The 72,089-nt window shown below is 41.0% G+C and overlaps 3 pseudogenes; 1 reads left to right on the top strand and 2 right to left on the bottom strand.

The window, feature by feature from the left end:
- Nucleotides 1-19,877: 19,877 nt before the first annotated feature.
- Nucleotides 19,878-20,381, bottom strand: LOC132506220 (large ribosomal subunit protein eL29-like; annotated as a pseudogene).
- Nucleotides 20,382-36,635: 16,254 nt separating this feature from the next.
- LOC132506219 (small ribosomal subunit protein uS10-like) lies at nt 36,636-52,313 on the top strand (annotated as a pseudogene).
- Nucleotides 52,314-67,393: 15,080 nt separating this feature from the next.
- Nucleotides 67,394-69,065, bottom strand: LOC132505524 (zyxin-like; annotated as a pseudogene).
- Nucleotides 69,066-72,089: the final 3,024 nt, after the last annotated feature.

Genomic DNA, 72,089 nt, shown 5'->3' with positions numbered 1-72,089 from the left:
GAGGCTGGGGAGACTGACATGGGTCTCAGAACTCTCACTCCTGTGGAAGAACCTCTGCAATATAATTATTCTCCTGTTTGTGGGTCACCCACTCAGGGATATGTGATTTTATCACAGTTCTACCCCTCCTGCCTGTCTCATTGTGGTTCCTTCTTTATGTCTGTAGTTGCAGAAGATTTTTTCTAGTAGGTTCTAGTCATTTTCATCAATGATTGTTCCGCAGATAGTTGTGATTTTGGTGTCCCTGTGAGCTCAGGGTCTTTCTACTCCACCATCTTCGCTGCTTTCCCAAATTTCCTCAGTTTTTGTTTGTCTGAGGAAATATTTATTTCTCCTTCACTTTTGAAGGATGATTTCTCTGAATATAAAATTATATATTGACAATTTCTTTCAACACCTTGAATGTTTCAGTCTTAATTTCTTTTTGCTTGTATGGTTTCTGATGAGAAGTCTGCTCTAATCTTTGTTCTATAGTGAGGTGTTCCTTTCCCCTGGAGACTATGCTACTGTTAGGGATAATAAGAGTCTGGATAGGTTTGAAGATGCCTACTCTTTTCTTCTCCCATCCAGGCTAGACAAGGATCTTCCTCAGATTATCCCTGTGGGAACCTGGTGAGGTTCCTGGAGTGACAGTCCATATAATCATGGTCCACACTTCCCCTGCCCATGGCTGAGGGGGCCAGCAGAGTGTCTCACTCTCACACAAGTCTGCACTCAGATTATTCTAGTTCATCAAACTGATGATTAAAGTGCTTCTACCAGCTCACTGATTCTAATGGCTTTTACTCCCGGAAAGCAAATCTTGGGATGCATCTCTCTCTCCAGAGTTCAGTATAGTGGCTTTTCATGTGACCTCAGTTATCTGATGGTTCCAAGAAGAGTCAATTATGTTCCCTTTGTCCAGCTTTTTCCTGTATAGATGGGTTTGATGACTTCTAGGCTCTTTACAGGTTGGAGCTTGGTGTTTGTTTGTTTGTTTCTTAAAGTTGCTTGAACAGGGACTAATTGCTTACTATAAGAACTTTGTGTGTATGCTTCTCAGACTGAAACCCCAGTGGGTGTGAGTTAAAATCCAAGCCCTAACCCCAGTTGTTCAGCCACGAATTCTCTCTTCTTCCTTCTCTCATGTAAGGTGAGAGTTGGATTAAACCAGGGCTGAGGTTTTGCCGTGTGAGAGAGGGGCAGAGAGTTGATGGTGTATGCAAGGGAGCAAGTGTAATGGCAAATCATAAAATCCATGCTTGGTAAGTCAATAGGAGAGTGAGGGTTGGTGAAAAAGCAATAGAACCTGTTGTAGGTCCTGGTTTCACTTATGTAGTTATTTCTCTTCTCAGAAATTATTAATGACTTCTTTATTTAATAATTTCAATTGAAATGAACAACTATTTTGGGACCATCACTAGGCAGAGCACTGTGTTAGTTGATGTGGCACAAAAAATATATGTGTGCCATCCAGGGGAAGTAGACATGTAACTCAAGGAGAATTGATTTGGGAATGAATCTAGACTCTTCAGTTGACCATTCAAAAGTCTCCACAATGGGATGATAAGCCATTTTTCGGTTTTATCACCCCCACTTCCCTGAACAATTCTAGTGTGAGTCCATCATTATTCCTTGAACTTGCTTTCCCTTTCTTCCTCCTCTGCACCTTTGTAATAGGGACAGGGCAGGTGTGTAGCCTTTGGCAGGTGGCCATTACCACTACCATTACCAGGCAACTGTTACCTGGAGACTGTTAGAGCAAGACTGCTAGCCCAGCGGTTGGAGGTTCCATCTGGCCAAAGTTCAGGCCGGTCGTGGTTGTCTGGCAGAGAGTGAGGTATGAGGCAGATCCTGGCCTTCTCCCCAGGGCTCTCCAGGCCCTCCGGCCTTGGACTGGCTGGTGAACTGGGGGGCCCAGGGAACAGGCTGGGGGCTGTGTCCTGTAGGGCTCCAGAGCCCTTGCCAAGGCTGTCCACTGGCCGGGCCCAGGCCTTGAGGCAGCAGTGAACCTCTCCCCCATCCCTGACTCTGTGACCTAAAGGCAGCTGCAGTCTGCATGGGACGCAGTCTTCGGGACCTGGCCCCTGCTGTTTGGGCAACTGGAGGAGCCTAAGGGCCAGTTGGGTCCTGGGCACCTGGTTCCCTCAGTGATGATGGTTGGTCAGGGTCTGGGGACCTGACCCTGAGGGCATCACCAGCTGAGATCCGCTTCTTCAGCTGGGCCTGGGCACTGGCAGGAGGAACCAGACTGGGTGCCGGATGAATGCTCCTGAGCAGGGTAACTGACCCCCACAGGGACCCCCTCCTCTCAGCCAGGACCTGGACCTTGGAGGGTGAAACCTGTGCCTTGGGACCTTGCCGTGTCTTGTCAGAACAGAGAATAACATTTGTTTGGTGGGGATTAACAGGAACATCATTACCTGACTGTGACCTGACCTCAAGAACAAAGAATCTGACACCAAGAATTATGCAACAACTAACCTCGCCCCTCCCTCACCTTTCCTATAAAAGGGCTTTGCTGAAATATTTCAGGGAGTTTGGCTTTTTTTTAAATTTATTTATTTTCTTTTATTTTGCGGTACGCGGGCCTCTCACTGTTGTGGCTTCTCTCGTTGTGGAGCACAGACTCTGGATGTGCAGGCTTAGCGGCCGTGGCTCACGGGCCCAGCCGCTCCGCGGCATGTGGGATCTTCCCGGACCGGGGCACGAACCCGTGTCCGCTGCATCGGCAGAGGGACTCTCAACCACTGTGCCCCCAGGGAAGCCCGAGTTTGGCATTTTTAAGGCATGAATCACCCATCTTTTGCATGGCCCTTCAATAAACCTTTCTCTGTTTCGAATTCCGATGTTTTGGTATTGTTTGGCCTCACTGTGCGTCAAGCAGAGGACTTGCGTTCAGTAATATATTAGCATGCTGGTGATATTCTCCCTGGAATGCCTACCTGTGTGCCTTCCCCCAGTAAAACTCACATGCCATCCTGAGTTCAAATGACGACTCCAAGAAACTTTTCTGATTTCTTTAGCAGGAAGTTGTCCCCTCTCCTCTGAACTGTTCATACAGCATCTGTCACACCCATAAACTTGTCTCACCTTTTCCAGCAGACAACATGGATATTCTCCTATCTGTGAGGCAGTGTGCCTGCTCTCAGTATAAAGCAGTAAGCCTTTAAGGAAAAGAGGAAAAACAAGCTTACAACCAAATGGTTAAACTCAGCCACTGCCTTGGGTTTTCTTGTTGTCATGGACACTGTATTTTCTATTGTTGGTAACTCTGGTATCTATGGTGACCCCCACACTTAGAGCTGGAACCTAAGAAAGGCTAGAGATGGGATTGGAAGTGGCTCACTTCATATTTCAATGAAGAGAGGAAGGCAGGTAGGGAAACAGATAAATTGGGAAAAGAATAAAAATAAATGTGTGGTTTTCCAATGACTTTCCTCTTGCAACAAATACATTTTAAGTTGGGTTAAATCTTGTTTTATATCTATTCCATTTATTCCCTTGCAATATAATTCCCTTCACCTTGTGACTCCCCCCTCATCACCTTACAATCCATGGTAGCTCTTAAAATAACTGATTGACTATGAAAGGTAGGGAAAAGTAATCTCGGCAAAAAATAGATATTTCAAGGGATATGTACTATGTGTGGTATATATAGGACAACACTGAAGATGAGATTGAGGGTAAGCTCTCTGATCCCCCTTCTAATAAGTGGATGACACCCAGATGGAACCCTCTAACTCAAGTGATGAGACATGGAGGCAAGGGTGTTAGGGACAAATGAGAAGCTTTCAACACATGAGCTACCTTTTGCTCAGCACTGGCTTTAGCCAACATAAAGCAGCAGACTTAGGAAAGGTTGGGTATAGCCCCAGCTGGCATCTGGAATAGTCCACTACCTGGAGTTAGCCAAATTGTGATAGTCTCCACACAAGACCACTTTCATTTCTGACATCAACTGTAAATTCGTGTGTTCTCCCAAACCACCCTCAGGTTTGATAATTCATTAGACTCATAGAGCTCACCAAAAATTATTTTACTCATGGTTAGGGTTTATTACAGGGAAAGGATACAGATTAAAATCAGCGAAGGAAGGAAACACATAGGTCAGAGTCTGAGAGGTTCCACAGGTGAAGCTTCTGTTGTCCTCTTCCCATGGAGTCATGTTACCCTCTCCGTATTGATGTAGGACAATACACAGTATTGCTAATCACAGAAGGTCACCAGAGCCCAGAGTCCAGAGTTTTTATTGGGACTTCATTAAGAAAGCAGAATTGATGGATTAACTGCCTACTTGGTTGAACTCAGTCTCCAGGTCAACTGATACCATATTGCCCCAAAGCACTCACTCCAAATCACATGGTTGTTCTTATGGCATGGCCATCCCCTACCCTAAAACTCTTGTGTGTGCCAAGCCCCACTTTCAGATTCAATGTGGTCAGCCCCTGCCTTAAACAAAGACACTTCTATTAAATATGGCAAAGATTACCCCCCAAAAGCCAAGGCATAGGCCAGACTTCATTTTGCAGAAGGCCAAATTCTTTGCTACACAGCCACACAGCAAATTAGAAACAGTGAGTTAATTCACAGGATGATAGTTTTGCCCAACAGAGAAAAACAGAGATAAAATTCCCTTGGTGGGAGAGCATGGTTCTGCTTTACTTTTCTTTCTTGCCAGGGTTGCTGAATTGTAAAACTGGAAATGCAAGTTTATATCAATTGGCCTTCTAGCCTAAGAACTGAGTGAGTTAAAGATACTAATAGCAAAGAGGCCTATAGTGAAGGCAAAATGTTTTCCTTATCCACAATCCAAACACTAAGATTAGACTGATTATTCTTTGTTTAAAAATTAGTAAAAAGAAACAAACTAATGTGGCAGCTAAGAAAATATTTTATGACTAAGAGATGGAGAATCAAGATAAAAAGTGCAGAGTTCTTTGGGAAAATATCTAATTCAAGAAGGAAGAGCATGTTCCAGAAAACACCTGCAATGCGTTCTCAATATAATTAAGGTATGTACTCAAAGTAAGAGGTGAATGAAGTGTGATAATATAGCAGAGGTGATGAGGTAGGTGGCTGATGAGCAATCATAAATGGGGGTTAAAAGAAAAGGAAGAGTTTAGTTACAGAATTTAAATCTTCAAAAGATCAGTAGATTGGAATCAAACCTGTATAAAATCAAATCAGTGATAGGAAGAGAAAATTGAGAAGTTTCCCAGAATATAGAGGAAAAGATGTAAGATGAAAAAGATGGGAGGAAAAAATAGTAGACACTGAGGAGGGAGGAAGGAGCCCCAGCATCAGATAATTGGTGATTGTGAAGATTAGATGCAAAGCACAGACATATCAGGGGATAAAAAGAAGAAACTTTTCTTGATCTGAAGAAAAAACCTAGCAGAAGAAAAAAATGATTTTTAAGATTATATGTCTACTCTCCAAGATGGCCCCTAAAGATCTCTGCCTGCTGGTATTCACATCGAGTTAGGGTAGGTCTGTGTGACCAATGAAACACGGCAGAAGTGATAGTCTGTCGCTTCCAAGATTAGTTTTTTTTTTTTTTTTTGCGGTACGCGGGCCTCTCACTGTTGTGGCCTCTCCCGTTGCGGAGCGCAGGCTCCGGACACGCAGGCCCAGCGGCCATGGCTCACGGGCCCAGCCGCTCCACGGCATGTGGGATCTTCCCGGACCGGGGCACGAACCTGTGTCCCCTGCATCGGCAGGCGGACTCTCAACCACTGCGCCACCAGGGAAGCCCCCCAAGATTAGTTTATAAAGACACTGTAGCTCTGTCTTGGCAGTTCTTTCTGTTGGATCACTCTCTGCTGAGGAATCAAGATACCATGTCATGTGCAGCTTTATGGGGAGGCCCATAAGGGGAGGAACTGAGGCCCTCCTACCAGCAGCCATGTGATGACCCTCCTGCTCTAGCCAGTCTTCAGGTGACTACAGCCCCCAACAACATCTGGACTGCAACCTCAAGAGAGATACTGTGATAGACCCATCCAGCTAAGCTCTTCCCAGATTCTTGGAGAGAAAATGTTTTTTGTTTTAAGCTGCTAAATTTTGGGGGTAATTTGTTGTGGAGCAATAGGTAAATAATGCAACCAGCCATAAAGTAGAGGTGGGAGATTGAAGGGAGTTTAGGAGATAACTGGAAAGAGAGAGAAAATCCAAGTGATTAGAACATATCTAAATGTTAATGGGAAATTTCAGTAGACAAGGAGAAAGCGTGGGATACTGTATGGAGAAGCGGATGTGTAATAGAATAAGGTTCCTGAGATGGAGGGTGGGGTGGGATGCAGGGGGCTGGTATAGGGATTGACTTTCAATAAAAGCAGGAGCATTTTTAAGGTACTCACACTCAAATGCTCATTTGCCTGCCCACTTAGGCATTTGAGTTTGAGATCCTATGAGAGAGGCAAAACTCTAACAAGCTTAATTGAGAAAATACAAACATATAACGTTAATAACAAAAAAGGGAATATTATGGGAAATATGAACGAGATTAAAACCGTTGTAAGCAAAATGATATACCATTCTAAACTGAATTCAGGTGAGGTTTTCTCCTAAGACAGTTATTAATTATTAATTGCCAGAATTGTTTCATAGAATAGAAAAGTCAGAATAATAAACATGAGAGAAATGGAAACAGCTGCCAGAGAATCACATCAAGAAAGGTGTTGGACATGTATGATTTCACAGATTATTTCATTTAAACTCTATAGTTGTGTTGTCCAGTACAATAAGCGACAAGTCCCATGTAACTATTTAAATTTAAATTAACCATTTAAAATTAAATACAATTTAAAATTCAGTTTCTCAGTTGCACTAGTCTCTTTTCAAGTGCAAAATAGCCAAATGTGGCTAGTGACTGCCATATTGGACAGCACCGATAGAGAACATTTCCATCATCGCAAAAAGTTTTATGGGCCAGTGTTGCTCTAAAGGAATAGATAATTTTTGTCTGATAATTTTTGTTTCCAGGCACATAAAGAGGCCATGAGTCTTCTAATTTATTTTGTGAAACTATAATAACTTTGATGCCAAACACTGCCAAGATGACATCACAAAAGTTAGAAATCCATCTTGTATATGAATAGACGCAGACATTCTGAATAAACCTCTGGTACTTCAAATCTAGGTACTCATTCAGGAATAATCCAACACTGACATTCTGGAAGTATAGTACAAGGATTTTATAATAATAGGAAATTCATTAATATAATTTAACACATCAGTAGAGAAAAGGAGAAAAACATATTTGTCTTTACAAATACAAAACAAGTATTTGATAAAAATTAAATAGTCATTCCTAAATAAACTGAGACAAGAAAGAACTTTGTTCAGTATGCTAATGCATAACCTTCTCAGACATCAACATCTTCCCAAACCTCATCCCAAATAGCCCAACCTATATTTAATGATAAAATACCACAGGCATTCCAATTACAATAAAGAATAAGACAAAACCAAGTCTGCTCTCATTTCTATAATTTAATATTGCTCTAGAAGTTTCACTATATAATAATAAAAGAGTAAGAGGTATAAATAAAGGAAAGGAAGAGAGAACTTTTATCATAAATTTTTAAGACAATGTGGATATTTACCTAGGAAAGTCCAAGAGAATCAATTACAAAATAATATGAAAGTTCAGTGTGATAGTTAATTTTATGTGTCAACTTGACTCAACTCAGGGATGCCCAGGGAACTGATCAAACATTCATTCTGGGTGTGTCTGTGAGGGTGTTTCTGGAAGAGATTAGCATTTGATTCAGTAGACTGAGTAAAGAGATTTGCCCTCATCAATGTGGGGGCATTATCTAATCTGTTGGGGGCCCCAGCCAGACAAAAAGGCAAAGGAAGAGTGAATTCTTTCTCTGCTCTGGAGTTGGGAATTTCAACTTCTCTTGCTATCAGAGCTTCTGGTTCTTGGGTCTTTGGACCCTGGGACTTAACCTCAGGCTGGATCTCCAGACTCCCAACTAGGGCTGATTGCACTGTTGGCTTTCTTTGTTCTCCAGCTTACACATGGCAGACTGTGGGACTGCTTTGGCCTCCCTAACTGTGTTAGCCAATTCCTATAATTAAATTTCCTCTTATATATCTCTCTATAAATCCTATTGATTCTGTTTCTCTGGGAACCCCTGATTTATACATTCAGTAAGGCATGAGAAAGGTAAGCTGGCCCCTGACAGCCAAGTACTGACCTCACAGCCAGACCATGGTGTTTTCCCATTGAACAGAGATTATTATTTCATTCAGACAAGGCCACTCTGTGACCCTGATGGATCAAGACAAAACCTAAATCTCTCCATAATCATGTATGAACCCAGACAAAAACATGAACATTGTCTAAGACATGAAAATAACCAACAGCCTCCATCCAGGCTAAGAGACATGACTCTGCTTCTTTACCTCAGTTCATTCCTCCTGCCTTCTAGACAAGAATGATTCAGATACCTAATCACAGAATTGTCTGTTTCATGACAGTATCCAATCCAGAGCAAAGCCCTGCTTCCTGAGCCCTCCCCCAAATCACCTCACGTAAGTCCCAATCCTGTCAGTCCTTTATAACATCCTCCTACTGAGATACCCATGGTTCCCTTTGCTGTGCGTTTTCCCTTGTTTTAATGAACAACAAACCCAATTTGTTTAACTACAGGTATGTTCCTGGAGGTCTTCAGCTGATGGACATTGGCAAGTGACTATTAAAAAACACAGGTACATATAGTTACACAAGATGTTATCATTGGGATATCTCTGTATTATTTCCTACAACTGCATGTGAATTTACAATTATCTAAAAGAATAATAATAAAAAAAATGTACAACAATAACAACAGTTAACAGCATCAACAACCATAAACCTTCCTATATCCTCCAATAACCAATAAGGAAAACACAATGGAAAAAGCACACACACAGAAGTTTATGCATTTTTTAAAGTCCTGAAAGGAAATACAACTAAATATTAACTATGGTTACCTCCTAGTTTGTAGAACGTAGAGTGATTTTCTTTCTTTAATTGACCTATTCTCCATACTTTCAATGATGAACATACAGCATATTAACAGCCAGGTTGTTATTTTCTGAAAGGAGTGACTAACAGGAGATAGTTGAAATTCTAAAATGAGATCACTGTGTTTGGAAATCATAAGGGTATAGAAAATAGGCTGCAGAACTGAAAGAATCCTCCAGATTTTCAGTGTTTTCCAGCTCACAGGGAGCTCATGCCTGCTCCCAAATGGGATGGAACAGGGGAGGTGGCAGATGAGGGCACAAGTAAAGCTGATGTCCGAGACGCGACAACTCTTCCCACTTGTTCTGACAACACAGATGCTCCTTTCTGCTTCTGGGACAGCAAAAGCATCACATGGCATGTTCAGGCCTCTTAGATCCTGGCCTTAAGTGTGGCCATTGACAATGTTGAATTTTACCCAAGTCCTATATTCCTGGAAAACTGTGATGATTAAGAAATTCTCCCACCCCTTTGTGTTTGGGAAACAAGAGGTGCTTACTGCAAAGAACCACCCTTCCCCATAAAATTTAGACAGGACTCACAGATGCCTCCCTTCCACCCTGTTTACCTAAAGGCCCCTCTAATTTTCCATTCTTTGCCTCACAAACAATTGGCTAAACTGCTTGCTCCCACTAATTGGAACAAAATGCTTGTTTACCAAACTCTAGTTAAGATTCTCTCCTTTCCCCAGGTGCTTGAACTTTGGTCCACCCTCAGCCTGAGCTAAGACACAGCCCATCCTCAACAGCCCCTCCTGTGTATAGGCTGGCATGAGGGTAAAATATTCTCTAACCTACAATCTAGCCACTCCCCTTCACCCCTTGTCCCCTCATGGTTCTTTCTCGCTTGTTTACTCCTCCCTGTAAAAGAAAACAACTTTTTGCCTAAACCCTGGGACACTTGCAGACTTTATGGTCAAAGTTAATCCCTACTGCAATAGTCCCTTCCCTTCCTTTACAATAAACATGTTGCATAAGATCTCTCCTTACTAAGTACAGATTCCTTTTTTACTTAACTCCATATAAATACGAAAGAAAATAATACAAAAGTGAAACACCAAATTCCACTTAGGTGTAAGGATGGGAGTCAATATGAACATCCACTCACAGGAAGAAGTTCCAGAACCCAAACTTTAGTTGAAAATAAGGCACCTACATGGATGGAACCAATAACAGCAACAACCCAGGGCGGAGAGATGTAGGAATGTGGTATGAAAAGTGCCACATTGCAAGCCAAAGAGAAAAGGGTGTCAGCTCCAAAACCTGACTGTAAGTATTGCTGGGAAATATTATAAAGCATGCAGAATAAAAAGATGATCCATTCTATATAAGCTTAAATCTAGAGAAAAAGTGTTCTAGGAGACAAGCTTTGTTGTTGCAAAATCTGTGTAGGATTTTCTTGGTTTGCCAGTTTTCCTGAGAGAATATTTTTTGCATGTGTTTTTTTTCCAACGCCACATTTTCAAGCTCATGTTGTTCTGGTGAACAAAAACAAGACTCTGATTTGGTTTGACACTTCATGCAGAGCAGAATGTCAGCTCTCTGAAAAAAATGATGTTCCACCTGTAGGAGGATTATTAAAAGGCATAAAACTTTATATCCATTAAGCAAAAACAGGCTGATAGTTATGCCTATTAAGGATAATTATAGCATTTAACCTTGAGGGCATGAATTGGTCAAGTGGGTAATTTAATCTGGCAGACATCAAAATTATGTTTAAATAGTACAGAAAGGAGACAAAGCATGCAAAGATGGTTGTGGGATGAGCTCAAAAACTTTTTGAACACCTTTCCAAGTCTTGTAACTATTTCCTTTTATTTCTTATTTCTCTCCCTACTTTGAGTCAGTTTCATCTGTAGAGTGTGGCTTTTGGGAAAATTAGGGACTGTTCTCACTCAAGTGCAATTATAATCACTTCAGTTTATTGTCATCCACTGAATATCTGAACTCCATAGCCACTCAGATTTAGTGGGTCTTCCTATGAATTAGCAAAGTGGGGAGGAATTGAGTGACTGAAAGTTAATTCCTTGTTTCTGTTTGGGTTATAGAGCTCAGTGTTTCTGAAAAATTGATCAAATAAAGGACATGGTACTCATCTGAGTAGTCCTAATATTTTCTTCGAGAAACAAGCTATAAGACATTACAGCAGCTGGGCCTCATTTTTCTCATACGTAACACAGGAATTTGCATTAGATATTTTTTTTGAGAGAGAATCTCTAAGTAGCAATGGGGAAACTTGAGCCATAGTCAACACATACTAATGGAAATTAGACTCAGCCATGATCCACCTCTTTCCTTCTGGTTTTAGTTTAGTTAATATCTACCCATATTTCTGATCTTGGCTTGTGTCATTTTCTCAGGTTTGCAATTTTTCATACAGTCATAGGTTTATTTCATTAATATCTGGATTCTCCACTAGGCTTTGAGCCCCACAAAAGTAAGGATATTGCTGTTTTTTGTTTCCCTTACCTACCCTCTTACTAGCACAATACTTGACCTATAGCAGGTTCTCAATAAATATTTGTTAAATGCTGAGTGAATGAGAAGACAATGGATCCCTAGGGTGAAATTGTTAAAGGAGGTCCCTCTTGGTACAAACACAGGAGCAACTAGGCTGGATAACCTGTCACTAGTTTTTTTGGTTATTCCCACTCAATGTGTATAGTAAGAAGGTCTTTTCTTCAGCCCTGTCCTACACTCCTCATCCCTCACCCTTCAAGGCCATCAACCCATTTGTCTGCTCACTGACATCGGGATAACTCTGGTGAGGTCACATGATCTTAACCCAGAATCTATAAGCTTTAGGACATCTCCAACTCTGAGAACAAACAAACATTCACCAGTATTTCCAGGAATTCAGATGCTATTTTCTTTTCTCTCCTCAACTTATTATTATTAAAAACTTCAAATCTGCAGAAAAGTTGAAGGAATAGTGCTAAGAATACCTTCAGCTAGATTCACTAATTATAAAAATTTTGCTGATTTGTTTATATTCTTTTTATATATGTATGTTTCTTTTGCTGAACCAATTGAAAATAAGTTATAAACATCAGGATATTTTATCCCTAAATACTTAACATGTATCTTCTGAGAACAAAAAACATTCACCTACGTAACTATAATACTGTCACAGCTAAGACATTTAATATTGATACAAAAGTCTAACATACATGAATATTTAAATTTCTCCAGTTGTCCCAACAATGTCTTTTTTTTTTTCAAGTCCAAAACCTAATAAAGGATGATGCATTGTATTCAGTTGTCATGTTTACTCATTCTCCCTCAATCTAGAACAGGTCCTCCCTTGTTGGTTTGGTCTTTGTTAAAGACTTGAACATTTTTGGAGGGTCTAGGCTGTCCGTTTCATGAAATGTCCAAGCCTGTATTGATTATTATGTTGGAAGTTGAAAAACAGCAATTTTCCCAATTCTGCCATTCCTTCTATATTATTTAGCTGGTAAGAATTGCTTTTCTTAGCACCTTCTGCATTCACCTCCTCCTCTGTCATCTTTTTAATCTTCTTTTGATGGTTGCTATGGTTTCTTTTTTAATTCAATAAAAACATATTACTGCCCTCATTCATTTATTGTTGATGCACAAATTGTCCCAAATTTGCCTGGTAGGAGCCTCTTCAAACCAGATCCCATGTTCTTTTGATAGGACACTATTTATATCAAGTCCTGGGTTTCTGGAGCAAGATGCTCCAAGATCACCTTGATCTTACCCTCCCCCAGTCCTGCAGTTGGGCCTTTTCTCCATGCACCCATGGTTCCTTTTAGTGGAGAATGGCATTTAGAAACCAAGATCTGTATGTTAGGCGTGCTCCTTGGCCTGTATTTGTTTTGCTATAGAATGTGTATAATATATATGACAAGATCAGTCGTGTTCAGGGTGGTATGGCTGTAGACAAATGTGTATGATATATCCGAAACACAATTTGTTATGAATCATTTATAAGACTGAACATGTTACATACATTTATTTTTGTATTCCAACTTGAACTCCTATTTCATGGTTATGCATATTGTTTTAGGGAATTTAGACATCATCATTATGTGTTGGGTAGATCTGAGAACGGCCAAGTTTCCTGGTTCTAATCTGATTTTTGGGACAGGACTCAGGGGATGGGAATGCTTAATGAAGCATCCTGTTTTCATACTCAGCACGCAGAGCAGGACTCTGGCTTCTGCCCAGCTTTGCCTGCCTCAGCCAGAGCCAGGGACTTGCCATCACCCACAGAAGAGCCCTGTGCCTTTGGAGTCTCATCCATAAATGGAACTCACTATTCCTACCCTCCACCCCCACACTCTTATACCCAGAGCAATAGGGAGATGATGCCACTTAATTCTCTGAGCTCTCCAGAGAGAAGTACTCTTATCAGAGTATAACTGAAATCAACTCAAGGGACAAACACTCTGGTGGGTGCTGGCAGGGAGAGAAAGAGAGAGAGATCAATCTTGGGTTGAACTGCCATCAGAATTGGGGCTTTTTCTTCTTTTTGGATTTCTCTTTTTGACCACTTTTCCTTGTGCCCGCTTCCCTCCCTCCCCAGGTCTCATCCTGTGAAGTGATCATTATAGGAGGGTAAAGTAAAAGTAAAGAGGTGAGTAGGCAGGGACTTGTATTCAAGGACTGGAGTTCATGTGTCAACACATTGCAGTTTGGAGTACAGTGTACCCATTTTTTCTCTGAGCCCAAGAAGCAAGCTGAACTCTAATCTCTGCAGTGACATGCTAGGTTGCCTACTGTCTTAGTTCATTTTTGCCACCGTGATACTGTGTAGCAACCCTCCCCACAACTCAGTGGCTTGACACAACAGTCATTTACTTCTCACCCTTGGGTCTGAGGGTCAATTGAAGTTTGGCTGGTGAAGCTGGAATCCAGGTTCTGGGCGAAGATCGGGTCCAGGTCTGCTCCATGTTTCCTGTACTCTTTGGACTTGTTACCTAGTGTGTGTTCTTCTCAAGGCGAAGGTCAAAGGTCCCAGGTGGCCAAGCAGAAATACACAAGGCCTTCAAGGCCCAGGCTTGGAGCTGGCACTCTGTCATATCTGTCTGCACTTCATGGAGAAGCCATGTCAGATGGCCAAGTCCAAGATCAATGGGGTGACAAAGTATGTGCCTCCTATGGTGGGAAGGAGTAGGAGGACTATTTGCTAAACAATCATTCAAGCTCTCACGACCACCAAAAGTTGCTGGCATTCCCTCCATAACTATTACTTTCCATCTGTAACATGGAGGAACATCACCAGTTTAATTCTAAAGGACTCAGTGGAGCAATTGTCAGTCAGTGATACAATATGTGTAACGGAGAAGTCAGTGTGGACATCTATAATCAGGAAAATGCCATTTTAAAGCTTTTTTGTTTGCTAGTTCTGTTCAAACCTGAACTCTGAAGGATGGGGAGGAGGGAATTTTTGCATCTGAAATTGATAGCTCCTTGCCCAAAGATGAAGGGTTAGGCCTCTTTTCAGATAGAGATTGACATAGCCAATCTGCCCAGAGATGAAGGGTGGATGGGGTCTTCAGGGCTCCCAGGAAGATGCCTCTCCCATAGAGAGCATTGAAAACAAGCTATTCTCCTCCTCCTCCTTTAAAAGTACCTGGGGAGGATTCCCCAGGAACTTGGGGAGAGAAAGGGGCTTGGGGCTTCAGTTCTTATTACAGAAAGATGCTTTTTGTCTCAAGGTTGGAGGGAGAAGCAGATGCCTGTACCACTTCTAAACCAACTCAAACATCTTGAAAGAACCACAATTCTTTGGAGAGAGAGAGGAAAGGTGGGGAGGAGGGAGGGGTGGAGGGGGGAGGGAGAGAGAGAGAGAGACAGACAGAAAAAGAGAGAGAGGTGAGAGGAAAGGAAGAGGGGATGCATGGGATGATGTGCTGGAAGCAGATGTTCCGGCTTGTGGAAGTTGATTATTAAATTTGCAGAAATTTGCAAGCCAGTTGATGTCCTGAATTAAGCCATGGTGGGAATATTTATACTATGGGGACTTGCAACTGCTACAAATCAGGGCTTTCCTTCCTGAAGAGTAGATTGTTAACTATTTATGAGCACATCACTACCTGCATGGAGTATAATGTTCTACCTTAACTACTGGGGGCAGTTAGGTAGAATGAATTATTTGCCCCCCCCCACCCACCACTGCTGTGAGTTCAATACCACATGGGATCAGCTGCATTGCTTGTAAGGCTGGGTTAGAATATGTGGCAGGCCCTATACATGGCCTGAATTCCCACCTCTGAATTTCCAGGTAGAGGAGCTAGAGAATGCACACCCTACTACGCATTCCTGGTATGCTGGGGGAGTCTGGAGGCACAGGGACTAGTCTTTCTTGTTACTCATGGGCTTAGGGGCAAGGCAGAGGTATCTCATCATTGCCCTGTTTCAAAGTGTGTCTCTTCCTGAAAGTTGATACCTGAGGGTGAAGCCGAAACCGGCCTCTGTACCCTGACACCAAACTAAATCTCAGAGACAAAGTTTTGGGTGAAGTAGAAAATAGCTTTATTGCTTTGCCAGGCAAAGGGAGCCGTAGCGGGCTAATGCCTTCAAAACTGTGTCCCAACTTGGAGAGGGTAGTGAGAAGTTTTATAGTAATAATTCAAAGAGGGCGTGATCAGCTTGTGGACATTCTTCTGATTGGTTGGTGGTGAGATAAGTGGGAGTCAGCATCATTACCTAGTTCCAACTGGTCTGGGGTCTACTTGCTTGTGGGCAGCACACCGTCATTAACCATTAACTTCTCCCACCTGGTGGGGGTTTCAGTAACTGCAAAACAGCTGGAAGATATTGTTGTGTATATCCCTTGGTGGGGAACCAGGACCTTGCCCCAAGGCTGCACTATTGTTTCTCTTGATTGTTTCTCCCTTGTCTCACATCCCCTCCCTCCCCTAATTAACAACTGCTTAAATCTGCCCATTGGAACTCAGAGAAGGTCATGGAGGCTGAATGAAGCCTATTTCTTGTAATCAAAGAAATGCAGAACACAGAAAGGCTTTTGTGCCCAGGAGCTCCACTGGGCCCTGCTCAGTATCCAGGGCCCCATCTATCAGGGAGAGACACCTGATATATCTAAATGCCTCACTATGGAAACAGGTAGGAAGGATTACAGGTATTTATCTTTAATGTTCAGTTGAAGTTAATTACAGAGCATGGGCGTATATTTTATCTGATTTTTTCCAATCATAAGGAATCAAAGGATGAGGGTTAATTTTTATGCATTGTAGTGTCAATCACTAAAATTAGCCACTCATGAATTATGTTACCAAAGATCCTTAGTATAAAAAGGCAGACTTGTGTCACTTAACTGACAATCACAATGACAAAGATGACAATTAACATTTATTAAGCACTTTCTGTGAGTGGGGTACTGTACTTAGCACCTTGTATGGATGATTAATTTAATTCCTATAGCCATGAATTATCTATTAGCATGCCTGCTTTACAGATAAAAATCTGAGCCTTGGGGAGGTTACATACCTTGCCAAGACACACAGCTAATAAGTGACGGAGCTAGTTACTAACTACTTGCATGTCCACGCCCCTGAGATTTTTGCTTCGATTCCAAGTGAAGTCTGTGTTTAGAGTGTGTGTGTGTGTGTGTGTGTGTGTGTGTGTGTGTGTGTGTGTGTGTGTGTGTGTGTGTGTGTGTGTGTGTGTGTGTGTGTATGTGGTGGGTATGGTGGGGGGAGAGGTTGTTGGGGGGCAGGTGAGGCATTTTATTTTTATTTTTATTTTTATTTTTTTCAGTACGTGGGCCTCTCACTGTTGTGGCCTTTCCCGTTGCGGAGCACAGGCTCCGGACCTGCAGTCTTAGTGGCCATGGCTCACGGGCCCAGCTGATCCGTGGCATGTGGCATCCTCCTGGACCGGGGCACGAACCCGTGTCCCCTGCATCACCAGGCGGACTCTCAACCACTGCACCACCAAGGAAGCCCGAGGCATTTTAATATAATAGGGTCTCAGCTAATATTGTCTTTAAATTTCTTGCTTATTCATTTGTTCTTATGTTAATTTTTCATTTCCCCAGTAGAATGGAGCCCTAAGATACCTATAACTCAATGTTTTCTTTCTTCCCCCCCTCTGTCCTGGTTTTAAATTTTCCATCCACTTACTTTCCATTCTTATTTTGCATTAGTTTTCTCTGCCACCTCACATCATAATTATCCCTCTTTTTGTGGGAGCTCTTGGGGAGGGTGGTCATTAGATAGATGAACTCAGGGATCTAATTCCTGTTTCTGACTTTAATTGCTTAGCTACACCATTCTTCCTGGAGGAGGAAAGTGGATAAGTGGTTGAGGGGGATTTGAGGTTTAGAGAAAGAAAAAAAAGGATTGGGGGTGGACGGTCACCTTGGAGAAATTCCTGTTGTTTTTAGTAACTCAGTGCTAGCACCAAGGGTCAGAAAAGCTATCTGTTCACAGTGGGGATTTGAACTGCTAATAGCATGAATTGCAAGTAAGGTTAATTCATTAGAGTCAGTATTTGTTGAACGTCTACTACGTCAGACATTTTGCTAGTCATTTCATATACTCTCTTAAATTTAAATTCATATCAAATCCATTGAGGCCTGTAACCATACCCTTATGTGAAAGAAAGCTAAAACAAATATCAAAATATTTTAGCTACTTCCCTAAAGTCATTCACACCAAGTCAGGGAAAGTAGATCCTGCTACCTTTTACTGTATCAATTCCATATTATTTGTGAACAGTTTCTGGAGACCTTCTTGATGAAAGCTACATGCTGATGGTGTTTTCTTTCCATCCACTTTGACATATGTTGGCATTAGTGATTCTGTAAGATATGCCATCTTCCCCCAGGGAACACCTGTACTGTGTATCTGGAAAGAAAAGTGAGATGTGGGCTTAGCAACTGCCTTATCCATTTAAGTCTGGGTTTATAGCCTAATCAGAAATTCCATCCTGTTTACCCCACTGCTGTGAGCTGAAGGAAAACCCACATTTTGTTGGGTTTTGTAGAAGAGGTGTCACCCTCAAATGTGACAAATATCACATTGCACCACTGTTTATTTTTCCAACAAGTTGAGTAGATAGATGGCTTCTGAGAGCACTGGGCAGAGAAGTGTTAACTCAAAGGCAGATCTGTTTTAAGTGAATTCAGTAAGAATGTTTAGAAGCCTTCATGGTCACATGTAGGCCACAGTGCCATGGGTTCCTGTGGCCTTTAGAAGCCCTTCCTTGCCTAGCATGTTCTCATCATATGTTGTTTCTTTTGCCCCTGATTTGCGGCCCCTGATCACTCAACCTAGCTGCCTCCAGGTGCAGGTTGGTGAGAAACATCTCAGCAACACATTGTTTCCCAGCATTTATCAAGAGCCTGGCTGAAAAAACTTGCTGAGGAAGAACTAGCCAGAAAATGTTTGGGCTGCTCCTTCGTCCAATTCCTCTCTGATCAGGTCTAAGAGCTGTGCACCTGGGCTGACCCGCTGCTGCAGGCCCCCGAGAGGGCTATTACTATACTTCCCTTCCACACAACTCTGACACTTCCCCCAGTGATGTGTTAAACAATCCAAGAAATGCTTCTGTTTTTCCTATAAATTACTATCTAGGGATAGAGACATGATTAAATATAGGTTTCATATTTTTGAAAACACAATCTCATGGGAGGTGTTGTGTACTTTCTTTAGGAGGTCCATAATTCTGGTTGTCCTTTTTTTGGTGACCATTGCCTAGACTGATGTATGAATTTAAAAGCTTATTTTGACTGCTCTGTGGAGAGAGGCTTGGATAGGGTGAGAGTAGAAGCTGAGGAGGCTCTGGCAGTCGTCTGGTGAAGGTAGTGGTGGTAGAGATGGGATGTATTTGAGGCTTTCTGGAGGCAGAATTGATAGGATTTAGGTATTGGATGTGGGGGGATTAGAGAAAAGAAGGAGCCAGGGAGGATGGTCTAGCTTCTGGGCATAGTTACTGGCTGGATGGTGATGCTATTTCTTGAGACAACTGTGGAAGGACTTGGTTTGAGTATAAAATGAAGAATCTTCTGTTTGAACACCATTTTGAATGCCATTTGGTATATCTGAGTGGAAGTGTTGAGGAGGCAGTTGTATCTGTATCTAGAGCCCAGAGGAGAGAGGAGATCCACAAGATGAACATTTGGGAGACCTCAGTACATATCACATTTAAAGCCTTAGGGGTATGAGATCACATAAGGAAAGTGGTGATGTAGAAGGGAAATGGTCCCAGGATACAGTATCCTGAAGAAACCATAGCATGTGAAGGGAAGGAGCAGCCAGCAAACCAGGAGGAAAACCAGGAGAATGTGGTATTGCAGATGCCAAAGAGGATGATGTTCTAATAATGAGTGGTCAACCAGGAGGAGAGGTACTAAGAAGTCAAATGAGGCGGGGACAGAGAAAGGACCACTGGTCATTGCATTTGGCAACATGAAGACTACAGTAAACTTGTCAAGAGCAACTTCTGTGGACTAGGGAAGCAGAAGCCAGATGGAGAGTAGGTCAAAGAGAGAACCAGAGGCAAGGAGGTAGGGATAGTGTGTGTAAACAACACCTCTGAGAAGTTTCACTGTGAAGAGGAACAGAGAATACTGTCTTCCTTCTTAGCAACTGGCTTCTTTTTATCATATGAGAATGGTGTTGACTGGGTTTATTCTCATGTTTGGTTACTAGAATGCAGCATAAATTTGTGGCCCACTCATGAAAAAGAGTTTAGACTTCATGGTGTACATTTTCAACCCTGATTCAATTTTATGTCCCTACTCTTGTTTTTATTCTGTCTTGACTCTGACTTTTAACTAAGACCCTCTTCTTGATTGATTGATTTTGACAGATCCTGCCTCAGGTTTATTTGTACAAATAGCACAGGAGGACACCAGCCCCATGCAGGTAGCAGCCCAGAGGTCATACCAGTCCTTCTGTCCTTGAGTCAGCAGAGCTGACTGGAACCTTCTTGGAGGCCTGGCCACCTTTGGGAGCCTGAGCCTGAGCTGAAGCCAGGGCAAGAGCCACAGCAGCAGCCTGGGCCTGGTTTGAGCCTTGGACTTTGGCCAGCAGAACCTGAGACCCTTGGTAAAGCAGGCACAATAATGTTTCCTGAGATTGGGGTGAGTGATGTAGGCAGGTTGACCAAGCTTGGGGCTGCCGCCCTTTGGGATTTTGGGCTTGACCTCCTTGGGTTTTATGAGTGCCTTGATAGCCTTGGCACGTTCACTCATGGCCCTGGCGTTGTTGGCTTGCATCTTCTTAAGGCCCTTCTTTGTACTTCTTGGCAAAGTCCACGTTCCTCAGGAACTTGGGGTCTACTCCCTTAAGAGTTTCATATCTTTGTGACTGGGGCTTCTTGATGCCATTCCTGTGCCAGTCTCGTGAATGCTTGTTCATGGTGTGGTTTTTGGACTTGGTCATGTCTGCACTGAAAGCCCGTGGATCTCACAGTGCCTGGGATTGAAAAAGAAAGAGCCATCTTGTTGATTTATGTACTATGCCTTAAATATTTCCCAGAGAAATCTGAGCACGTAAATGAATTAATAGGCTCTAAGGCACTGTCTGTGTCAAGTAGCAGCCTCACTAAGTTCAGTGTACTTTTTTTTATATAAAAAATGGAGACTATTCTTTTTTAATTAATTTATTTATTTTTGCTGTGTTGGGTCTTCGTTTCTGTGGGAGGGCTTTCTCTAGTTGTGGCAAGTGGGGGCCACTCTTCATCGCGATGCATGGGCCTCTCACTATCGCGGCCTCTCTTGTTGCGGAGCACAGGCTCCAGACACGCTGGCTCAGTAGTTGTAGCTCACGGGCCCAGTTGCTCTGCAGCATGTGGGATCTTCCCAGACCAGGGCTCGAACCCGTATCCCCTGCATTAGCAGGAAGATTCTCAACCACTGCGCCACCAGGGAAGCCCCAGTGTACTTTTTTTTATTTTGATAGATAGTAACTAATCCAATTCTTGGCCCTAATTCCACTTTATGTCGTATCAGGGCATTAGTATCTACATTGTCATCAGAAACTGAAGCTTGTTCCTGCTATGGTGTTGAGTGAAGTTGGTAGTGAGATGTAAGCTAGAGACTGGGCCCATTGTGCCATTTGACATGCAGCAGCATCTGCACACGTGAACACATCCAATCTAGAAACTCTAAGGGCTGAAAGCTAGCACCTCTCAAGCTTTATTATGCATCTGAATTGCCTGGGAATAGGGTAAAAATGTATAGGGGATCAGATGCCACCCCAAAATATGCCACTTTGGCATAAGGATTATTCTGAGCTGAAGACAGTTGAGAAGCAGCACCTGCCAAACAAACTCTTTGTCCTCCTCTATTTGCTTAAGAGGAGGATTTATATTTCCATGTGTTAGGGTGTCTCCCTCTCTCAGGAGGAAGAGGAAGACAGCTCTAGACTCTTAGTAGCCCAGGAACAATACCAAGAGGAATCTACATAACAAACTTTACTAAAACAACCCTTATCTTCCATTAGTTTCCTCCTATATATATTTATATCTATATATCTTTCCACAGCTTGCCACCCTTAAAACCTCAAATCCTTTCTCCTTTGTCTTTTCACTTCTGTACAAATTTATTGTTCCTTATGAAGATGCTAATATAAGCCCCAAGTTCTATTCATCTTCTTGAGTCATTCATCACTGAGTTTCGCCTACATGCACAATGCATATGTTAATAAACTCTGTTTTTCTGTCTTAATTTGTCTTTTGTCAGTTTAATTTCCAGGGCTTCAGTCATAGAATGTAAGAGGGTGGGCAATAATTTGTTTTCCTCCCCTACAATACAAATTCCGATTCAGTAGATTTAAGGTGGAGCCTGAGAATACATTTTTTTCTTTTTCTTTTTTGAATTTTCTTTTATTTATTTTTTTATACACCAGGTTCTTATTAGTCATCTATTTCATACACATCAGTGTATACATGTCAATCCCAGTCTCCCAATTCATCCCATCACCATCCCCACCACTTTCCCCCATTGGTGTCCATACGTTTGGTTCTCTACATCTGTGTCTCAATTTCAACCCTGCAAACCAGTTCATCTGTACCATTCTTCTAGGTTCCACATATATGCGATAAGATGCGATATCTGTTTTTCTCTTTCTGCCTTCACTGTGTATGACAGTCTCTAGATTCATCCATGTCTGTACAAATGACCCAATTTCGTTCCTTTTCGTGGCTGAGTAATATTCCATTGCATATATGTACCACAACTACTTTATCCATTCATCTGGCAATGGGCATTTAGGTTACTTCCATGACGTGGCTATCGTAAAAAGTGCTGCAATGAACATTGGGGTGCATGTGTCTTTTTGAATTATGGTTTTCTCTGGGTATATGCCCAGTAGTGGGATTGCTGGGTCATATGGTAATTCTATTTTTAGTGTTTTAAGGAACCTCCATACTGTTCTCCATAGTGGCTGTATCAATTTACATTCCCACCAACAGTGCAAGAGGGTTCCCTTTTCTCCACACCATCTCCAGCATTTGTTGTTTGTAGATTTTCTGATGATGCCCATTCTAACTGGTGTGAGGTGATCACTGTAGTTTTGATGTGCATTTCTCTAATAATTAGTGATGTTGAGCAGCTTTTCATGTGCTTCTTGGCCATCTGTATGTCTTCTGTGGAGAAATGTCTTTTTACGTCTTCTGCCCGGTTTTGCATTGGGTTGTTTTTTTTTTTTAATATTGAGCTGCATGAGCTGTTTATATATTTTGCAGATTAATCCTTGGTCTGTTGATTGGTTTGCAAATATTTTCTCCCATTCTGAGGGTTGTCTTTTCGTCTTGCTTATAGTTTCCTTTGCTGTGTAAAAGCTTTTAAGTTTCATTAGGTCCCACTGGTTTATTTTTGTTTTTATTTCGGTTACTCTAGGAGGAGGATCAGAAAACACCTTGCTGTGATTTATGTCAAAGAGTGTTCTTCCTATGTTTTCCTCAAGGAGTTTTATAGTGTCCAGTCTTACATTTAGGTCTCTAATCCATTTTGAGTTTATTTTTGTGTATGGTGTTAGACAGTGTTCTAATTTCATTCTTTTACCTGTAGCTGTCCAGTTTTCCCAGCACCACTTATTGAAGAGACTGTCTTTTCTTCATTGTATATCCTTGCCTCCTTCGTCATAGATTAGTTGACCATTGGTGCTTGGGTTTATCTCTGGGCTTTATATCCTGTTCCATTGATCTATATTTCTGTTTTTGTGCCAGTACAATATTGTCTTACTTACTGTAGCTTTGTACTATAGTCTGAAGTCAGGGAGTCTGATTCTTCCAGCTCCATTTTTTCCCCTCAAGACCGCTTTTGCTATTCAGGGTATTTTGTGTCTCCATACACATTTTAAGATTTTTTGTTCTACTTCTGTAAAAAGTGCCATTGGTTATTTGATAGGGATTGCATTGAGTCTGTAGATTGCTTTGGGTAGTATAGTCATTTTCACAATTTTGATTCTTCCAATCCAAGAACATTGTATATCTCTTCATCAGTTTGTATCATCTTTAATTTCTTTCATCAGTGTCTTATAGTTTTCTGTATACAGCTCTTTTGTCTCCCTAGGTAGGTTTATTCCTAGGTATTTTATTCTTTTTGTTGCAACGGTAAATGGGAGTGTTTCCTTAATTTGTCTTTCAGATTTTTCATTATTAGTGTATAGGAATCCAAGGGATTTCTGTGCATTAATTTTGTATCCTGCAACTTTACCAAATTCATTGATTAGCTCTAGTAGTTTTCTGGTGGCATCCTTAGGATTCTCTATGTATAGTATCATGTCATCTGCAAACAGTGACAGTTTTACTTCTTCTTTTCCAATTTGTATTCCTTTTATTTCTTTTCCTTCTCTGATTGCCATGGCTAGGACTTCCAATACTATGTTGAATAATAGTGGTGACAGTGGATATCCTTATCTTGTTCCTGATCTTAGAGGAAATGCTTTCAGTTTTTCTCCATTGAGAATGATGTTTGCTGTGGGTTTGTCATCTATGACCTTTATTATGTTGAGGTAGGTTCCCTCTATGTCCACTTTCTGGAGAGTTTTTATCATAAATAGGTGTTGAATTTTGTCAAAAGGTTTTTCTGCATCTATTGAGATGATCATAACGTTTTTCTTCTTCAATTTGTTAATATGGTGTATCACATTGATTGATTTGCATATATTGAAGAATCCTTGCATCCCTGGGGTAAATCCCACTTGACCATGGTGATGTATGATCTTTTTAATGTGTTGTTGGATTCTGTTTGCTACTATTTTGTTGAGGATTTTTGCACCTATATTCATCAGTGATGTTGGTTTGTAATTTTCCTTTTTTGTAGTCTGTCTGCTTTTGGTATCAGGGTGATGGTGGCCTCATAGAATGAGTTTGGGAGTGTTCCTTCCTCTGCAATTTTTTTGGAAGAGTTTGAGAAGGATGGGTATTAGCTCTTCTCTAAATGTTTGATAGAATTCACCTGTGAAGCCATCTGGTCCTGGACTTTTGTTTGTTGGAAGGTTTTTAATCACAGTTTCATTACTTGTGATTGGTCTGTTCATATTTTCTATTTCTTCCTGTTTCAGTCTTGGAAGTTTATACCTTTCTAAGAATTTGTCCATTTCTTCCAGGCTGTCCATTTTATTGGCATAAAGTTGCTTGTAGTAGTCTCTTAGGATGCTTTGTATTTCTGCGGTGTCTGTTGGAACTACTCCTTTTTCATTTCTAATTTTATTGATTTGAGTCCTCTCCCTCATTCTTGATGAGTCTGGCTAATGGTTTATCAATTTTATCTTCTCAAGAACCAGCTTTTAGTTTTATTGTTCCTTGCTATTGTTTTCTTTGTTTCTATTTCGTTTATTTCTGCTCTGATCTTTATGATTTCCTTCCTTCTACTAACTTTGGGTTTTGTTTGTTCGTCTTTCTCTAGCTCCTTTAGGTGTAAGGTTGGATTGTTTATTTGAGATTTTTCTTGTTTCTTGAGGTAGGCTTGTATAGCTATAAACTTCCCTCTTAGAACTGCTTTTGCTGCCTTCCATAGGTTTTGGATCATCATGTTTTCATTATCATTTGTCCCTAGGTATTATTTGCTTTCCTCTTTGATTTCTTCAGTGATCTCTTGGTTATTTAGTAACGTATTGTTTAGCCTCCATGTGTTTGTGTTTTTTACGTTTTTTCCCCTGTAATTCATTTCTAATCTCATAATGTTGTGGTCAGAATAGAAGCTTGATATGATTTCAATTTTCTTAAATTTGCTGAGGCTTGATTTGTGACCCAAGATGTGATCTATCCTGGAGAATGTTCTGTGTGCACTTGAGAAGAAATTGTAATCTGCTGTTTTTGGATAGGATGTCCTATTAATATCAATTAAATCTATCTGGTCTAATGTGTCATTTAAAGCTTGTGTTTCCTTATTAATTTCCTGTTTGGATGATCTGTCCATTGTGGAAGTGAGGTGTTAAAGTCCCCCACTATTAGTGTGTTACTGTCGATTTCCTCTTTTATAGCTGTTAGCAGTTGCCTTATGTATTGAGGTGCTCCTATCTTGGGTGTATATATATTTAAAATTGTTATATATTCTTCTTGGATTGATCCCTTGATCATTATGTAGTGTCCTTCTTTGTCTCTTGTAACATTCTTTATTTTAAATAATATTTTCTCTGAGTAGACTTTGAGTATTGCTACTCAAAGCAATGAGTATTGTTACTTCAGCTTTCTTTTGATTTCCATTTGCATGGAATATCTTTTTTCCATCCCCTCAGTTTTAGTCTGAATGTGTCCCTAGGTCTGAAGTGGGTCTCTTGTAGACAGCATATATATGGGTCTTGTTTTTGTATCCATTCAGCAAACCTATGTCTTTTGGTTGGAGCATTTAATCCATTCACGTTTAACGTAATTATTTTGGGGTTTGTTTTTTTAGGTCCTTTTCTTCTCCTGTGTTTCCCACTTAGAGAAATTTCTTTAGCATTTGTTGTAGAGCTGATTTTATGGTGCTGAATTCTCTTAGCTTTTGCTTGTCTGTAAAGCTTTTGATTTCTCCATTGAATCTGAATGAGATCCTTGCTGGGTAGAGTAATCTTGGTTGTAGGTTCTTCCCTTTCATCACTTGAAGTATATCATGCCACTCACTTCTGGCTTGTAGAGTTTCTGCTGAGAAATCAGCTGTTAACCTTAATGGAGTTCCTTTGTATGTTATTTGTCATTTTTCCCTTGCTGCTTTCAATAATTTTTCTTTGTCTTTAATTTTTGCCAGTTTGATTACTATGTGTCTCGGCATGTTCCTCCTTGGGTTTAACCTGTATGGGACTCTCTGCACTTCCTGGATTTGGGTGGCTATTTCTTTTCCCATGTTAGGGAAGTTTTCGACTATAATCTCTTCAAATATTTTCTCCGGTCATTTCTCTCCCTCTTCGCCTTCTGGGATCCCTATAATGCAAATGTTGTTGCATTTAATGTTGTCCCAGAGGTCTCTTAGGCTCTCTTCATTTCTTTTCATTTTTCTTTATTCTGTTCCATGGAAGTGAATTCCACCATTCTGTCTTCCAGGTCACTTATCCTTTCTTCTGCCTCAGTTATTCTGCTATTGATTCCTTCTAGTGTAGTTTTAATTTCAGTTATTGAGCTGTTCATCTCTGTTTGTTTGTTCTTTAATTCTTCTAGATCTTTGTTAAACATTTCTTGCATCTTCTCGATCTTTGCCTCCATTCTTTTTCTGAGGTCTTGGATCATCTTCACTATCATTATTCTGTATTCTTTTTTCTGGAATGTTTCCTATCTCTACTTCATTTAGTTGTTTTCCTGGGGTTTTATCTTGTTCCTTCATCTGGTGCATAGCCCTCTGCCTTTTCATCTTGTCTATCTTTCTGTGAATATGGTTTTCCTTCCACAGGCTGCAGAATTGTAGTTCTTCTTGCTTCTGTTGTCTGCTCTCCGGTGGATGAGGCTATCTAAGAGGCTTTTGCAAGTTTCCTGATGGGAGGGACTGGTGGTGGGTAGAGCTGGCTGTTGCTTTGGTGGGCAGAGCTCAGTAAAAATTTAATCCACTTGTCTGCTGATGAGTGGGGCTGGGTTCCCTCCTTGTTGGTTGTTTGGCCTGAGGCAACCTAACTCTGGAGCCTACCTGGGCTCTTTGGTGGGGTAATGGTGGACTCTGGGAGGGCTCACACCAAGGAATAGTTCCCAGAACTTCTGCTGCCATTGTCCTTGTCCTCACGGTGAGACACAGCCACGTCCCACCTCTGCAGAAGACCCTCTAACACTAGCAGATAGGTCTGGTTCAGTGTCCTATGGGGTCACTGCTCCTTTCCCTTGGTCCTGATGCACACACTACTTTGTGTGTGCCCTCCAAGAGTGGAGTCTCTGTTTCCCCCAGTCCTGTCGAAGTCCTGCAATCTAATCCCGGTAACCTTCAAAGTGTGATTCTCTAGGAATTCCTCTTCCCATTGCCGGACGCCCAGATTGGAAGCCTGAAGTGGGGCTTAGAACCTTCACTCCAGTGGGTGGACTTCTGTGGTATGTGTTCTCCAGTTTCTGAGTCACCCAACCAGCAGTTATGGGATTTGATTTTATTGTGATTGCACCCCTTCTACCATCTCATTGTGTCTTCTCCTTTGTCTTTGGATGTAGGGTATGTTTTATGGTGAGTTCCAGTATCCTCCTGTTGATGATTGTTCAGCAGTTGGTTGTGATTCTGGTGTTCTTGCAAGAGGTAGTGAGAGCACATCCTTCTACTCTGCCATCTTGAACCAATCTCCCTGAGCATCCATTTCTAAAAAGTTTTCAGGTGATGCTGAAGCGCCTGGTCCATGGACCATAATTTGAACAGTAAGGATATAGGCCACCAGGGGCTGTCTGCAGGACAACACACTAGCCCTTCTGGATTTCTTCAATGTACCTTAACTTTAACTGATTGACTATAATCATCTGTGAGAAGTGACAGCCATCAAGACTTAATTTGAGAGTCCACCTGGATTTGTAAAAGTCCACTTTGTATTAGAAGGGACAGGCTTATTTGTGAGAATTACATAACTTTCCAATCTTGTCTACTTAAAACTGAGGGTCAGATTTCATCTTGGGTTCCCTGATTAGATTTTCATCAGTAGTAATTCTCCTGAGTATTTGCCTCCTCTCTTCCTTAGGAGAAGCAAATGCTTGACACTTTTTTTTTTTGGCGGTATGCGGGCCTCTCACTGTTGTGGCCTCTCCCGTTGTGGAGCACAGCCTCCAGACGCGCAGGCTCAGCGGCCATAGCTCACTGGCCCAGCTGCTTCGCGGCATGTGGGATCTTCCCAGACTGGGGCACGAACCTGTGTCCCCTGCATTAGCAGGTGGACACTCAACTACTGCGCCACCAAGGAAGCCCATGTTTGACAATTTTAATCTTTTGGGGCAGAGCACTGTTAACCACTTGCTTTGGAGGATCTTCCAGCTAAGAACAGCTTGGAAGTGGTGATGGGGTGGGGATGACTGTGAGGATTAACTCAGTAATTATGCAGAGCAATTCAGGCTGCATAATGACTGGCAAGGCATTGGATAAAAGAATGACACAAGAGCCCGAAAAGCATTGGCACAGTGGTGGTGGTGGCCCATGGCTGCGGGGCAGCTGGACGTACCCCGTGGGGCAGCCGGGTGGATGAAAGGCTCTTGGTGCTACAGCCAACAGTCAGTGCTGTGCCTCTGAGGTGGGAGAGCCAACTTCAGGACACTGGTCGAAAAGAGACCCCCCCCCAGCTCCACGTAATATCAAATGGCAAAAATCTCCCAGAGATCTCCATCTCAACACCAGCACCCAGCTTCACACAATGACCAGCAAGCTACAGTGCTGAACACCCTATGCCAAACAACTAGCAAGACAGGAACATAACCTCACCCATTAGCAGAGAGGCTGCCTAAAATCATAATAAGGCCACAGACACCCCAAAACACACCACCAGATGTGGACCTGCCCACCAGAAAGACAAGATCCAGCCTCATCCACCAGAACACAGTCAGTAGTCCCCTCCACCACAAATACAAGATCCAGCCTCATCCACCAGAACACAGGCACTAGTCCCGTCAACCAGGAAGCCTGCACAACCCACTGAACCAAATTTAGCCACTGGGGACAGACACCAAAAACAACAGGAACTATGAACCTGCAGCCTGCAAAAAGGAGACCCCAAACACAGTAAGATAAGCAAAATGAGAAGATAGAAAAACACACAGAAGATGAAGGAGCAAGATAACTACACACCAGACCTAACAAATGAAGATGAAATAGTCTACCTGAAAAAGAATTCAGAATAATGATAGTAAAGATGATCCAAAATCTTGGAAATAGAATAGAGAAAATGCAAGAAGCATTTAACAAGGACCTAGAAAAACTAAAGAGGAAACAAGCAAAGATGAACAACACAATAGGTGAAATTAAAAATACTCTTGAACAGACCAATAGCAGAATAACTGAGGCAGAAGAACGGATAAGTGACCTGGAAGATAAAATAGTGGAAATAACTACTGCAGGGCAGAATAAAGAAAAAAGAATGAAAAGAACTGAGGACTGTCTCAGAGACCACAGGGACAACATTAAACACACCAACATTTGAGTTATAGGGGTTCCAGAAGATGAAGAGAAAAAGAAAGGGACTGAGAAAATATTTGAAGAGATTATAGTTGAAAACTTCCCTAATATGGGAAAGGAAATAGTTAATCAAGTCCAGGGAGCACAGAGAGTCACATACAGGATAAATCCAAGGAGATACAGGCCAAGACACATATTAATCGAACTGTCAAAAATTAAATAAAAAGGAAACATATTAAAAGCAGCAAGGTAAAAACAACAAATAACACACAAGGGAATCCCCATAAGGTTAAGAGCTGAACTTTCAGCAGAAACTGTGCAAGGCAGAAGGAACTGGCAGGACATATTTAAAGTGATGAAGGAGAAAAAGCTACAACCAAGATCACCCAGCAAGGATCTCATTCAGATTTGATGGAGAAATTAAAACCTTTACAGACAAGCAAAAGCTGAGAGAGTTCAGCACCACCAAACCAGCTTTACAACAAATGCTAAAGGACCTTCTCTAGGCAAAAAACACAAGAGAAGGAAAAGACCTACAATAACAAACCCAAAACAATTAAGAAAATGGGAATAGGAACGTACATATCGATAGTTACCTTAAATGTAAATGTATTAAATGCTCCCACCAAAAGACACAAACTGGCTGAATGGACACAAAAACAAGACCCATATATATGCTGTCTATAAGCGACCCACTTCAGACCTAGAGACACATACAGACTGAAAGTGAGGGCATGGAAAAAGATATTCCAGGCAAATGGAAATCAAAAGAAAACTGGAGTAGCAATTCTCATATCAGACAAAATAGACTTTAAAATAAAGACTATTATAAGAGACAAAGAAGTACACTGCATAATGATCAAAGGATCGATCCTAGGAGAAGATATAACAAATGTAAATATTTATGCACCTAACATAGAAGCACCTCAATACATAAGGCAAATACTAACAGCCATAAAAGGGGAATTGATACTAACACATTCATAGTAGGGGACTTAAACACCCCACTTTTACCAACGGACAGATCATCCAAAATTAAAATAAATAAAAACACACAAGCATTAAATGAAACATTAAAGAAGATGGACTTAATTGATGTTTATAGGACATTCCATCCAAAAACAACAGAACACACATTTTTCTCAAGTGCTCATGGAACATTCTCCAGGATCGATCATACCTTGGGTCACAAATCAACCATTGGTAAACTTAAGAAAATTGAAATTGTATCTGAAGAAATCAAAGAGGACATCAAAAAATACCTAGAAACAAATGACAATGGAGACACAATGACCCGAAACCTATGGAATGCAGCAAAAGCAGTTCTAAGAGGGAAGTTTATAGCAATACAATCCTACCTTAAGAAACAGGAAACATCTCAAATAAACAACCTAACCTTGCACCTAAAGCAATTAGAGAAAGAAGAACAAAAAACCCAAAGTTAGCAGAAGGGAGGAAATCATAAAGATCAGATCAGAAATAAATGAAAAAGAAATGAAGGAAATTATAACAAAGATCAATAAAACTAAAAGCTGGTTCTTTGAGAAGATAAACAAAATTGATAAATCATTAGCCACACTCATCAAGAAAAAAAGGGAGAAGACTCAAATCAATAGAATTAGAAATGAAAAAGGAGAAGTAACAACTGACACTGAAGAAATACAAAATATCATGAGAGATTACTACAAGCAATTCTATGCCAATAAAATGGACAACCTGGAAGAAATGGACAAATTCTTAGAAATGCACAACCTGCCAAGACAGAACCAGGAAGAAATAGAAAATATGAACAGACCAATTACAAGCACTGAGATTGAAACTGTGATTAAAAATCTTCCAACAAACAAAAGCCCAAGACCAGATGGCTTCACAGGCGAATTCTATCAAACATTTAGAGAAGAGCTAACACCTATCCTTCTCAAACTCTTCCAAAATATAGTAGAGGGAGGAACACTCCCAAACTCATTCTACGAGGCCATCATTACCCTGATACCAAACCAGACAAAGATGTCACAAAGAAGAAAACTACAGGCCAATATTACTGATGAACATAGATGCAAAAATCCTCAACAAAATACTAGCAAACAGAATCCAACAGCACATTAAAAGGATCATACACCATGATCAAGTGGAGTTTATTCCAGGAATGCAAGGATTCTTCATTATATGGAAATCAATCAATGTGATACACCATATTAACAAATTGAAGGAGAAAAACCATATGATCATTTCAATAGATGCAGAGAAAGCTTTTGACAAAATTCAACAACCATTTATGATAAAAACCCTGCAGAAAGTAGGCATAGAGGGAACTTTCCTCTACTTAATAAAGGCCATATATGACAAACCCATAGTCAACATCATTCTCAACGGTGAAAAACTGCAACCATTTCCACTAAGATCAGGAACAAGACAAAGGTTGCCCACTCTCACCACTCTTATTCAACATAGTTTTGGAAGTTTTAGCCACAGCAATCAGAGAAGAAAAAGAAATAAAAGGAATTCAAATCAGAAAAGGAGAAGTAAAGCTGTCACTGTTTGCAGATGACATGATACTATACATAGAGAATCCCAAAGATGCTACCAGAAAACTACCAGAGCTAATCAATGAATTTGGTAAAGTAGCAGGATACAAAATTAATGCACAGAAATCTCTGGCATTCCTATACACTAATGATGAAATATCTGAAAATGAAATTAAGAAAACACTCCCATTTACCCTTGCAACAAAAAGAGTAAAATATCTAGGAATAAACCTACCTAAGGAGACAAAAGTCCTGTATGCAGAAAACTATAAGACACTGATGAAAGAAATTAAAAATGATACAAACAGATGGAGAGATATACCATGTTCTTGGATTAGAAGAATTAACATTGTGAAAATGACTATACTACCCAAAGCAATCTACAGATTCAATGCAATCCCTATCAAACTACCACTGGCATTTTTCACAATAGTAGAACAAAAAATTTCACAATTTGTATGGAAACACAAAAGACCCCGAATAGTCAAATCAGTCTTGAGAACGAAAAATGGAGCTGGAGGAATCAGGCTCCCTGACTTCAGACTATACTACAAAGCTACAGTAATCAAGACAATATGGTACTGGCACAAAAACAGAAATATAGATCAATGGAACAGTATAGAAAGCCCAGAGATAAACCCACACATATATGGTCACCTTATCTTTGATAAAGGAGGCAAGAATGTACAGTGGAGAAAAGACAGCCTCTTCAATAAGTGGTGCTGGGAAAACTGGACAGGTATATTTAAAAGTATGAGATTAGAACACTCCCTAATACCATACAAAAAAGTAAGCTCAGGATGGATTAAAGATCTAAATGTAAGGCCAGAAACTATCAAACTCTTAAAGGAAAACATAAGTAGAACACTCTATGACATAAATCACAGCAAGATCATTTTTGACCCACCTCCTAGAGGAATGGAAATAAAAACAAAATAAACAAATGGGACCTAATGAAACTTCAAAGCTTTTGCACAGCAAAGGAAACCATAAACGAGACCAAAACACAACACTCAGAATGGGAGAAAATATTTGCAAATGAAGCAACTGACAAAGGATTAATCTCCAAAATTTACAAGCAGCTTGTGCAGCTCAATAACAAAAAAACAAACAACCCAATCCAAAAATGGGCAGAAGACCGAAATAGACATTTCTCCAAAGAAGATATACAGACTGCCAACAAACGCCTGAAAGAATGCTCAACATCATTAATCATTAGAGAAATGCAAATCAAAACTACAATGAGATATCATCTCACACCGGTCAGAATTGCCATCATCAAAAAATCTAGAAACAATAAATGCTGGAGACCGCGTGGAGAAAAGAGAACACTCATGCACTGCTGGTGGGAATGTAAATTGATACAGCCACTATGGAGAACAGTATGGAGTTTCCTTAAAAACTACAAATAGAACTACCATACGACCCAGCAATCCCACTACTGGGCATATACCCTGAGAAAACCATAATTCAAAAAGAGTCATGTACCAAAATGTTCATGGCAGCTCTATTTACAATAGGAGATGGAAGCAACCTAAGTGTCCATCATCAGATGAATGGATAAAGAAGATGTGGCACATATATACAATGGAATATTACTCCGCCATAAAAAGAAACAAAATTGAGATATTTGTAGTGAGGTGGATGGACCTAGAGTCTGTCATACAGAGTGAAGTAAGTCAGAAAGAGAAAAACAAATACCGTATGATAACACATATATATGTAATCTAAGGGGGGGGGGGGAAAGGTCGTGAAGAACCTAGGGGTAATATGGGAGTAAAGACACAGACCTACTAGAGAATGGACTTGAGGATATGGGGAGGGGGAAGGGTAAGCTGTGACAAAGTGAGAGAGTAGCATGGACATATATACACTACCAAACTTAAAATAGATAGCTAGTGGGAAGCAGCCGCATGGCACAGGAAGATCAGCTGGGTGCTTTGTGACCAGCTAGAGGGGTGGGATAGGGAGGGTGGAAAGGAGGGAGACACAAGAAGGAATAGATATGGGAACGTATGTATATGTATAACTAATTCACTTTGTTATAAAGCAGAAACTAGCACACCATCGTAAAGCGATTATACTACAATAAAGATGTTTAAAAAAAAAGCATGACATAAGATATCTTTCATTGACAAGCTTTGGATTAGACACTCCATTTCTAGAAGCAAGATTGACTCAGGAAGCCCAGAGCACCAAGAAATGTTGGCCTGAGATAGGAGTAGTGGCTGTTCCACTTCCCTACCACCTCTCAGATCCACTGGCCCCAAATTTGTCCTGAGAGGGCATGGAACTTCCTCTGTTCTCCTCATGCAGAGTCTAACCTTATGAAAGCAGATTTGCTCCAGGAGGATTTGTAATTTAATCTGTTACATTGTCACCATGGCAACATATTTCTGTCTCTTAAATGCCATTAGCCCAGGGGGCCAGGATTTGAAACTGCTTTACCCAGTGCCCTAGCTAGTGATTAACAAAAGATTGTGTTATAGGACACACAGGGCATACTGGGTGGTTCCAGGACAAAGAAGGCTTATGTTATCTCGGGTGGCCTCAGCCTGCAGTGACTTGAAGCAGGGTTTCAGTTCCCGGCCAGTGATTGAGGTCAGTTTGGGGTTGTGAGAGCAACGAATCCTAGCCACTGGACCAGTGGTCAGTGACAAGGCCCTAGCCCTATGGCTTTGCAGAAAAGAATTTCCCCCAAAGACAGAAAGTAGTGAAACAAGTATTTATTAAGAGAAAAAAAGAGTACATATGGATAGACACACAGGTGGACTCAGAGAGAGAGTCGCTCCTTCATAGCAGTTTGAATCACTTTTATGGGGCATTTCTTCCATGTTTTCTTTGACCAATCATTTTGATTTGCCTGGTTCAGAGTCCATATTTGGCATATCTCAGGATTTTCCCATGTGTGAGCATGCATCTCTTAGCCAAGATGGATTCTACTGAAGAGGCCTATGGGTAAGTGAGCATTAGTTGGCATCACTCCCCTTTTGAACTCCAAGAGCTTTTCTGTGCATGTGTAGTCGGGGAGGTCTCCTGACTTCAAGAATGAGGAATATGTGGTCTCTTATCTTCTATCTGAGCAGGGCCCTGCCTCCTCTCTCAATTGTCCTGTTATTCCCATCTCGTCTCAGAGTGTCGTCCACAAGAAACGAACTCAACTGTTTGCCCTGGGAACCCATCTGTCTCCTGCCTCATATGAACCTAATGTCCATTTCTCTTCCTTTAGGAGGGGCTGAGATTCCATTAAAGAATTGGGGCCTACCAGATCCCTTCTTGCCTCACTGAACACATTATTACCTCTCAAGGGCACTAAAAGAGAAACCCAAAGGGATTGGAGAGTGTGCATTTGCATCTCCTGCAGAGCAGTAGGGGAGGGGTGTGTGTGATGTTAGCGTGGGGTGAAAGGACAGGGGATGAATGGAGAATATGAGGGAGAATTGGGGGAAGAAGCAGGGTCTCCTCTTCTCCCCTTCTCTCTTCTCTCCATTCATTCAATAATTTGGGGGAGGAACTAAAGATACAGAGAGTTGATTTATCCACCTCAATTCTTGGGGCATGCAGTAGTTCATACAAGCTCTCTCTTTCCTTTCATTTCACTTCTCTTCATTTCATTTTTCCTTCTCTTCCCTGACTCCACATATTTTCCTCCACATTATAGGTGTTTTAGATTGGGTTTTCTAGAAGCAGAGCTTGAGACCGAGATTCTTGTTCAGTGGTTTATTAAGAAGGAGCTCTCAAGAAATACTGGTTAGGTGAGCAGGATAGAGAAGCTGCTAAGGAAAGACCTACATCAAGTGATGTCTAGCTTCAGCCTAATCCCATGGGGAGCTATAGAGCATGAATGGCATCACAAAGTGTTGGTTTTCCCTTCCTTATTCTGCTCACCTTACCTTGAGGCAAGGGAGCAAGTCTGTAATCTGTGGGGTTGAGGGTTGCCATGAGGCAGCCCTTCTCAGCTGAGGGCAGTTCTCCAAAGGAATGGGGCAACTGTGTGACATTGGCAGTCAACACTCACAGCAGCTGGGGGGATGGGCACTCCATGTCCTTGTGGTGTGTGTCTATTTATTACGGTAAAATACTTAGTGTACATTCAAGAACCATTTATTGAACCCCTATTCTGTGTCTAGTGCTATACTAAGAACTAGGAGTTATAGTTGTGATGAAAACAGACAGTATCATTCCCCTAAGTTAGAGTTAAATGGAGGAAATAGATATTAAACAACTATTTACAGAAATAAATAGCCAGAATCCACACATAGTAAGTACTGGGAAGGAGAAGCTCAGGTGTGACAAGAGATCATAAGGACAGGTGTACTCTGGGGAGAACAGAACGGCCTTCTTGAATATATATGGACGTGACTTAGACATAAGTTGGCATTAACCAAGCAGAAAATGGGAAGGCAGGTGCTCCAGAAACAGTAAGAAGAGCATGAGGAAAGTCCTAAGGTAGAAAAGAATTCTGTGAGTTCAGGAAATGTCTGGGGCACAGTGAGCAAGGGAAGGGGGAGAAGGGGACACACAGCATAGGATGCTGGGCCTTGTAGGTCATGTTTAGGACTTAAGGTTATCACTGAAACTCAGTGAAAATCCATCAAAGTTTTCAGCAGGAAAGGGACCTGATCACTATGGCGGTTAAGCGGGGTAGGGTGACCAGTTTGGAGAAGGTGAGCTGAGAGGCTCATAGAAGTCCAGGGAGAGATGCCCACAGCCTGGACTAGACTAGAGTGGTGGCAGTGGGCATGAGGAGAAGCAGCAGATTTCAGAAGAAGTAGCCATGAGTCTTGCTGATGATTTGGGAGTGGGGAGTGAGGGAAAGGCAAGCCTGACAACCAACTCCCATGTGAATTGAGGTGCCATTTTCTGAGGGTGAGATGCTGGGTAGGCAGCTGGGAGGATGTGTTTAGAACTCAGGGGATTGTGCCGAGCTGGAAATTTAAGTCCAGTGGTCATCAGCATGTAAGTGATACTTGGAACCCTGGGAGAGAGTATAGCTAGGGGAGAAAAGAAAAGAGAGACCACAAGCAAGGCCCAGGCAAAGGAGGGAAAACAGCAAAGTTTCAGGAGAAACCAGAGAGATAGGAGTAACAAAATTGTGGCACCAATGAACTCACTGGAGAAGCTTCAGGGAGGAGGGTCAAGTCTGGGGAACTTTGTTGTGTCAAGTCAGACAAGCCTGCAAATGTGGCTACAGGGAGATGCTGTGGAACCGTGAGGTCTGCTGGCAGCTTTCTCTGTGGGAGGCTTGGCTCGGAGGTGAGGGAATGAAGTGATGAAGACAACTCATTTAAATAAATTTGGTTATTTGCGGAGAAACAGAGCAGCCTCTGGACTGGGAGTCAAAGAGGAAACTGTTTAAGATGAGGGAGATGTTTGAGTGCTAGGAAGGAGCTGGTCTATGGGAGAGAAATCTAGGGTATAGGAGAGTGAGGCGTTAATTACTAGAGGAAAGTTTGCAGTGGTGGGAGCAGGTAGGAGGCAGTCTACAGTCTCCATTATTTGGCCAATGTTGGGCCCATTCACAACAGTGTCCCATGCTAGGGGAGTGAAGAGCAGGGAAGAAGGGGTGGGAGCATTTTAAATGGCATCCAGGCCTGAGTCTGGGGTAGCAGACCCCCTCACTCTCCCAACCCTCTGGATCCTCAGTCCTGTTCTTTGCTGCTGACCCTGGGCAAAAGGTTATCATCCCCAGCTAGTCCTTAGGACCCTACTTCCCATCCTTCACCCTCTCACCCTCCCCAGACACAGCTTCCTCATGCTGTTCTCAGGGTGACTTGTCCAAATAGCTACCCCCTAACTTCTTCATTTCCCCTGTCAAATGATTTCTCACGTCAGCTCTCTATAAAGAGACTTTATTTGAAAGGATTATTGAAGGGAAGAAAAGGTACTATTGAAAGGGAAAGGGAGTGGGGCAGAGGGAAAACACTCTGACCATAAAATCCGTGGGTTTCAATGGTTAGGCAAAGAGGGTTTTATCTTTTATAGGGAGAAGGATAGAAAGAACAGGGGTAGGGACATGGGATAAAGGGGAGTGACAACATCAGACGGTGTATCAGAGGATATTTTACGCTGAGGCCAGGATATTCTCAAGAGGGGCTGTATGCTGGTTCAAGTTGAGGGTGGGCAAAATTTCAGGGACCTGAGGGAAGGAGATGATCTTAAGCAAAGTTTGATTAACAAGCACTTTGTTCCTACTGATGATTGGGGGCAAGAAGTTCAGCCAATCACTTATGAGGCAAAGAATGGGAATCTGGAGGGCCTGTGTCTGGCCAAGGTGGGGGTAGCATCTGTGAGTCTTATCTAAGTCTTATGGGAAAGGGATGGTTGGGCTGTGTCTGAAAAAATGCACAACCTAAAAGTTGAGAATTATATTTTATTTGGCAGATTTTCTGAGGACTAAACCCAGAAAACAGCTTCTCAGATCACTCTAAAGGACTACGCCAAAGAGGTAAAGGAAGAGCCAGGATATATAGAAGTTTTGCAACAAACACCAGGTAGAACATCAAAAGATTACTGTTAATTAAAGAAAACCAGACATCTCAAGTTAATGAATTTAGTGCTTTTCTATGTATGGAAAGATGCAAGAGTCTGGGTTCATTGAAATCATTCCTTTGATACGCATCTTCGCTATCTAGGGCTAATATCCTGCTTCTCTCCATTCTGAATCCCCTCAAGGTGCAGGAGTAGCTGCAGTGGCTGAGGGACTGGCAGCAGGCAACCTCCTTGTCTCCATCCTGAGTTCCCTTAGAGCTCACTGTCAATAGTGGCTATAGTGGCTGATGGCTTGATGACCATTCTTCACTGACATGGCAGGTAACATTTTTCATCCACAGTGCCTCCCCTTGGTAATAAGTTCAACAAATGTTTGGGAGGCTTTTTATGACAAATTTTGTCCCACAGCGCCAAGACGGCTCATTCCTAGATCAGGCAAGGATTCTGCTGATATGCCACTCAATGTGCTGATCTTTTTTGGATCAGGCCCTGTTGATAATCTAAAATTCTTTGGCTCTTCTATCTTACTAGTCTATTATGATCCAGGAAATGTTTTACCTTGTTGCTTCTTCCCATATCTAGATTTGCACTATTACAATTACTTTATGTGGAGTTTTTTATATATAATCAACAGTCTCAAGACTTTTAGCCATCATTAATTTTGCTGGAGTCCTGGTTACACATTGGGTAATGCAAAAGACAATCTTATAAACTAGACAGGATAAGTAATAAAGTCATAGTGCAGCAGAGAGAGACACAACGAATAAACAATTTGGAAACAAAGAGAACAAATTAAAACAATAATTAGTATAACTAGTTGTAATCTGGTTGCAGTAAACCATCAAGTCTGCAAGGAGTCAGCTGGAGAAGACAAATTCTGGAATGATCAGGTAGAGAGAAAAAGATACATGTTTTATCTTTGTTTACAAAGGTATACTTATCAACTTGTGTGGGTCACAGCATAAGAGGAGAGGTTTTTCTGGAAAACAAAGATTAAAAGTCAGTATATTTCAGGAATTCCCTGGTGGTGCAGTGGTTAAGAATCTGCCTGCGGGCTTCCTTGGTGGCGCAGTGGTTGAGAGTCCGCCTGCTAATGCAGGGGACACGGGTTCGTGCCCCGGTCCGGGAGGATCCCACATGCCACGGAGCGGCTGGGCCTGTGAGCCATGGCCACTGAGCCTGCGCGTCCGGAGCCTGTGCACCACAGCGGGAGAGGCCATGACAGTGAGAGGCCCGCGTACGGCAAAAAAAAAAAAAAAAAAAAAAGAATCTGCCTGCCTTTGCAGGAGGCACGGGTTTGAGCCCTGGCCTGGGAAGATCCCACATGCTGTGGAGCAACTAAACCCATGTGCACAACTACTGAGCCCGAGTGCCACAACTACTGAAGCCTGCATACCTAGAGCCCATGATCCGCAACAAGAGAAGCCACCACAATGAGAAGCCAGTGCACCACAACGAAGAGCAGCCCCCACTCGCTGCAACTAAAGAAAGCCCAAGTGCAGCAATGAAGACCCAACGTGGCCAAAAATGAATAAATAAACAAATAAATAATCTTATTTTAAAAAGTCAGTATATTTCAGAAAAAGTCATAAAATTATAAATCATATTTATCAGTTCATTCAGTACCATGTAATTAATTCCTGATGATCTGGATGAAATCGGGTTTTCCATTAGAGTTTTGTAAATTTTTTACCCAGTTTAGTGGTATGATCTAAAAGTTATCAGACTTATATTTGTAAAAAAAAAGTTCTTTTTATGAATTTTCTTTGATATCTTCATTTTATGAGTATCAGAGTAAAACAGTGACTGTGTATAAACAGCAAAAGACTACATGATGAAAGATCTGGTCACAGTGAAATTGACAAGAAACTTGGATATTTCTTGGACATACATTTTAAGATAATAACTAGAATTGTGACTGATAACATTATCCCAGAGCATATCAGATTTTTAAGAATTCCATGTAAATTTTAGAATATCTGTATTAATGACATTTATCCATACAATATAACCAAAAGTTCATCTCCAATCATTTGACAATGCTTCTTAGGTAATTTAACATACAAAATAAACCAAATCATATTAATTTAATATTCCTCTCTGAGATGTCTCAGGGTTCCTTTGAAGCATCTCAGAGTTAGCTAGAGGTCAAAATAACTTGTTAGAATTTGATATTTGAGAAGTTTGTCAAAAATATCAAAAAGGTCTCAAAACACTTGATCAGATAGGATCATAGATCACTGTAGAACAATACTTATTCACTTAACCAAAGTGACAAAAGATTTAAGAAACAGAAAACCAAGTACAGATCACTGAAAGGCAAAAGAACTCACACAATCTGTTATCAAAAACAGTATTCCAAGAAAACTTTGCTCTCTTAATAGAGAGATAGGAACCAAGTCCAGTCTTGTACCAGCCTACTTTTAATAACAAAGCCCATTTACCTAATTAAATTTAGTCTAATTCCAGCCTGACTATGTACAAAACTTCTTTTACAGGGCTCCCTTTCTGCAAACCTTCCACAACTTTTTGTGTCCATATTAGTTTGTCCCTTATTTTTTTAATCCAGAAATAACCAGCTTTGGGACAGAATTATTCTTTCCCCTTAACAAAATATATTTCCATACCTTCTTTTGCTGAAAACACACATCCTACTTCTTTGTATATGGAAATGTTCCCCTTATTATCTTTAGTAGATTTAATTACATACTACAAATATTAACCCTTAAAAATCTTAATCTCTAGCAAAAACCAACAAGCAGCAAGTAATTGTAAACTGTTTGTCATACTAGTATTTTCTGATTGGAGTATCCCATAACCTCTGAAACATATAATTTCTTTCCTCAATGATGTACAATATACGTGTCTAATAAACCCAAATACCTTTAGTTTCCCTCTTGTAAGGAGACAAAAGTAGGTAAATTTAGACCTGTTTAGCAATTAAGTTTCCAGTATCTTATCATATTTGAAGTGACCTAGATATTCAGTGAATTCCCATCAATTAGCAAAACTCTTTACCAAAATCTGGAGAAACTAGATTAGACAGACGTACCCAAAGCGTAAGTATTCCTAAAGAGCTCACCTGAAAATTCTTATCTCATTTACATTTATTTTATAACCTATGAAAATATTACCAAACCAAGCTAATTTTGTTGTTGTTATTGACAAACTCTGTAACAGAAATATCATGAACGTATTGACATTCAGGATACCTAGGTAAATAAAAGTAAAACACGTCTATATTGATTAAACCAATAAACTTAAACTAGCTTAAGCTAGCATACCAGATGTTGATTTAATAGTGTATTTCCTAGATCAGGTGAACCTGAAATTTATTCTGGCCGGGTTCTTTCATATTTAGAAATGTTTAGTTTGTAAGTGCTTACTTTTAAGTCAATTAAATAGAGCTCTTTTATACATTTAATTTTGATAATATTTTCCAGAGGTACAGACTCACATATAATGTACACACAGCCATATAAACAGACAAAACTAGAGATCTCATAGCTTCACTTTAAAAACTTTTTATGGGGAATTCCCAGGTGGTCCAATGTTTAGGACTCTGCTCTTTCACTGCCTGGGGCCGGGCTTCAGTCCCTGGTTGGGGAACTAAGATCCCACAAGCTATGTGACATGGCTAAAAATAAATAAATGAATTTTAAAAATAAAAACTTAGTTATGAATCAGGTATTACAATTTAAACTTACTATTTTATAAATAACAGTTGGAATAAATTAAATTTGCTTGCTCAGATGACTAAGACTTTACTGTTTGTGGAAAAGACTTTTCTGATTTGTATTTGTCCTTGATAAACCCTTAAGGAGAATATGAATTAGATTTTGGTTGAGGGAGCCTTTCTACTGGTTTGAGTTTAAAATGCCACCTTTTCCCTTTTTTCCCATTGGTTTCAGGTTCTACCTGATTGAGCTAATTCGGTTCAGTCTCAGGTCACTGTGGGCTGTATTTACATTTCTGATTTGTAGAGATTTGCAAGACAAAGACAGTTGCTTTTAATTCCCCAGAGAGCTGGTCTGTCACATAAATGATATTAAAAGATTGATTTGCCCAAATGTATTTTCTTTAAACCCCACATTTGTTTATTTATTTATTTTTGACTGTGTTGGGTCTTCGTTTCTGTGCGAGGGCCTTCTCTAGTTGTGGCAAGCGGGGGCCACTTTTCATCGCGGTGCTCGGGCCTCTCACTATCGCGGCCTCTCTTGTTGCGGAGCACAGGCTCCAGACGCGCAGGCTCAGTAGTTGTGGCTCACGGGCCTAGTTGCTCCACGGCATGTGGGATCTTCCCGGACCAGGGCTCGAACCCGTGTCCCCTGCATTAGCAGGCAGATTCTCAACCCCTGCACACCAGGGAAGCCCCAAATGTATTTTCTTTAATTTGTTTTTCTATATCAGTGAGAAGATTTCCAACTAAACTGAAATTTCAGAGCTCTGTGTTTTAGCACTTTAGGGTGGGTTTAATTTATCATGCCTTCAAAAACTTGTATAAGGCATTCAACAAAGGCTCTCTTTCTGAGTATACAAGTTAGACCCAGAGCAAAATCTCTATTTTTTTTTTTTTTTTTTTTTTTTTTTTTTTTGCTGTACGCGGGCCTCTCACTGTTGTGGCCTCTCCCATTGCAGAGCACAGGCTCCAGATGCGCAGGCTCAGCAGCCATGGCTCACGGGCCCAGGTGCTCCACGCCATGTGGGATCTTCCCGGACCGGGGCACGAACCTGTGTCCCCTGCATCATCAGGCGGACTCTCAACCACTGAGCCACCAGGGAAGCCCAAAATCTCTATTATTATTAGCCCCCGAATATTAGCTCTCGGCTTTACTTTATCTTATATGGGCTCAGGTAACCCTATTGGTTTTCTTTAGTATGTTTAATTAATATTTCCCTAGGGGAAGATTCATATGCCCTCTTTTATAATACCAAGCAGGGGAAGCATTCTCCAGTGAAACATGTCTATCCCACAGTATAATTAAGCAAAAGTGATGTAACAATCTTGTCGTGGTCTGAACGCAGGTTGGAAAATAATTTCCAGACATAAGGCAGAATGTAAAGGAGATAGAACTTATTAGAGGGAAGGGTCACTGCCAGAACAGCAGGCCAACTTCCTTGTAGTCTGGGAGAGTTGAGCCTGAACATGTGCTATTGATCAGTTTTTGTAGGCGTTGCCCAGGTGGGCTCAGGAATTTCCTAACCTCGGCAACATGGTGGGGAGGGTGATTAAGAGTCCAGTAGGGGGTGTAACGCTGAAACTTTTTCAGGCAGGGACGTCCTTTGTCCTTGATGCACCATTGTCCTTGGAGCATCACCTATCTTATATAAAGCCCATTTAAATATACCAATTTTTATAAATTTTCATCTCAATTTTATCAACTTCTATACTTTTAACGTTAGTTTCCATTCAGATCCAATCAACAAGTGTTGGTCTTACAAGGAGTCCTAGAAGCCTTTCTTTTTATCCTGACCTTTTCATCTATTTTTGTATAAAAGTTTCTGGAGGGGTTGAGCCAAGGTACTCTGGCCCTTTTGTCAATCCTTTAACTTGATTAATTGGCCTAAATATCGCCCCAAGTAATTGTTGATCAGGTATCTCTGTAATTTTTTCCCAGCCTTTTAAATATATATATAACTGGGGTAAATAAAGAAGACTTGTTTGGAGCCCTTTATTGTTGGGGGTCAATAGGGGGGTCCCTTTGGCCCATCCAACCTTAGGTAGTATTGTATCAAACCTTTGATTTAATCCCATTAACATCTGTTTTATTTATCCCATTTTAAAATTACCATTTAAAGATTTCTTTATCCATTTGAAATAAGTCCCTTTAAAATTTCTACCTTGTTGGGAAAAAGTGTCTATACTTTCCCTTCAGTTTTTTTCCCTTATTTTCCTTTTAATCAACCTAATTAACATTAATTATTCTAATGTTTTTATTAGCATCTGTAAGATCTGCTGAGGAGAAGAGGAGAACACAAATAAGTCTTCCCAAACTGGTTTTTCTTGCTTGTTTTAAACTAAGGGAGTTCTTAAGTTAACCATTTTATATATATATAAATTTAATATAATTTGATTAATTTTCCTCACAGGTACCAATAAAATAGCTGCTTATAATGAGAGGTCTATAGAAATTTACCAATTTAAAGTTTTTTCAGTTTGAAGGATCCATCATTTGGCTATTAATGAGATATATTTTAATAGTGATTCAAACCAATGAGACACAAGAGGGTTCCCCACAAGAGAGTGTTAAGGATGCTGCCTAAACAAGATCCGGAAAGTTTACTCCAAAAAATACTTTAAGAAAGTAAAGGTCTTTGTTGTACAGGCTGACACAATGAAGGTTAAGATGGCAAAAAGCCCCTGAGAGTTGGTACAGTCACACAAAAGACTACTCAGAATCCCAGTCTATTCAGTTGGCTGCCAAATGTATACCATATGTGTACCATTTTCATGGCAGAGACCACATTCTCAAAATACACACAGGCTCATGCACACACACACACAACTCCGAAGATCAGGTAGAACATTTACATGTCAAAGACACAGGAAGAGAAATGCAAGTTCCCCCTAGAAGGGCTTTGTTTCTCTAAGGTCAGAATTCTGAAAAGATGTTTTATCAAGACAGTTTTTTCTAACTTAGCTGTGTACACTATAAAATAGCCCCATTTTAGTCATTTTCAGGGCAAAATTTTCTTTAGTTCCCAATTAAGCAAGTACTTGTAAGTGTAAGTTTTGTATGTACGTAAACCTTTCCAGGGTATTGGAGGCTGGCAATATGTTGTCCCTTTTTCTTTTGTTTTGAAAGCCTTGCTCCCCATTCTGAGGTTGGTTTGTTGAAATAAAATCAAAATCACTTGTGAGAATAATGTGATGCGCCAATGTGCTGCTTGTGAGCTTAACTGCTCTACATTTTACCCCAGAGTCATTTCAGCTCCTCTATGTGTCTTGGGTTCTTCCTCTGTTATTATAAGACCACTATGGGTGCCCAGATCATGGAATGGCCAGTTCTTAGACCACCATGGGTGCTCAGATCATGGAATGGCCAGTTCTTATTCATGTCCCTGGCAGAGCAAGCTTTAATTAAAATGAATGGGTTTCCCTATAGGGACTGCAGCATGGTATGAGGACTTGCTTCCACCACTTTTGCGAGTTTCTCAATTACCTGAGGAAGCAATTGCTGGCTGAGAGGAGATGTCCCCTTCTTCAGAGCTGAAAGCTCTCATACGATTTCAGTTTTATTTCAGCAAACTCTATTAAGGTAGCCAATTCAAGGAAAAATGACGGGTCAGTCTTCCCCCTAATTACCCAGTCCAACCTATTCAGTGTTCTTTTAAATGACCAAAGTCTTCCCAGTCTTTCACCTGAGGATAAAACCACCATGTTTAAACTGAGCAAAATCTTTCTCAGTGTCTTTCACAGAGGGTAGCCCAGGTACTTCTTCTTGAAACTAAATTTCAAGGACAACCTACTCCTCCAGAGAGGAGTTTAACACGACTGAATAAAATTTAGGATTATCAACCAATAATGGGAGATCCATGAACCAGGATAGACTCACCCAAATATGCCTGGACTCTCCGAGGAGGTAGACAGGACCAAGAGACTTCTGCTTGTACCAGGCTCCAGATCCTCGTAGAGTTCAGGCAAAGGAGGGAGATCTGCTCTGGGTCCCTTTGTGGTTGCCAAAATTGTTGACTGAAAAAAATACACAACCTAAAAGTTGAGAATTATGTTGTATAAGGAGGATTTTCTGAGAACTAAAGCTTGGAAAACAGTCTCTCAGATCACTCTGAGGGACTGGGCTGAAGACGTAAGGGAAGAGCCAGGATATATAGGAGTTTTGCAACAAAAACCAGGTAGTCAGGATATCAAAAGATTACTGTTAAGTAAAGAAAACCAGACATCTCAAGTTAATGAATTTAGTGCTTTTCTATGCTGGGAAGATATGAGTCTGGGCTCATTGAAATCATTCCTTTAATATGCACCTTAGCTATCTAGGGCCAATATCCTGTTCTCTCCATCCTGAATACCCTCAGGGTGCACAGTTGAAGGTGGCTGCAGTGGCTGAGGGATTGGCAGCAGGCAACCTCTTTGTCTCCATCCTGAATTTCCTTAGAGCTCACTGTCAGTAGTGGCTGTAGTGGCTGATGTCTTGATGAACACAGTATCCTTTGTTTGCGGATATGGCAGGTAACATTTCTCATCTACTGCTGCACCCCACAGGCCAGCAAGCTCTATAGTTTCCCAGCCTCAAGACCTAAGAAAGAGCCCACAGTCAGCAACAGAGACACCAGTGGTTTATTAGATAGGGGATCTTACATGTCCAAAGCAAGATCCCGAGCAACAGCCTACTGTATATGGCAGATGGCAGGCAGGACATGGCCACAGCCCTTGCTATGGGAGTGGGTGTATTACCAGTTATAGGGGGAATTGATTTCAGGTTGGCTCTTTGGTTACCAGGAAAAACAGCAGAAGGGCACGTTCCTCAGAGCCTCTTTGATAAACTTGCAGGGTAGAGCCATTCTGATCTAAAGATTAGAACAATCACTAGGTAGGGTGGGATGAGAGAGTATGGGGGTTAGGGGGTGGGGGGCTGGGTTGTGGGGAACAAGCATATATACAGTTACTGATTAGGCTCTATGGCTAAGAGGGAAGGTCAGTCAGGTGAGTAGGGTGTAGGTCAAGCAGGGGCTGGTCAAGGAGGGGTGTAGAGAGAGCAAGAGAACTGCCATCTTGCATGGTTTCCAGGAAAACAAAAGTGTGAGAGGATTTCTTAACCATTGTCGTTTTCTAGGAGCTCAGGTAAAGTTCAACATTGTTCTTCCTTATCCCTGCCCGCCCCATTCACAGTTCCCATTGCTTAGAGCAGCAGATTTGTGCTGGATGTTAAGAAATCTGTCCCTTCATTAATAGCCTCTCAGGGGTGTGAGGCTGCTTAGACCTTTTTACATTATGTGAGGAGAATTGACATCTCCTGGGGGTTTGTTTGAAAGGTCCAGCTTCCAGGCTCAACTGTGAGCCACTAGTGGGGATGGAAGCGTAGGCCTTCAACCTCAGCAGCTTCACTTCTGCAGGCTTCTGCTGCCCTCAGCTCTGTGCCTCTGAGGGTGAGGAGTTGGTTGCCCAGGTAACTTGGCCCTCAGGTGATCAATTCACCCCAGCATGACTGCAGGTGCTTGACCATCTTCCCCTTTCCATCCTCCTACTTAACTGTACTTAGTTGCTAAGTCAGTGTTTAGTAGGGCTGGGTTGGTGTTTAAGGTGAGGGTTTTGGCCATTTTGGTGAGTTACTCAGTTCTCCTGGGTCTCTCCCATGTAAAATGTTGTTAAACTTTTGTTCGATTTTCTCCTGTTAATCTGTCCCATGTCAGCTTAATTCTTAGACCAGCCAGAAGAACCTAGAAGGGTAGAGGAAAATTTTTTCTTCCCTGACAGGATAAATGTACCTCCCAGGTAATTCTAATGGGCACCCAGGGGTGAGACCCAATGCTCTTAATGTTCACTGAGAACAGTGCTTCTCAAGCTGCAGTGTGCCTAGAGGATCTCGTCCAAATGCAGATTCTCATCAGCAGGCCTGGGGTGGGGCCTGGCATTTCTATCGGGTTCCCAGAGGGTACCAGTGCTGTGGTTTTGGGGATCACACTTAAAAGTAGTGAAGTCTAGAACAGAAAAATGGCTCCACAGCAGAATCCCAGGGCAGCTTTAAAAGTTACCAATGGCTAGGCCCCATCCCTCATTCTGAAGTAATTGTGTGGAGCGAGGCTCAGGCACTAGGAATTTTAAATGCTCCTTTAGGTGATTCCAATGTGCAGCCAGGGTTGAGAACTGCTGATTTAAAATGATGGGATGCAGTGCTTTTAATAGTGTTGATATCATTCCATGCCTTACCTCCCTTGCTGCTGTCTTTTTGCTCCAAACTGAGCCTTCTAAATGCCCCATTCGAGGTTCCAGGATAATCTATGGAAGCCAGAAGTCCCTAAACCACCTTTGTGCATCCCTTATTCCTCCTTCTTCCCAGAAGTGTTCATCAGTGAGTCCCTCCTCATTAGTCTGGACAGGGACAAGGTATTAAAGCACTCCCTGAGATAAAGTTTTTGAGAATGATGTGCCATCCTGATAGAGGTTTGAGTGGTGGATAGGTGCAGAGTCGAAGTCCTCTGTCATCCTACCATCTCCACTATGGGCTGGAGCACATTTGGGGGCTTGCTTCTCACTTTCTCCCCTCCGCCCAACTCAGAGCAGGGGCCTGACCTCCTCTTGGTCCAGGAGTCCTATCCATGGCATCTGGACCCACTTCAGTGATGCTGACTGGCACTGGCCCAGTGCCACATGCTGCTCAGCTGGATACTCCCTGGGGTGGTGGGGTCCACCTCCCTGCTGGTCTAACCTTGAATCACACTTTTGTAGTCATTTAGCCTCTGACCTGGTCAACAATTCCAGAGCCAATATAGCCTATCAGATGGGTAACCCTACCCTCAGGCCTCAGATTCTCCCCTATCCCTCTCACTGCATAAGGAATCCAACCAAATTTTGAGATAGGATTACCAACTCTGCTTTACCACTAGCTCCCTGCTTCCCAATCCTTGTCACCTCTCCCAGAGTCTCCAATTATTTCTAGGACTGTCTTAATACATAAAAGCTACTCAAAGCAAAATTTGTTGGAAATCAATTTTATTCATTAAAGTATACAATTAGGGCACTTCTAGTGATGGAGGAAAATCAAACAACAATGGGATACATTGCACTGAAAAGGGGGTTTTCTCTGCTGAAGCCATTATTGGAATGAGTGCCATTAATTTTATAAAAAAAGGTATCATATGCAGAAAGGCTCTAACAACCACTTTAGGTGATTTGGAGCCTTTACTGGTTATGAAGTGTGGAAACTGAGGATGGAGAGGCTTGTTGCAGTGTGCCCATTCCCAGACCTGGAATGGGAGAGATCTTTGAAGCTGCACTTATCAGGTGGCTTTGATCCTCCCAGTCCTAGAGATAAAGACAAGATGAGGGAGATATTAATATTATTATTTATACTCATGTAACTTACATTTGGGGACTCTTTTGTAAATTGCTTAAGGCACTACTGATTTATATGTAATTTCACTTCTCGTAGCATCACTTCTGGGTGGAGGATAAAGGCTTTAGGTAGTTCCAAGAGTGCTCATTAAGCCAAGTCTAATGGGAACAAATGTTCCCTTTACAGTTTGGCTTTTATGGGAAATTACATCTTTAGTAGAAACTTGTGTGCTTTAGTGACCTAGGATGGTGGTTTTTGAAAGATTTCCCTGTTGAAAACACATATGGAGAATGTATTGGAGTGAGTCACAGGCAGCTTGGAAAAGTGGTGGCCTGGATTATGGTTTTGACAGAGGGTCTCCACTAGGAAAAAAGGTGATTCAAATATAAAATATATCATCATTATTATTTTTTTAATAAGTTTATTTATTTATTTTTGGCTGCTTTGGGTCTTCGTTGCAGTGCACGGGCTTCTCATTGCAGTGGCTTCTCTTGCTGTGGAGCACGGGCTCTAGGCACACGGGCTTCAGTAGTTGTGGCACGTGGGCTCTAGAGCACAGGCTCAGTAGTTGTGGTGCACGGGCTTAGTTGCTCCGTGGCCTGTGGGATCTTCCCGGACCAGTGCTCGAACCCGTGTCCCCTGCATTGGCAGGCGGACACTCAACCACTGTGCCACCAGGGAAGCCTTGATGCCTTTTTTTTAAAGAAAAAAAGAAACAAAACACTTTTTATTTTTGAAATACCTATAAATTCACTAGAAGTTTCAAAGAAATTTACACAGAGATTCCAAGTGGCCTTTACCCAGCTTCCTCCAAAAATAACAGAGTTATAGTACAATATCAAAACCAGAAAATTGACAGTGGCACAAAACACAGATGTATTCAGATTTCACCAGTTATATATGCACTCCTTAGAACGTGTTTGTGTATAGCTCTAAGTAATTTGATCACATGTGTAACCTCAAGATACTCAACTTACACCATCACTTCAACACTCCCTCATGATAATTCTTTATAGCGCCACACACACATACCCTAATTCCCATCTCTAACCCTTGGCTACCACTACTCTCTTCTCCATTTCTATAATTATGCCATATATATGAGATATTGGCTTTCTTCATTCAGCATAATTTTCCTTAGTATTCATCCAAATTTTTGTGTATATCAGTAATTAATTCCTTTTTATTGCTGAGTCATATTCCATGGTATGAATGTGTCAAAGTTTTTTAACCATTCACCCTTTGAAGGACATCTGAGTAGTTTCTGGTTTGGACAATAAATACAAATAAAACTGCTACAAATATTTGTGTGCAAGTTTCTGTGTGAAAATACATTTTTGTTTCTTTGGGATGATATATGCCTAAGACACAATTGCTAATCATAAGGTAATCCCATTTTTCATTATTTATTTATTTATTTATTTTTTCGGCTGCACCACATGGCTTGCAGGAATCTCAGTTCCCTGACCAGTGATTGAACCCGGGCCACAGCAGTGAAAGCCTGGGGTTCTAACCACTAGGTGACCAGGGAACTCCCCTGTTTTTCAGTTTTAAGAGGAAATTCCAAATTATTTTCTAGGTTGACTGCACCATTTAACAGCCTCACCAACAATGTATGAGTGATTCAGTTTCTCTGCATCCTCACTAATATTTAGTATCACTGTTTTTTATTTTAGCCATTCTGATAGGTATATAGTGATACCTCACTGTGGTTTTAATTTGCATTTCTCTAATGCCATATGATGCTGAATATTGTTTCATATACTTACTTGCAACAGAATCTCCTTCAGTAAAGTGTTAATGTCTTTTGCCCATTTTCTAATTTGATTGTTTGCTTTTTTATTGTTGATTTTTGAGAATTCTTTATATATTCTATACACTAGCTCTTTGTCAGATATATAGTTTGTAAATATTTTTCTCTCTTTTCATCTGCTGCACAGGGAGTTTTACAGAACAAAATTTTAAATTTTTTATAAGATCTAATGTATCAATTTTTGCTTTATGGATTTCCTTTTAAGGTTTGTGCTTTTGGTGTCAAGCCCAAGGACTTGACTTTTGGCCTAGTCCCAAGTCCCAAAGATTTTCTCCTGCTCTTTTCTAGAAAAAATATATAAATGGAGGTTTATTTTTTGCCAATAGATTTTCAATTCCTTCAGCACCATTTATTGAAAATGAATACATTGGATTCCTTTTGCTACTTTGCTAAAAATTAGGCATATTTATGTAGATTTATTTCTGTGTTGTCCACTATTTTCCATTGATCTATGTATCTACCACTCCACCAATCCCACAGTCTTAATTACTATAGCTTCTTTCTCAAAATTATTTTGTGTATTAAAAAAAAAAAAGCAGCGCTTTGAGGAAGATGCGGTCACCACTGCAGTGGAACCCGGGGACTCCCGCTTCTGCACCTGACTCACCACTGTTTGCTCTCACCCAGGAACAAGTCAGTCAGGAAGCTGCACCGCAGTCATAGCCTAGCGGAAAGACTTCCCTGGAGCCAGAGGTAGCGATTCACCGGATTAGAATCACCCTCACCAGCTGCAACACGAAGTCTTTGGAGAAGGTATGTGATGACCTAATCAGAGGCGAGAAGGAAAAGAATCTCAGAGTGAAAGGACTGTTTTGTACGCCTACCAAGACTCTGAAAATAACTACCAGGAAAACTCCTTGTCATGAAGGTTCCAAATGAGGATCCACAAGTGACTCATTGACCTGCACAGTCCTTCTGAGATTAAGCAGATCATTTCCATCAGTATTGAGCCAGGAGTCAAGGTTGAAGTCACCATTGCCGATGCTTAAATCAACATTTTTAATAAATTGATAATCAGTTGTTAAAAAAAGAAAGCAAAATAAGCCCAAAACAAACAATAAGAAGAAAAAATAAAAAGCAGAAATAGATTGGAAAAAAGAAAACAATAGAGAAAATAAGTGAAATAAAAAGCTGGTTCTCTGCATACAAATGGCCACAGGCACATGAAAATTTGCCCAACAGTGTTAATTATTAGAGACATGCATTCAAAACTGCAATGAGGTATCACCTTACACTGGTCAGAATGGCCATCACCAAAAGACTACAAACTATAAATGTTGGAAAGGGTGTGGACAAAAGGGAACTATCCTACACTGTTGGTGGGACTGTTAATTTTGTACAGCCACTATGGAAAACAGTATGGAGGTTCCTCAAATAACTAAAAATAGAGTTGCCATATGATCCAGCAATCCCACTCCTGGACATATATCCAGACAAAACTATAATTCAAAAAGTTACATGCACCCCTATGTTCATAGCACCACTATTCACAGTAGTATTCACAGGGAAACAACCTAAATGTCTATTGACAGATGAATGGATAAAGAAGATGTGGTACCTGTGTACAATGGATTACTACTCAGCCATAAAAAAGAGTGAAATAATACCATTTGCAGCAAGATGGATGGAAATAGTGATTATCGTACTAAGTGAAGTAAGCCAAAAAGAGAAAAACAAGTACCATATGATATCACTTATATGTGGAATCTAAAATGTGACATAAATGAACTTTTTTGTGTGTGTGTGGTACACGGGCCTCTCACTGTTGTGGCCTCTCCCGTTGCGGAGCACAAGCTCCAGACGCACAGGCTCAGCGGCCATGGCTCACGGGCCTAGCCACTCCACAGCATGTGGGATCTTCCTGGACCAGGGCACGAACCCATGTCCCCTGCATCGGCAGGTGGACTCTCAACCACTGCGCCACCAGAGAAGCCCTAAATGAGCTTTTATGAAACAGAAACGTACTCACAGACATAGAGAACAGAGTTGTGGTTGTAAAGAGGAAGGGGGGTGATGGCAAAGGGATGGAGTGGGAGTTTGGGGTTAGCAGATGCAAACTATTATATATAAAATGGATAAACGAACAAGGTCCTACTGTATAGGACAGGAAACTATATTCAATATTCTGTGATAAACCATAATGGAAAAGAATATTTTAAAAAAAGAATGTAAAGAACTGGTTCTTTGAAAAAATAAATCACAAATCACCAATATCAGGATTGAAATAAGGAATATCACAACAGATTCTGCAGCTGTTAAAGGGTAATTAGGGAATAGTGTAAACAACTTCACAATCATAATTTGACAATTTAGAAGAAAGGGATTAAAATTCCTAAGAAACCACAGACTATCATAACTCAGCCAAGATGAAATAGATAGCCTAAATAGCCTATAACTATTAAAGAAGTTGAATCTATCATTTAAAATCTCCCCCCAAAAAGAAATCCCACATTAAGATGGCTTCACTGGAGTTTTAACAAACATTCAGAGAAGAATTAACATTAATTTTACATGATATCGTCCAGAATATAGAAGAGGAGGGCACTTTCCAATTTGTTTTATGAGGTTGCTGTTACCTTACTACCAAAACTCAACTAAGAGAGCACAATAAACAAATATAGAAAATTAGAAGACCAGAATCTCTCATACAGTCAAACACAAAATCCTCAACAAAATTTTAGCAAGTTGAGTCCAACAGACTATAAAAAGGACAATATTCCCTGACAAAGTGGAATAAATTTCAGGTGTACAAGGCTAGTTTAATATTTGAAATCAATCCATGAAATCCATTATATCACAAACTAAAGAAGAAAATTCATATGATAATATCAATTGATGAAGAAAAGGAATTGAACAAAATTTAACACTCTTTCATGATAAAAAAATTTTTCTCAGAATTCATATTAAAATTTTCTTGAAGTGGGCTTCCCTGGTGGTGCAGTGGTTGAGAGTCCGCCTGCCGATGCAGGGGACACAGGTTCGTGCCCCAGTCTGGGAAGATCCCACATGCCGCGGAGCGGCTGGGCCCGTGAGCCATGGCCACTGAGCCTGCGCGTCCAGAGCCTGTGCTCCGCAATGGGAGAGGCCACAACAGCAAGAGGCCCGCGTACCGCAAAAAAAAAAAAGAAAGAAAAACAAATTTCTTGAAGTAAGTACTTAGATTTTTTTGGGTGTGTGGGCATAAGTTTCTATTTCTATTTTATTTATTTATTTATTTATTGGCTGCACCATGCAGATGCAGAACTTCCCTGCCCAGGGATCAAACCCATACTCCCTGCATTGAAAACATGGAGTCTTAACCACGGGGCCACCAGAGAAGTCCACATTTCTCTTATTTTTTTAGATTTATTTTATAATTTAATTTTTATTTTATTTATTTATTTTTTGTGGTACGTGGGCCTCTCCCTGCTGTGGCCTCTCCTGCTGAGGAGCATAGGCTCTGGATGCACAGGCTCAGCGGCCATGGCTTATGGGCCCAGCCGCTCCACGGCATGTGGGATCCTCCCAGAATGGGGCACGAACCTGTGTCCCCTGCATCGGCAGGCAGACTCTCAACCACTGCGCCACCAGGGAAGCCCTAATTTTTATTTTATATTGGGGTATAGCTGGTTTACAAAGTTGTGTTATTTTCAGGTGTACAGCAAAGTGGTTTAGTTATACATATATCCATGTTTTTCAGATTTTTTTCCCATATGGGTTATTACAGAATATTGAGTAGAGTTCCCTGTGTTATACAATAGGCCCTTGTTGATTATCTATTTCATATGTAGTAGTGTGTATATGTTACTCCCAAACTCCTAATTTATCCATTCCCCCACCCTTCTCCTTTGGTAACCATAAGTTTGTTTTCCACTTCTGTGAGTTGGTTTCCATTTTGTAAATAAGTTCATTTAAATCACCTTTTTCAGATTCAACATATATGTGATATCATATGATATTTGTCTTTCTTTTTCTGACTTATTTCGCTTAGTATGATAATCTCTAGGTCCATCCATGTTGCTACAAATGGCATTATCTCATTTTTGTAAAAGATATTTTGATGTGTACCATTTTAAAAGTCTTTAGGGAACTTGTTACAATATTGTTTCTGTTTTATGGTTTTGTATTTTTGTTGTTTTGTGGGGTTTTTTGGCCACGAGGCATGCAGGATCTTAGCTCCCTGCTGAAGGATTGAACCCTCACCCCCTGCATTGGAAGGCAAAGTCTTAACCACTGGACCACCAGGGAAGTCCTTATTTCATGCGTTTTTTTTAATGGCTGAGTAATATTCTATTGTATACATGTACCACATCTTCTTTATCCATTTCTCTTGATGGATATTTAGGTTTCTTCCATGTCCTGGCTGTTGTAAATAGTGCTACAATAAACAGTGGGGTGCATGAATCTTTTTGAAGTATGGTTTTCTCTGGATATGTGCCTAGGACTGAAATTGCTGGATCATATGGTAGCTCTATTTTTAGTTTCTAAGAAACCTCCATACTGTTCTCCATAATGGTTGTACCAATTTACATTCCCACCAATAGTCTAAGAGAATTCCTTTTCTCCACACCTTCTCCAGCATTTATTGTTTGTAGACTTTTTAATGATGGCAATTCTGATCAATGTGAGGTGATGCCTCATTGTACTTTTGATTTGCATTTCTCCAATAATTAGAGATGCTGAGCATCTTTTCATATAATTTTTGGCCATCTGTATGTCTTCTTTGAAGAAATGTCTATTTAGATCTTCTGTCCATTTTTTTTTTTTTTTTTTTTTTTTTTTTTTTTTGCGGTACGTGGGCCTCTCACTGTTGTGGCCTCTACTATTGTGGAGCACAGACTCCGGACATGCAGGCTCAGTGGCCATGGCTCACGGGCCTAGCCACTCCATGGCATGTGGGATCTTCCTGGACTGGGGCACGAACTCATGTCCCCTGTATTGGCAGGTGGACTCTCAACCATTGCACCACAAGGGAAGCCCTTCTGCCCATTTTTTGATTGGGTATTTTTTGTCTGTTTGTTTTTGTTTTTTTGTTTTGATATTGACCTGCATGAGCTGTTTGTATATTTTGGAGATTAACCCCTTGTTGGTTGCTTCGTTTGCAAATATTTTCTCCCATTCTGTGGGTTGTCTTCTCATTTTCTTTATTGTTTCCTAAGCTATATAAAAGCATTTAAGTTTAATTAGGTCCCAGTTGATTATTTTTGTTTTTATTTTCATTTCTCAAGGAGGTGGATCAAAAAGACATTGCTGAGATTTATATGAATGAGTGTTCTGCCTACGTTGTCCTCTTAAGAGTTTTACAGTATCTGGGCTTACATTTAGGACTCTAATCCATTTTGAGTTTATTTTTGTGTATGGTGTTAGGGAGTGTTCTAACTTCATTCTTTTACATGTAGCTGTCCAGTTTTCCCAACACCACTTATTGAAGAGGCTGTCTTTTCTCCATTGTATATTCTTGCCTCCTTTGTCAAAGATAAGGTAACCATATGAGCATGCGTTTACCTCTGGGCTTTCTCTATTGCTCCATTGATCTATATTTCAGTTTTTGTGCCAGTACCATACTGTTTTGATGACTCTAGCTTTAGAGTATAGTCTGAAATCAGGGAGCCTGCTTCCTTCAGCTCCATTTTTCTTTCTCAAGATTGCTTTGACTATTCATGGTCTTTTGTGTTTCCATACAAATTGTAAAATTTTTTGTTCTTGTTCTGTGAAAAGTGCCATACATAATTTGATAGGGATTCTATTGAATCTGTAGTTTGCTTTAGGCAGTATAGTCATTTTCATTATATTGATTCTTCCAGTCCAAGAACATGGTATATCTCTCCATCTGTTTGTATCATTTTTTATTTCTTTCAGCAGTATCTTATAGTTTTCTGTATACAGGTCTTTTGCCTCCTTAGGTAGGTTTATTCCTAGGTATTTCATTCTTTTTCTTGCAATGATACATAAGATTGTTCCTTTAATTTCTTTTTCTGAATTTTCCTTGTTATTGTATAGAAATGCAAGAGATTTCTGTGTATTAATTTTTTATCCCACAACTTTGCTGAATTCATTGATGAACTCTAGGAGTTTTCTGGTAGCATCCTTAGGGTTTTCTATGTATAGTATCATGTCATCTGCAAACAGTGACAGTTTTACTTCTTTTCCAGTTTGGATTCATTTATTTCTTTTTCTTCTCTAACTGCTGTGGCTAAAACTTCCAAAACTATGTTGAATTATTGTGGTGAGAGTGGGCAACCTTGTCTTGCTCCTGATCTTAGTGGAAATGATTTCAGTTTTTCACCATTGAAAGATGTTGGCTGTGCATTTGTCATATATGACCTTTATTATGTTGAGGTACGTTCCTTCTATGTCTACTTTCTGCAAGGTTTTTATCATAAATTGGGGTTGAATTTTGTCAAAAGGTTTTTCTGCATCTATTGCGGTGATCATATGGTTTTTCTCCTTCAATTTGTTAATATTGTGTATCACATTGTTTGATTTGTGTATGTTGAAGAATCCTTGCATTCCTGGGATAAACCCCATTTGATCATGGTATATGATCCCTTTAATGTGTTGTTGGATTCTGTTTGCTACTATTTTGTTGAGGATTTTTACGTCTATATTCATCAGTGATATTGGTCTGTAATTTTCTTTTTCTGTAGTCTCTTTGTCTGCTTTTGGTATCAGGGTGATGGTTGCCTCATAGAATGGGTTTGGGAGTGCTCCTTCCTCTGAAATTTTTTGGAAGAGTTTGAGAAGGATGGGTATTAGCTATTCTCTAAATGTTTCATAGAATTCACCTGTGAAGCCATCTGGTCCGGGACTTTTGTTTCCTGGATTTTTAATCACTGTTTCAATTTCATTACTTGTGATTTGTCTGTTCATATTTTCTATTTCTTCCTGGTTCAGTCTTGGAAGGTTACATCTTTCTAAGAATTTGTCCGTTTCTACCAGGTTGTCCATTTTATTGGCATAGAGTTGCTTGTAGTAGTCTCGTAGGATGCTTTGTATTTCTGCGGTGTCGTAACTACTCCTTTTTCATTTCTAATTTTATTGATTTGAGTCCTCACCCTCTTTTTCTTGGTGAGTCTGGCTAATGGTTTGTCAATTTTATCTTCTCAAGAACCAGCTTTTAGTTTTATTGATCCATGCTATTGTTTTCTTTGTTTCTATTTCATTTATTTCTGCTCTGATCTTTATGATTTCTTTCCTTCTGCTAACTTTGTGTTTTGTTTTTTCTTCTTTCTCTAGTTCCTTTAGGTGTAAGGTTAGATTGTTTATTTGAGATTTTTCTTGTTTCTTGAGGTTGGATTGTATTGCTATAAACTTCCCTCTTAGAACGGCTTTTGCTGCATTCCACAGGTTTTGGGACATCATATTTTCATTGTCATTTGTTTTTAGGTATTTTTTTTAAATTTCCTCTTGATTTATTCAGTGGTCTCTTGGTTATTAAGTAGTGTATTGTTTAGCCTCCATGTGTTTGTATTTTTTACAGATTTTTTCCTGTAATTGATGTGTAGTCTCATAGCATTGTGGTTGGAAAGGATACTTGATATGATTTCAATTTTCTTAAATTTGCCAAGGTTTAATTTGTGACCCACGATATGATCTATCCTGGAGAATGTTCCATGAACACTTGAGAAGAAAGTGAATTCTCTTGTTTTTGGATGGAATATCCTATAAATATCAATTAAGTCCATCTTGTTTAATGTACCATTTAAAGCTTGTGTTTCCTTATTTATTTTCATTTTCGATATCCCTTGGTGAAAGTGGGGTGTTACAGTCCCCTATTATTATTCTGTTACTGTCAATATCCCCTTTTATGACTGTTAGCATTTGCCTTATGTACTGAGGTGCTCCTATATAGGGTGCATAAATACTTAGAATTGCTATATCTTCTTCTTGGATTGATCCCTTTATCATTATGTAGTGTCCTTCTTTGTCTCTTGTAATAGTCTTTATTTTAAAGTCTATTTTGTCTGATATGAGAATTGCTACTCCAGTTTTCTTTTGATTTCCATTTGCATGGAATATCTTTTTCCATCCACTCACTTTCAGTCTGTATGTGTCCCTAGATCTGAAGTGGTCTCTGGTATATAAGGGTCTTTTTTTTTGTATCCATTTAGCCAGTCTATGCCTTTTTTTTTTTCTCATCTTTATTGGAGTATAATTGCTTTACAATGGTGTTAGTTTCTGCTTTATAACAAAGTGAATCAGTTATATATATACATATGTTCCCATATCTCTTCCATCTTGCGTCTCCCTCCCTCCCACCCTCCCTATCCCACCCCTCTAGGTGGTCACAAAGCACCGAGCTGATCTCCAAGTGCCATACGGCTGCTTCCCACTAGCTATCTATTTTACATTTGGTAGTGTATATATGTCCATGCCACTCTCTCGCTTTGTCACGGCTTACCCTTCCCCCTCCCCATATCCTCAAGTCCATTCTCTAGGAGGTCTGTGTCTTTATTCCTGTCTTACCCTTAGGTTCTTCATGACATTTTTCCCCCTAAATTCCATATATATGTGTTAGCATACGGTATTTGTATTTTGCTCTCTGACTTACTTCACCTTGTATGACAGACTCTAGGTCTATCCACCTCATTACAAATATCTCAATTTCGTTTCTTTTTCTGGCTGAGTAATATTACATTGTATATATGTGCCACATCTTCTTTATCCAATCATCCAATGATGGACACTTAGGTTGTTTCCACCTCCTGACTATTGTTAATAGAGCTGCAATGAACATTTTGGTACATGACTCTTTTTGAATTATGGATTACACAGGGTATATGCCCAGTAGTGGGATTGCTGGGTCATATGGTAATTCTATATGTAGTTTTTTAAAGAAACTCCATACTGTCCTCCATAGTGGCTGTATCAATTAACATTCCCACCAGCAGTGCATGAGTGTTCCCTTTTCTCCACGCGGTCTCCAGCATTTATTGTTTCTAGATTTTTTTTTTTTTTTTTTTTAGATTTTTTGATGATGGCCATTCTGACCGGTGTGAGGTGATATCTCATTGTAGTTTTGATTTGCATTTCTCTAATGATTAATGATGTTGACCATTCTTTCATGTGTTTGTTGGCAGTCTGTATATCTTCTTTGGAGAAATGTCTATTTCGGTCTTCTGCCCATTTTTGGATTGGGTCGTTTGTTTTTTTTCTAATTGAGCTGTATGAGCTGCTTGTAAATTTTGGAGATTAATCCATTGTCAGTTGCTTCATTTGCAAATATTTTCTCCCACTCTGAGGGTTGTCTTATCGTCTTGTTTATGGTTTCCTTTGCTGTGCAAAAGCTTTTAAGTTTCATCAGGTATCATTTGTTTATTTTTGTTTTTATTTCCATTTCTCTGGGAGGTGGGTCAAAAAGGATCTTGCTGTGATTTATGTCATAGAGTGTTCTGCCTATGTTTTCCTCTAAGAGTTTGATAGTATCTAGCCTTACATTTAGGTCTTTAATCCATTTTGAGCTTATTTTTGTGTATGGTGTTACGGAGTGTTCTAATCTCATACTTTTACATGTACCTGTCCAGTTTTCCCAGCACCACTTATTGAAGAGGCTGCCCTTTCTCGACTGCATATTACTCCCTCCTTTATCAAAGACAAGGTGACCATATGTGCGTGGGTTTATCTCTGGGCTTTCTATCCTGTTCCATTGACCTATATTTCTGTTTTTGTGCCAGTACCATACTGTCTTGATTACTGTAGCTTTGTAGTATAGTCTGAAGTCAGGGAGCCTGATTCCTCCAGATCCGTTTTTCATTCTCAAGATTGCTTTGGCTATTCGGGATCTTTTGTGTTTCCATACAAATTGTGAAATTTTTTGCTCTAGTTTTGTGAAAAATGCCAGTGGTAGTTTGATAGGGATTGCACTGAATCTGTAGATTGCTTTGGGTAGTAGAGTCATTTTCACAATGTTGATTCTTCCAATCCAAGAACATGGTATATCTCTCCATCTATTTGTATCAACTTTAATTTCTTTCATCAGTGTCTTATAATTTTCTGCATACAGGACTTTTGTCTCCTTAGGTAGGTTTATTCCTAGATATTTTATTCTTTTTGTTGCAATGGTAAATGGCAGTGTTTTCTTGATTTCACTTTCTGATTTTTCATCATTAGTGTATAAGAATGCCAGAGATTTCTGTGCATTAATTTTGTATCCTGCTACTTTACCAAATTCATTGATTAGCTCTAGTAGTTTTCTGGTGGCATCTTTAGAATTCTCTATGTATAGTATCATGTCATCTGCAAAGAGTGACAGCTTTACTTCTTCTTTTCTGATTTGGATTCCTTTTATTTCCTTTTCTTCTCTGATTGCTCTGGCTAAAACTTCCAAAACCATGTTGAGTAAGAGTGGTGAAGGTGGGCAACCGTGTCTTGCTCCTGATCTTAGTGGAAATGCTTTCAGTTTTTCACCATTGAGGACGATGTTGGCTGTGGGTTTGTCATATATGACCTTTACTAAGTAGAGGGAAGTTCCCTCTATGCCTACTTTCTGCAGGGTTTTTATCATAAATGGGTGTTGAATATTGTTGAAAGCTTTCTCGGCATCTATTGAGATGATCATACTGTTTTTCTCCTTCAATTATTTAATATGGTGTATCACGTTGATTGATTTGCATATATTGAAGAATCCTTGCATTCCTGGAATAAACCCCACTTGATCATGTTGCATGATCCTTTTAATGTGCTGTTGGATTCTGTTTGCTAGTATTTTGTTGAGGATTTTTGCATCAATGTTCATCAGTGATATTGACCTATACTTTTCATTCTTTGTGACAACCTTGTCTTTTTTTGATATCAAGGTGATGGTGGCCTTGTAGAATGAGTTTGGGAGTGTTCCTCCCTCTGCTATATTTTGGAAGAGTTTGAGAAGGATAGGTGTTAGCTCTTCTCTAAATGTTTGATAGAATTTGCCTGTGAAGCCATCTGGTCCTGGGCTTTGGTTCATTGGAAGATTTTTAATCACAGTTTCAATTTCAGTGCTTGTGATTGGTCTGTTCATATTTTCTATTTCTTCCTGATTCAGTCTTGGCAGATTGTGCATTTCTAAGAATTTGTCCATTTCTTCCAGGTTGTCCATTTTACTGGCATAGAGTTGCTTGTAGTAATCTCTCATGATCTTTTGTATTTCTGCAGTGTCAGTTGTTACTTCTCCTTTTTCATGTTTAATTCTGTTGATTTGAGTCTTTTCCCTTTTTTTCTTGATGAATCTGGCTAATGGTTTATCAATTTTGTTTATCTTCTCAAAGAACCAACTTTTAGTTTTATTGAGCTTTGTTATCATTTCCTTCATTTATTTTTCATTTATTTCTCATCTGATCTTTATGATTTCTTTCCTTCTGCTAACTTTGGGGGTTTATTTGTCTGTTTCTTTTTTGCAGTACGTGGGCCTCTCACTGTTGTGGCCTCTCCCATTGTGGAGCACAGGCTCTGGATGGACAGGTTCAGTGGCCATGGCTCATGGGCCCAGCCACTCCACAGCATGTGGGATCTTCCCAGGCTGGGGCACGAACCTGTGGTCCCTGCATCGGCAGGCTGACTCTTAACCACTGTGCCACCAGAGAAGACCTAACTTTGGGGGTTTTTTGTTCTTCTTTCTCTAATTGCTTTAGGTGCAAGGTTAAGTTGTTTATTTGAGATGTTTCCTGTTTCTTAAGGCAGGATTGTATTGCTATAAACTTCCCTCTTAGAACTGCTTTTGCTGCATCCCATAGGTTTTGGGTCATAATGTCTCCATTGTCATTTGTATCTAGGTATATTTTGATTTCCTCTTTGATTTCTTCAATGATCACTTCGTTATTAAGTAGTGTATTGTTTAGCTTCCATGTGTTTGTATTTCTTACACATCTTTTCCTGTAATTGATATCTTGTCTCATAGCATTGTGTTTGGAAAAGATACTTGATACAATTTCAATTTTCTTAAATTTACGAAGGCTTGGTTTGCGATCAGAGATATGATCTATCCTGGAAAATGTTCCATGGGCACTTGAGAAGAATGTGTATTCTGTTGTTTTTGGATGGAATGTCCTATAAATATTAACTAAGTCCATCTTATTTAATGTATCATTTAAAGCTTGTGTTTCCTTATTTATTTTCATTCTGGATGATCTGGCCATTGGTGAAAGTGGGGTGTTAAAGTCCCCTACTATGATTGTGTTACTGTCAATTTCCCCTTTTATGGCTGTTAATATTTGCCTTATGTATTGAGGTGCTCCTATGTTAGGTGCATAAATATTTACAATTTTTATGCCTTCTTCTTGGATTGATCCCTTAATCATTACATAGTGTCCTTCTTTGTCTCTTGTAATAGCCTTTATTTTAAAGTCTATTTTGTCTGATATGAGAATTGCTACTCCTGTTTTCTTTTGATTTCGATTTGCGTGGAATATCTTTTTCCATCCCCTCACTTTCAGTCTGTATGTGTCCCTAGGTCTGAAGTGGGTCTGTTGTAGACAGCATATATATGGGTCTTGTTTTTGTATCCATTCAGCCAGTCTATGTCTTTTGGTCGGAAAATTTAATCCATTTACATTTAAGGTAATTATCAACATGTATGTTCTTATTCCCATTTTCTTAATTGTTTTGGGTTTGTTATTATAGGTCTTTTCCTTCTCTTGTGTTTCTTGCCTAGAGAAGTTCCTTTAGCATTTGTTGCAAAGCTGGTTTTATGGTGCTGAAGTCTCTTAGCTTTTGCTTGTCTCTAAAGGTTTTAATTTCTCCATCAAATCTGAATGAGATCCTTGCTGGATACAGTAATCTTGGTTGCAGATTTTTCTCCTTCTTCACTTTAAATATGTCCTGCCAGTCCCTTCTGGCTACAGAGTTTCTGCTGAAAGATCAGCTGTTAACCTTACAAGGATTCCCTTGTGTGTTATTTGTTGTTTTTCTCTTGCTGCTTTTAATATGTTTTCTTTTTATTTAATTTTTGACACTTTGATTAATATGTGTCTTGGCATATTTCTCCTTGGATTTATTCTGTATGGGACTATCTGTGCTTCCTGGACTTGATAACTATTTCCTTTCCCATATTAGGGAAGTTTTCAACTATAATCTCTTCAAATATTTTCTCAGTCCCTTTCTTTTTCTCTTCTTCTTCCAGAACCCTTATAATTCGAATGTTAATGTGTTTAATGTTGTCCCAGAGGTCTCTGAGACTGTCCTTAGTTCTTTTCATTCTTTTTTTTATTCTGTTCTGCAGAAGTTATTTCCACTATTTTATCTTCCAGGTCACTTATCCGTTCTTCTTCCTCAGTTATTCTGCTATTGATCCCATCTGGAGTATTTTTCATTTCATTGATTGTGTGGTTCATCATTGCTTGTTTCATCTTTAGTTCTTCTAGGTCCTTGTTAATTGTTTCTTGCATTTTCTCTATTCTATTTCCAAGATTTTGGATCATTTTTCCTATCATTATTCTGAATTCTTTTTCTGGTAGACTGCCTATTTCCTCTTCATTTGTTAGGTCTGTTGGATTTTTATCTTGCTCCTTCATCTGCTGTGTGTTTTTCTGTTTTCTCATTTTGCTTATCTTACTGTGTTTGGAGTCTCCTTTTTGCAGACTGCAGGTTTGTAGTTCCCATTGTTTTTTGTGTCTGTCTCCAGTGGCTAAAATTGGTTCAATGGGTTGTGTAGGCTTCCTGGTGGAGGGAACTAGTGCCTGTGTTCTGGTGGATGAGTCTGGATCCTGTCTTTCTGGTGGGCAGGTCCATGTCTGGTCATGTGTTTTGGGGTGTCTGTGGACTTATTATGATTTTGGGCAGCCTCTCTGCTAATGGGTGGGGTTGTGTTCCTGTCTTGCTAGTTGTTTTGCAAAGGGTATCCTGCTCTGTAGCTTGCTTGTCGTTGAGTGAAGCTGGGTTTTTGTGTTGAGATGGAGATCTCTGGGAGATTTTCACCATTTGATTTTACATGGAGCTGGGAGGTCTCTTGTGGACCAGTGTCCTGAGGCACACTGTCAGAGGCACAGCACTGACTCCTGGCTGCAGCACCAACAGCCTATCATCCATACGACCCAGAATAAAAGGGAGAGAAGTAAAGAAAGAAAGAAAGAAAGAAAGAAAGAAAGAAAGAAAGAAAGAAAGAAAGAAAGAAAGAAAGAAAGAAAGAAAGATGAAAGAAATAAAGAAAGAAAAAGGAAGAAAGAAGAAAGAAAGAAAGAAGAAAGAAAGAAAGGAAGAAAGAAACAAAGAAAGGAAGGAAGGAAGGAAGAAAGAAAGGTGGGAGGGACAGAGGAAGGAAGGAAGGAAGGAAGGAGGGAAGGAAGTAAAGAAAGAAAGAAAGACAATAAAATAAAACAAAGTAAGATAAAATAAAATAATTAAAAAATAATTATTAAGAAAAGAAAAACTAAAAAAAAAAAAAAATGGACAGATAGAACCCTAGGACAAATGGTGGAAGCAAAGCTATACAGACAAAATCTCACACAGGAGCATACACATACACACTCACAAAAAGAGGAAAAGGAGAAAAAAATAATAAATCTTGCTCTCAAAGTCCACCTCCTCAATTTGGGATGATTCGTTTTCTATTCATGTATTCCACAGATGCAGGGTACATCAAGTTGATTGTGGAGCTTTAATCCGCTGCTTCTGAGGCTGCTGGGAGAGAGTTCCCTTTCTCTTCTTTGTTCTCACAGCTCCCAGGGGCTCAGCTTTGGATTTGGCCCCGCCTCTGCGTGTAGGTCGCTGAAGGGCGTCTGTTCTTCGCTCAGACAGGATGGGGTTAAAGAAGCCGCTGATTTGGGGGCTCTGGCTCACTCAGGTGGGGGGAGGGAAGGGTGCGGATGCGGGGTGAGCCTGCAGTGGCAGAGGCCGGCGTGACATTGCACCAGCCTAAGGAGCGCCGTGCCTTCTCCCGGGGAAGTCCCGGGTCCCTGGATCCCGGGACCCTGGCAGTGGCGGGCTGCACAGGCTCCCAGGAAGGGAGGTGTGGATAGTGACCTGTGCTCGCCCATAGGCTTCTTGGTGGCAGCAGCAGCAGCCTTAGTGTCTTATGCCCGTCTCTGGGGTGTGCGCTTTTAGCCGCGGCTCGCGCCCATCTCTGGAGCTCCTTTAAGCAGCACTCTTAATACCCTCTCCTCCCGCACCAGGAAACAAAGAGGGAAGAAAAAGTCTCTTGCCTCTTCGGCAGGTCCAGACTTTTTCCTGGACTCCCTCCCAGCTAGCTGTGGTGCACTAGCCCCTTCAGGCTGTTTTCAAGAGCCAACCCCAGTCCTCTCCCTGGGATCTGACCTCTGATGCCGGAGCTTCAGCACCCAGCCCCGCCCGCCCCAGCGGGTGAGCAGACAAGCCTCTCAGGCTGGTGAGTGCTGGTTGGCACTGATCTTCTGTGCAGGAATCTCTTTGCTTTGCCCTCTGCACCCCTGTTGCTGCACTCTCCTCTGTGGCTCTGAAGCTTTCCCCCGGCCCACCTCCCATCTCCACCAGTGAAGGGGCTTCCTATTGTGTGGAAACTTTTCCTCCTTCACAGCTCCCTCCCAGAGGTGCACGTCCTGTCCCTATTATTTTGTCTCTGTTTTTCCTTTTCCCTTTTGCCTTACCCAGGTACGTGGGGAGTTTCTTTCCTTTTTGGAAGTCTGAGTTCTTCTTCCAGCGTTCAGTAAGTGTTCTGTAGGAGTTGTTCCACATGTAGATGTATTTTTTTTTTCTGGAAAACATCTTTTATTTGTAGCTGTACTGAAAACCTGACAGCACAGGGGTTGGGAACGTCTAGGCTAGTGAGCCCAGCCCAGCCTCCCAGCAGGTCAGGACGTTTCCTGGCCCTCAGCAAGCAGAGTAAGAGGCTGCTCGAGTGCCAGTTGAGAGAATCAGTGCATCAGTGAAAATAGCAGCACTCACTCTAGTGCCTGCTCAGGTGGGGTACCTAGACTATGTTGGGTGCTCCCTGCAGTGTTGGGGAGGACTGAAGCTCAGGCCAGGGACTCTAGGCCATGTTGGGTCCCTGAATCAGGGCACAAGGGATACTGAGGTGGGGGTTGGTATGGAGGGAGGGGTTAGACATCAAAAAATAACTGTGGGGAGGGTGAAGAGGGGGTGGTCTCATTGTGGATGGTCTGCTAATGGGGAATGGATTTGCAGTCAAAAGGGGGCCAGTCCTCACTCAGGTCCGGGCTCTGGCAGTGTGGCATTTCCAGCAGAGCATGTGGCCAGCCAAGGGGAGCAGCCGTTGTCATCCGCCTCAATGGACAGTGGTTTCCCACAATTCTCACAGTTGTAGCACTTCATATGGAAGTTCTTGTCCAGAGCAACCACAGACACGGTCTCTTCTCAGCCAGGCTTGGGCATGATCGGCTCTGCGCAGATGGAGCACCTGGGTAGTAGTTGGGGACACAGTGGGACCAGTTGGCCTGGTCCGCTATGTAGGAGGTGCCCTCAAGGGGGCAGGCACAGACCACACAGGTGAAGCACTGTGGGTGGTAGGCCTTGCTTGTGGCCCTTAGCATGTGGTCAGTGATGGGCTGCCCACAGGTGTTGCACTTCTCCAGGGTGTCAGTATAGCAGCCCTCACAATACAGCGCACCCTCCAGGCTGTAGAACTGCTGTCCCTGCAGCTGCTGTTCACACTGATGGCAGGTAAAGCAGGTAATGTGGAACAGCTGCCCCAGAGCATGCACTGCAGGTTGAGCACGTGCCAGGGGCTGGTGACACCGGCCACAGAACTCGTTGATGGCCACGTTCTGCCTCTGATAATGCTCCATGTCTTACATCAGCTGCTGGGTCAGCTGCTCCAGCTCATCCACCTCTTTCAGAGTCAAAAGTCCTGGGGCCCCAGAGGTGCACACCTGGTTTTGGTTTTTAGCTGGTGGGGGCACTGGGTGCTGCTCCTCCTGCACTTGGGCCTTCTCCTTCTGCTGAGCATAGGTGAAGCTGGGGGGCTGAGGGGAGCCTGTGCCAGTGGAAGAGGGATCTTCAGGGGGCCCCAACTTCTGATTGGGCTGTGACCTGGAGCTCCAGGTCTGAACTTGGAAGCCACAGAAGTAAACTTGGGAGTCACTGGAGAAAACTTGGTGGCTGGAGATGGGGCATGGGGACCTTGAGGCTGGGTGTTAACCAAAGGCACAGGCTGGGGCTGGGCCTGGAGCTGGGGCTGGACATGGAGTTGGACCTGAGGCCTGGCCTGGGGCTGGGGCTGCATATGGAAATGCGTCTGGCTCTGAGGCTGAACCTGGGAGCTAGTAGGGGACTTCCAGGGAGGCAGAGGTGCTGTGCCCCCAGTTGCAGGCTTAGAACTGGATTTGGAAATGAATGGAGTGGTGACTGGTGGTGATACATATCCAGATGACACCCAGGCTTTGATGGGGTCATTGTTGGTCATGTCATCCAGCAATGAAGACAGAGAGTCGATCTCCAGATTAGTACTGTTCTCCCTGGGCTGTGGTGAGAGCTGTATGGAGGCTTCAGGCCCTCCCTCCTCCACTAGCAGAGGCAGTGGGGAAGGGAAGATCTCCTCTCTAAAGGCGCAGCGGGAAATGGTTTCTTGATTGGGGGAGGGGGAGGTGGGAAGCCACCTCCCAGAGCGCCCTCGGCATCATTGGCCTCCCCAAGCATGGGAGGAGGCGGTAAAGAAAAGTCTTCTGGGGGTGGTGGGGGAATCTTGTCCACCCGGCCCATCTATGCACATTGGGCCCCAGCAGCTGAGGAAGGCTCACTGTCACCAGGCTGGAAAGGATTCACTTTGGGCTTTGGGGCCACCACCGGCCGAACTTCTTCTGCGCGGTATAAAAAACTGGAGCCGAGATGGAGATCATGTGAGGTGGGTGGAGGGCCGCCATGGCCAGGCCCAGTGCGGGCTGGAGCATCTCAGGTGGCCACCTCGCAGCCGGGTCCACAGACTCTGCATCTGCAGATGTAGTTTTGATGTATTTGTGGGGAGGAAGGTGATCTCCATGTCTTACTCCTCCGACATCTTGAAGTGTTGGAAGTTTTTAAATCACACTTTCAATTTCAGTACTTGTGATTGGTCTGTTCATATTTTCTGTTTCTTCCTGGTTCAGTCTTGGAAGAATTGTACCTTACAAAATTTGTCCATTTCTTCTAGGTTGTTCATTTTATTGGCATATAGTTGCTTTTAGTATTCTCTTATGATCATTTGTAGTTCTGTGGTGTCACTTCTCCTTTTTCACTTCTAATTTTATTGATTTGAGCCCTTTCCCTTTTTTTTTCTCTTGAGTCTGGCTAAAGGTTCATCAGTTTTGTTTACCTTTCAAGCAACTAGCTTTTAGCTTTATTGATCTTTTCTATTGTTTTCTTCATCTCTATTTCATTTATTTCTGCTCTGATTTTTATGATTTCTTTCCTTCTGCTAACCTTGTGTTGTGTTTGTTCTTCTTTCTCTAGTTGCCTTACATGTAATGTTAGGTTATTTATTTGAGATTTTTCTTCTTTCCTGAGGATCGTTGTGTTTTTGTTTTCATATTTCTCTAGGTATTTTTTGATTTCCTCAATGATCCATTGGTTGTTTAGTAACATATTGTTTAGCCTCCATGTTTTTGTATTTTTTACAGTGTTCTTCTTGTAGTTGATTTCTGATTTCATACCATCATTGTTGGAAAAAATGCTTGATATGATTTCAATTTTCTTAAATTTACGAGGTTTGCTTTGTGGCCCAGCAAGTGATCTATCCTGGATAATGTTCCATGTTCTTGAAAAGAATGTGTATTCTGCTGCTTTTGGATGGAATCCTCTATAAATTAAGTCCATCTAGTCTAATGTATCATTTAAGGCGTGTGTTTCCTTATTGATTTTCTGTCTGGATGATCTGTCCATTGATGTAAGTGCTGTGTTAAAGTCCCACACTATTATTGTGTTACAATTGATTTCTCCTTTTATGGCTGTTAGCATTTGTCTTATCTATTGAGGTGTTCCTATGTTGGGTGCATTTATATTTACAATTGTTATATCTTCTTGGATTTATCCCTTGATCATTATTTACTGTCCTTCTTTGCCTCTTGTAACAGTCTTTATTTTAAAGTCTATTTTGTTTGATATGAGTATTGCTACTTCAGCTTTCCTTTGATTTCCATTTGCATGGAAATGGGGTTCTATCTTGTTCCTTTGCCTGGAATATACTCCTCTGCCGTCTCATTTTGTCTAACTTTCTGTGTTTGTGATCCCACAGGCTGTAGGATTGTAGTTCCTATTGCTTCTGGTGTCTGCCCCCTGGTGGGTTATGCTGGTCTAAAAGGCTTGTGCAGGCTTCCTGGTGGGAGGGACTAGTGCCTGCCCACTTTTAGGTGGAGCTGTGTCTTTTCCTTCTGGTGGGCAGGCCATGTGAAGTGGTTTATTTAGAGGTGGCTGTGGGTGCAGGAAGACTTTAAGCAGCTATCTGCTGATGGGTGGGACTGTGTTCCTGCCCTGTTGTTAGGCCTGTGGCATCCCAGCACTGGAACCCACAGGCTGTTGGGTGGGGCCAGGTCTTGGCATCAAAATGGTGGCCTGCAGGACAGCTCATGCCAATGAGTATTTCCCAGTGCCTCCACCACTAGTGTCTTTGTCCCTACAGTGGGCAACAGCTTCCCCCTACCTCCCCAGGAGACACTCCAGAACCAGCAGGTAGGTCTGGCCCAGGTTCCTGTGAAGTCACTGCTTTGTCCCCCTGTCTCCTGGTGCATACAAGACCTTGTGTGCACCCTCCAAGAGTGGTGTTTCTGTTTCCCCCAGTCCTGTTATCAAGCCCTGCTGGTTTTCAAAGGCAAATGGTCTGGGGCTCCTCATCCTGATGCCAAACTCCCAGGCTGGGAAGCCTGATGTGGAGTTCAGAACTCTCACTCCTCTGGGAGAACCTCTGCAATATAATTATTTTCCAGTTTGTGGGTCACCCAACTGGCAGGTATGGGATTTGATTTGATTATATCATGAAAGCGCCCCTCCTATTGTCTTGCTGTGGCTTCTTCTTTGTGTTTGGATGTAGAATATCTTTTTTGGTAGGTTCCAGTCTTTTTTTCATTGTTGTTCAGCAGTTAGTTGTGATTTTGGTGTTTACTTGAGAGGAGGTGAGATCAAGTCCTTCTACTTCACCATCTTGTCTGAGAGCCCATTTCTCTCAAGTACTTAGATTATTAATTTCAGATCTTTCCTCTTTTCTTATATAAGTATTTAGTCCTATAAATTTCCCTCTCAGCACTGTTACCTGCATCCCACAAATTTGGTACATTGTGATTTCATTAAACACAATTTCATTTTTTCTTGAATATTTCTTTAAGAAGTGTTCTTTAGGAAGATTTCAATTTTTAAAGAAATTTTTTAAAAATTTCCTTTTTGATCCATGTCTTATTTAGTATGTTGTTTACATCCAGGTTTTTGGAGATTTTCGTTTTGACTTTCTACTATTGATTTCTAGCTTTTTTCTTATTATCAGAGAATGTACTCTGTCTGATTTTATTTCTTTTACACTTAAGGTTAGTTTATAAAGCCAGGATGTAGTCTATTTTAGTGAGTGTTCTATAGTCCCTTGTAAAGCATGTGTATTCTGGTATTATTGGGTAGAGTGTTCTATAAATGTCAATTAGTTTCTGTTGGTGGAGGGTGTTGTTCAGTTCTTCTATAGCTTTGTGGATTTTCTCTCTAGTAGTTATATCAATTACTGAGAAGAGAGTCTCCAACAATAATAGTGGATTTGTCAGTTTTTCTTTTCAGCTCTATCATTTTTGCTTCAGGTATTTTGAAGATCTGTTTATGCATCTGGGTGTGTGTGCTTACACACATAGGACTGCAGTCTCTTGTCAGTAGATTGATTTTTTTAAATCATTATGTAATGTCCCTCTCTGTCCCTGGTAATTTTCTTTGTTCTGAAGTCT

Source organism: Lagenorhynchus albirostris, chromosome 15 (genome assembly GCF_949774975.1).
Source record: "Lagenorhynchus albirostris chromosome 15, mLagAlb1.1, whole genome shotgun sequence".
Taxonomy (NCBI): domain Eukaryota; kingdom Metazoa; phylum Chordata; class Mammalia; order Artiodactyla; family Delphinidae; genus Lagenorhynchus; species Lagenorhynchus albirostris.
Note: the sequence above shows the minus strand (reverse complement) of the source record. Positions and strands in the feature narration are given on the sequence as shown.